The sequence below is a fragment of the Arachis ipaensis genome, chromosome B7 (assembly GCF_059453495.1).
Source record: "Arachis ipaensis isolate K30076 ecotype BB chromosome B7, ASM5945349v1, whole genome shotgun sequence".
Classification (NCBI taxonomy): Eukaryota; Viridiplantae; Streptophyta; class Magnoliopsida; order Fabales; family Fabaceae; genus Arachis; species Arachis ipaensis.
In genome coordinates, this window is record NC_142442.1 from 39,245,189 (window position 1) to 39,317,277 (window position 72,089).

Below are 72,089 nucleotides of genomic sequence, written 5' to 3' on the forward strand. Positions count from 1 at the left end.
TTCATCAAGTTCAAATAGCGAGACATAGCAAGAGATATGTATTCAAGGAAGTAAATTCACTGAATTAATAATGAAGACCAACTTGCAACAAGAATTGAATAGCAAGGCCAACTCAGATTTGGATTTCACTAAAATCAGACATGAACGATCCAATTATCAAGTAATCAAATCGATTCAGATAGGATCAAATTCAGATAAGATGCAGCAGCAACAAGAAACCAATGTCAAAGGCAAACAATGAACTATGAACATAGCATCAATAGCAGGTCAGCACAGGGCACAGCATATCGAACTAATTCAAATAGCAAGTCAATGGTGAAAATCAGATAATTTAATTAGCAGGAACGGAGCACTTATCAGACCTAAATCCTCTAACCACAACCTAGCTACCTAACCACCTAGAATCCACTACAAAACATGCATATCTAACTAACCTAAATTTTGAACGGAATGTAAATGATGCTAACTGACTAACTTGAATAGAAAAGGAATTGAAGTGCAGCGAAACCTGGGGGGCGCAGTGAAAGAAATAGAAATGAAGAGAGAGGAGGGTGGTACGGCAGCGCTGGTGTGGCGGCACGGTGGCACTGTGGTGAGGCGCAGCAAAGTGAGAGGAGAGAAAAGGAGAGGAAGAGAAGAGGAAGAGGGGCGAGGGGGGAACGGTGGCGTCGAGGTAGTGGTGGACGGTGGTTCTGTATTGGCCGCGGCGGTTTTTGGGTGGCGGGAGGGTGAGGGTGATGAATGGAGGAGAGAGAGAAGGAGAAGAAGAAGGGGGGAGAGGGGAGAGTGAGGGCTGAACGGCGGTGGTCAGAGTTGCGGCGGTGGCGGCGGGGGTGTAGGTTGTGGTGGTTTGTGGGTGGTGGTTATGGAGGGTGAGAGGGAGGAGAAGAGAAGACGTTGGGGAAGAGAGGGGGGAAGTGACGCGAGGGAGGGCTAGGGTTTTTGCATCAGGGGTTATTAAAATTTAAATCCACGCGTCTGCGTGGATCACGCGTGAGCGCGGATGAGGTAAAATTGCAACAATGCGTACGCGTCATTGATGCAAACGCGTGAATAGAGATAGGTGGAGATGACGCATACGCGTGATGCACGCGAGTGCATCGACCAAAATTGTGCTAAACGCATGAGTTCAGCGCCTTTTGGCGCAACTCTCTGTCTGATTTGAGGGGGCAAAAATCTTTTTGCATGCGACGCGTGCGCGTTGCACACGCCCACGCGTGATGTGCCATAATGAAATTGACGCGAACGCGTCATGGATGTGTATGCGTGGCCAATTTGTGCCTATCGCACACCAGCCGCACGATTCCAGCCCAACTTTCTAGTCGTTGGATGGAGACACTGATTTGGAATCGACGCCCACGCGTGGCCTATATGCACGCATGGTGTGGGTTTTTTTTTTTTGCAGTATGCAGAATGCAGAATGCAGATGCTAATGCAGACATTATGAATGAACACTAAGAAAAATAGAATAAAATAAAGCTAAGAATAAAACAAAACAAAATAAAACTAAGATTGAAAAAAAAGAACGATCATACCATGATGGGTTGTCTCCCACCTAGAACTTTTAGTTAAAGTCCTTAAGTTGGACATTTGGTGAGCTCCTTGTTATGGTGGCTTATGCTTGAACTCATCCAGAAATCTCCATCAATATTTGTAATTCCAATGGCCTCCGGGGTCCTAAACTAGGCATATAAGGCCTTCGAGCAAGTTAAAGCAAGTGATAAGACTCCAGGGGTTTTGATTGTCAGAATAAATTCCAGGATCCCAAACTTTGCTTTTGTACCCATCTTCGCTTTTATCTACATTGTTCCAACCGGACGGTACGCAATCTGAATTTTCACTGAAATACCCAAACATCTTCCGAAACCCATTCAATCGAGCTCTACACCAATCCTTGCACTTCAATTTGGAGCGTGGAACCATATTGAACTTTATATGCCAACTCCTATCACTAACCATCTCCCTCTTACTCTTAAAGTCACAAAGAGCTCTAAGCTGGCCGTTGGTTTTAAGCAAACCATATTCAAGTGGGAAGGTGAAGATAAAGGATAAGGATTTTACCCACTTGAAGTTTGTATTAGGTGGTAATGGCCGTGGGAGAGGTGTTTCTAGTGGTCTTGCAAGCTCCACTTCCTTGTACTCTTCTGTGAATTCTGCCACTTTCTCGCAAACCTCTTCAACTGCAACCGCGTCTTGATCAAAGTCTTCTACTTCTTCCCCGTCACTCAAGTCATAAGTTGGAGGTTGAGAAAAGTCTATCTCCACATCATCTTCATATTCACTTGGGGAAGATTCTTCAAGATCAAGGAATTCAATTGCGGATGCAGGTTTATCACTAGGAGAGCTTGATTCATGATCATCATTACCAAGGAAACTTGCTTCTTGATCTGTTCCGTCCAGTTCTTCATAAGGTGTATGCCTTGGGGGTTGTGCACTATCCTCCTTAGCATCAATTGCGAATTTCTTGGCAGAATTCTCTACAACTCTTGATTCCCATGGAGGTTTAGTGTCTCCTAAGTCTTCAACCAATTCTTCTTCTTCAATAATTCCGGCTTCCTCTACTTGTTTCAGTACAAAGTCATGCTCCGTACTGTTCACCGGAGTTTCTAGCGTCTCCTTCATGCTACGTTCTTCATTAGATTCTCCACATGAAACCATGGGAGTTCCTTGAGTGTCCGAACGTCAGGAAGCTAGTTGATTTATCTCTTGCTCCAGTTGATGATGGGTTGCATGAAATTTATCCACTGTTTTCTTGAGATGATCCTGTGATTCTTGGTTTTCTCGGATTGCATGATTAGGATCATATGGCTCATAGGGTGGTTGATTGGGTGGATAGGGGTTAGGATTATGTGAGGGTGTTTGGTAGTAAGGGGCTTGTGAGTGTGGTGGTTCAGAGCTATGTTGAGAATGGGGTTTATAAGCATAGGGTGGGGCTTGTGGGTAACTACAAGAGGGTCCACCATATCTATCATCTTGGTACGCACCTCGGAATAGTTCTTGACTATAGTAATTTGGTGGAGGTTGGTTGTCACGAAAAGGTCCACTATAACTATTGTCCTGGTATGCATCATAGAATGGTTGTTGGTTATAGCGCATTGGAGGGGGTTGTTGCCAAGAGGGTTGATCAAATCCTTGTGGCTTCGCCCATCCTTGATTATTCCAACCTTGATGCATGTTCTTATTATAGCGCACATTCCTTACAACAACATTGGAACCAAACTCAAAGCGACAGGGGTGAGAATTCATAGTAGCTAATAAAAATTAAAAACAAAAATAAAAACAAAAACAAATAAACAAGCAAAAGCAAATATTTACAATAACCAATAATAAGGCACACAATTGCAACTCCCTAGCAACGGTGCCATTTTGAACGAACCGGATTTTCTGTCAGTAAAGAAATTCACAAATATATTCTCGTTGCAAGTATAGTTTCTAAACCAACAAAGAATTCTTTCGTACAAAAGTTTTAGTTGTCACTAAAGCAAACCCATAAAATTGATAACTGAAGTATTTAAACCTCGGGTCGTCTCTCAAGGAATTGCAGGGAAGTATGATTTATTTTTGGTTATGGAAAAGTATCTTTTTGGGTTTTTGAAATAGGGAACAAGGAAATAAATTGGAAAGAAAGTAAATTAATTATCATGAAAACCATTGCAAGGTATGAGAACTGGAAATCCCATCCTAGCTATCCTTATCAATTGTGATGAGAATTGTTTATTGCTCCCACTTAGTTAACCCTTACTAAATAAAGGAAAGTCAAGTGAACTAATCAATGGGATTCCTCAAGTCCTAGTCAACTCCTAAGGAAAGACTAGCTTTAGAGGGATCCAAATCAACCAGCAATTTTCAATTATCAATCAACAAATGAGTTGGATAACTCAAGTGTCACCAATTACTCAACCAAAGCAAAAAGGAGAGAAATCTAAATTAAATTGAAAGCATCAATAACATGAATTAAAGAAAGCAATCATAAATCTGAAATACCTCGAATTGTATTAAATAGAAAATCAAATCTAACATGAAGAGTTCATAAACCAATTTGGCAACATAAGTAATTAACAAGTGAAATAGATAAACCAAAGTACTAGAATAAATAAAAGTTGAAAAGAAACTAAATTAAAGGAATATTGAACCTAGAATTGAGAAGAAATAAACCATAAACTAAGAGAAATCCTAAATCCTAAAACCTAAGAGAGAGGAGAGAGCCTCTCTCTCTAGAATCTACATCTAAAACCTAAAAATTGTGAATAATGAATGAATGATTTATGAATGAATTGATTCCCTCATTCTTCAGCCTCTATTCTGTGTTTCTGGGCTTGGATTTGGGCCGAGAAGGAGCCCAGAAATCGCTAGGGGCGAATTCTGCAACTTTCTGCATGTAGCGTCTGTCATGCGTGTTCGTCATTTGGAAATTTTTCTTGTCATGCGTACGCGCCGCTCGTATTCTGTGCTAGGCATGCGTCCGCGTTGTCCATGTGTGCGCGTCACTGCTCGTTTCTCAAATACTTCATTTTTCTCGTTCCTTCCACTTTTGCATGTTTCCTTTCTATCCTCTGAGCCATTCCTGCCCTATAAAGCCTGAAAATACTTTAACACACAGATCACGGCATCGAATGGTAACGAAGGATAATTAAAATTAACATTTTTAAGGCCTAGGAAACATGTTTTCACATATATCACAGAATAAGGAAGAAATTGCAAAACCATGCAAATTATATGAATAAGTGAGTAAAGACTTGATAAAAACCACTCAATTGAGCACAAGATAAATAATAAAATAGTGGTTTATCATGTCTCTCCCTTAGGGAAGGAGTTAGGTTTGGGCATCTTGAATAAGATGTGATCCTCCTATAATTGCAGAACTAGCTCTCCCTTTGCCACATCAATTATGGCATTGGCTGTAGCTAGGAAAGGTCTTCCAAGGATGATGGATTCATCCTCTTCCTCTCCAGTATCTAAGATTATAAAATCTGCAGGGATGTAAAAGTTTTCAATCTTTACTAATAAATCCTCTACTAGGCCATATGCCCTTTTTAGTGACTTGTCTACCATCTCCAATGAGATTTTGGCAGCTTGCACTTCAACGATTTCCAGCCTCTCCATTATAGAGAGAGGCATGAGGTTTATGCTTGACCCTAGGTTACATAAAGCCTTCTCAAAAGTAATTGTTCCTATGGTGCAAGGAATTAGGAAGCGTCCGGGATCCGGCAGCTTCTGAGGTAGTTTCTTCTGAACCAAGGCATTGAGTTCCTTGGTGAGCACTGGAGATTCTTCCTCCAATGTCTCTATTTCAAATAATTTGGCATTCAGCTTCATCAGAATCCCTAGGTGCCGAGCAATTTGCTCTTCCCTAGTTTCTTCTTCCTCTTCAGAAGAGGAGTATTCTTCAGATTCTATAATCTGCAACCAGGCATCTAAGGGAACCTCTATGGTCTCCTTATGAGCCTTGGTTTCCTTTAGTTCTTCCACAAGGGGATCCTTAGTGGGCGTTGAACGCCCAGCCTCTGCTATTGTGGCATTCAACGCCAGGATTTATCCTTTTTTGGGCGTTGGACGCCCAGTCTCTACTCCATTACCGGCGTTCAACACCAATAACTGCTCCTCTTTGGGCGTTGAACGCCCAGCTACTCCCTTGCTGGTGTTCAATGCCAGCTTCTCCTATTCATTTTCGACCTCAACTTCTGCAGTAATGACCTTGCACTCTTCTCTTGGGTTTACTTCAGTGTTACTAGAAAGGGTGTTAGGAGGAGTCTCAGGGATTCTCTTACTCGCTGACCAATCTGTACCTCCAAATTCCTAATGGAGGATCTTGTTTCAGTAATGAAACTATGAGTGGTCTGAGAGAGATTGGAGACTATAGTGGCTAAGTCAGAAAGGCTCTGCTTAGAAGTCTCCATATGTTGCTGAGAAGATGGGAATGGTTTATCAAGAAACCTATTCTGGTTTCTTCCACCTTGATCATTATTGAAGCCTTGCTGAGGCTTCTGTCGATCCCTCCAGGAAAAGTTGGGATGATTCCTCCATGATGAGTTGTAGGTGTTGCCATAAGGCTCATTATTGGGATTTCCTAAATAGTTAACCTCACCCATCATGGGTTGATCTGGATCATATGCATCTCCTTCGTAGGAGGCTTCTTGAGTGCTACCAGCTGCAGCTTATAATCCAGTCAGATGCTGAAAGATCATGTTGACCTGTTGGGTTAGGATCTTGTTCTGAGCCAATATGACATTCAGAGTGTCAACTTCTAGGACTCTTCTCTTCTGAGCAACCCCATTGCTTACAGGGTTCTTCTCAGAAGTGTACATGAACTGGTTGTTAGCAACCATGTCAATGAGTTTCTGTGCCTCTTCAGGTGTTTTCTTCAAGTGGAGTGATCCACCAGCAGAGTGGTCTAAAGCCATCTTGGATAATTCAGAGAAACCATCATAGAAGATATCTAACATGGTCTAGTCTGAAATCATGTTAGGAGGGCACTTTCTAATTAATTGTTTATACCTCTCCTAGGCCTCATAGAGGGATTCACCCTCTTTCTGCCTGAAGGTCTGAACTTCCATCCTGAACTTGCTCTGCTTCTGAGGTGGAAAGAATTTGGTCAAGAATGCATTGACCACTTTTTTCCAAGAGTCTAGGCTTTCCTTAGGCTAAGAATCCAGCCATAACCTAGCTATGCCCCTTACAGCAAAAGGGAAAAGCTTAAGCTTGTAGATTTCAGGATCCACTCCATTAGTCCTGACAGTATCATAGATCTACAAGAAATTAGAGATGAATCTGTTGGGATCTTCCTATGGAAGTCCATGAAACTGGTAGTTCTATTGAACTAAAATGACCAGTTGAGACTTCAGCTCAAAGTTATTTGCACCAATTGCAGGTATAGAGATGCTTCTTCCATAGAAATCAGAAGTGGGTGCAGTGAAGTCACCTAGGACCTTCCTTGCGTCTCCTCCACCATTAGGATTGGCTGCCATGTTTGTATTTTCAGCTTCTTGTTCAAAAAGCTCTGTGAGGTTACCTCCGAAGTGCTGTGCTCTTACTTGTTGTAAACGCCTCCTTAGAGTCCTCTCAAGTTTAGGGTCAGGATCAAAAGGAGGTTCTTTATCTCTGTTCCCTGCTCATAAACAAGAAGGAAGAATGCAAGAAAAAAAGAAGAAAAGGATTCTCTATGTCAGAGTATAGAGGTCCTTTGAGAGAGTTAGAAGATAAGAAAAGAAAGATATCTTTTAAGTTAAAAGAGTTTTCGAAAAAAATAAATAGAAAAAGAAAAAGAAGATTTTTGAAAATAGAAGAGAGAGAAAGAGGTAAGAATTTTCGAAAAAGGAGAGAGAGAAAGAAGTAAAAAAGCTTTCAAAAATAGAAGAGAGAGAAGATGAATTAAAGAGATACCAAACTTTCAAAATTAAAATAAGATAAAACAAGTAACTAACCAACTAATAAGAATTGAAAACAAATTAAAAGATATAATTTTGAAATTTAATTTTAAAAGAAGGTAAATATTTGAAATTTAAAAGTTTTAAAATTAAAAAGAAGATAAGATAGGAAGGAGTTAAAGCAAGAAGATATGATAGAGAATTGAAAAGATTTGCAAAAATAAGATTTGAAATTTGATTTTTGAAAAAGATTTGATTTTGAATTTTTAATTTTTAAATTTTAAATTTTCAAATTGAATTTAAAATTTGAAATTATAGTAAGATAAGATAGGATTTTTGAAATTTAAAGAAAGATAAAAAGATAAGATAAAGATTTGAAAAGATAGGATTTGAAATTCAAAATTTAAACTTTACTAACAAGAAAACACTAAATTTCAAATTTTTAAATCAAGATAGGGAAAGTTAGTCAAGATTTTCGAAAAATTAAAGAAAGATAAAAGAAATTTTTTTATTTTCGAATTTTAAGGAAAAAGAAAAACAACTAAGAGACACCAAACTTAAAAATTTTAAAATCAAAGGACACTAATTTTCAAAAATTAAAGGAAAAACACCAAAAAGACACTAAACTTAAAATTTTTGAAATCAGACAAGAAAAATTACCAAGAACAATTCGAATACTAAGATGAACACTTAAAGACAATTTCGAAAATTTAAAGAAAAGATGAACACAAGAGAGGACACCAAACTTAAAAATTAACACAAGACTCAAACAAAGAAAAAGATTACTAAAGAAAAGAAAAGGTTTTTTTTTTGAAAAAGAACAAGAAACAAGTAAGACTCAAAACAAGAAAATCAAAAGAAAATAAATGGTCAAAAAGAGATAAAGGTTTTGAAAAAATTTTTGAAAAAGAAAACAAGAAACACAAGTAGAAGAGCAATAAAACCTCAAAAAGTACCTAATCTAAGCAACAAGATAGTCCGGTAGTTTGTCAATCTCAGAACAATCCCCAGCAACGGCGCCAAAAACTTGGTGCGCGAAATTGAACTCCGCACAACTAAACCGGCAAGTGCACCGGGTCAGCCAAGTAATACCTCAGGTGAGTGAGTCGTATCCCACGGAGATTATCGGATTGAGCAAGTAATGACTATCTTGTAAATCTTAGTCAGGCGATTAGAAAAGATGGTTGTTTGTTAAGAAGCATAAATGAAAAGTAAAGAACGAAATATCATATTAGTTTAAAAGCATTGATGGATAATTAGTTAAGGCTTCGGAGATTCATTCAATGGCAACCGTAATTGACTAACTCATGTAGCATCCTCATCAAGTTAGTCTCTTCTAAACTATAGCAGTCCACCATATCTGAGCAACTCATGTAGAATCCTCATCAAGTAAACTCATGGCTTCCCACCATAGTCAAAGGTGAAGACCTAAGCAATCCACTCCCCTTCACGATCCTACTCAAAACGCCACAAACAAGGTCGGATCTTCCGGATCAGGGAACGCTACTTCTCATGCTCTAGCCTTAATGCCACAGAAACCTTAATAACCCATGCTCAACGGGATTATATGTCACATATCCAAAGTCGCCCATGCACGCTCTTGGAATCCGCAGTGCATTCTCTAGCTTGTGGTTCAATGCTATCCGGGCAGGACTCACACGGAACCCATGTAAAACAAGGATGATTGTCATGGGTCATCCTCAATTCATGAGATGAAGAACGAAAATGTATAAGATAATGGAATCAAACGTGTATTAAAATAGAATAGTAATATTATTAATCCATGAGAATCAGCAGAGCTCCTAACCCTAACTTAGGAGGTTTAGTTGCTCATGCTTTACAGAAAGTAAAATGTGAAAAGGTAAAGATGAGGTAGAAGATCCTAAACATGGGTGATTTTCTCCTTTAAATACTAATCTAATGACTGAGAAGTACAAAAAGTATGACAGACTGGACTAGAGGTGCGAAAATCCATCCTTGGGCCTACTTTGGTTGAGTACTTGGGCTGAGCTTGGCGTCCAACCTTGAGGAATGGGCGTTGAACGCCCATTAGGGGGTGAGTGGCGCTGTCTTGTGTCTTGGTGGGTGTTGAACGCCCCAAAGGGGGTGGTTATTCGGCGTTCAACGCTGCCTTGTCTCCTTGGGGAGTTGAACGCCAGCCAGGGGGTAGCTCCTTGGCGTTCAATGCCCAGTATGAGCAGGCTCCTTTGAAGACAAGTATAAACCATTATATATTGCTGGAAAGCTCTGAAATTTATCTTTCTAATGCCATTGAGAATGCATCATTTAGACCTTTGTCGCTCAAGAAATTCTTGTTTGAGTGCATGGAGGTCAGATTCTGATAGCATCTGCTATGCTTTTCTTGCCTCTGAATCAGACTTTGCCAAAGCTCTTCAATTTCAGCCAGAAATTACCTGAAATCATCATAAAACACAATAACTCAAAGTAGAATCCAAAAATATAAATTTTGCACTAAAACCTATGAAAATATAATGAAACAACTTACTACAGCTAAAGAGAAATAAGACAATAGAGCGGCAATAGCTCCAGTTGTGTTTTCCAACGACCAGAACAATGACAAGGAGCCCGACAACGACGAAGCAGCAACAATAGTGGCAGATCAACTCCTTCCACAGCTTTTTCACACATGCAGCAGTGACAGCTTCCTCTAATGACCGCCCAAGTAGTGACAACGATGACAAAAATAACGGCAGCGGTGGCATCACAGTGACTACCCACCACTTTCGCATTTCCTTTATCTTTGTGGGCTATCTCACTCTCGGCGTGTCCTAACGGCGATGAAGGCACAACGGCGACACGAGCTTTGGCGATGGCGGCTTAGTGGCGAGATCTCCCTCTTGCGATAGTGGCCCAGCTCTAGTGACGATGGTGCATGGCAAGACAGCGTCCTTCTCCTCATCCCTTGCGCATCTTTGTTGACCTCCTTGTTAGTTCCCGCTCTCCTTGATGGCAACACTGGTGACAACGACAGCAGTGACAGATTCATGGCGGTGGAATGAGTTGGATAGCGGCTAGGCGCGACACCTCCCTCTCTCTCTTCCTCTGCGTGGGTGTGTTGTGTTGTTGTGTGTGTGTGTGCTGTGGGTGTGAGGGATGAGGTGAGTGACGGCTAGGGTTTGTGAGAGAGTGTGAGTGTGTTGTGTTAGGATTAGGGGTAGTGTAAGTTAGGGTTTGTTTTTAGGGGGTTTTGGGGTTTGGTAGAGTAAGAATTTTAATAAATAAAAGGGTAGAGTAATAATTTAAAACCAAATTAAATACAAAATAATTATCTTTGAAATAACATTTAATTATCAACTTGTAAATTATTTTCAAATAAATACTAATTCAATAAAAATTGGAGATAATCAAATTAATTCTCCTTTATTTATAAAATAAGGTTCAAAGTCTAAATATTCAAAATATATCATACAAAATTCTCATTATCTTTCAATTACTAAAGCTTCAAATCATAAATAAGAAAATCTCCGATTACTATGAAATTATATGCGTACTAAATGATTTAAAACTGAAAACCTCATAACTGAGATTTAATCACCTTTTAATAAGATAATTTTTTAAAAGTATAAATCATAAATAAATATCAATAAATCTCAGTTCGCTCATAATTTAATTTCTAAAATCTGGAGTCTTACAGAGGATAACAACTTTTATTTGAATTAACTAAGAATAAAAATACAAATAACAACTAAGATTAGAATTGTTACCTTTTATTGATCCAATATGAAATTCTAGGCATGGATGTACTTATCTCTAAAATCTTCTTATAGCAATGTGAGGAACCACTTCCAATGTTCTTTTGTGTCACTATCAATCACAGGATATGCAGTCACATAAAAGTGATTATTAGTGTCTTGACGAATGGTGGATAGTAGTTGGTCTCTGAAACACCCCTTTAAGAAACAACCATCAAGACCAATCCGCTTTCTACAACCAAACTTAAATCCTCTTTTACACACATCGAGGCATATATGTAGTTTGTCAAACAACAGGAAGATTGGGGTATTGGAGTCACATCCAATAAGGCTCTACTTCTCGGATTACTCTTCAAAAATTCATGTAAGTAGTCCCACAGCTGACTGTATTAGACTCTTTCATTACCAACTACACGATCTCTTGCCTCTTTAAGAGTTTTGTAAACCATCTTACCATTCACCACCACATTGTAATCAATTTCTATGTGGTCATAAGCCTTACTGAGTGTCATGTGGGGTTGGATTTGTAGCCTCTGTTCCAGCTTATTTACAACCCACTTCTGATCCGCCATGTTACTCTCGAATTCTTTTTCACATGTTTAGGAATGTACATTTTTATTTGGAAGCTTCTGACTGAGAATTCCAAGCGCATTATATGAGCTAGGGACAAAGTGGACTCTTTGAAGCCTCGTTAGTATCTGTAACACCAGTAACAACGCTCTCCCGCTACTTCCATTGGTAGTTTCGTCTTATCCCCAACACCATTTACATCTTCTTCATCATTGTTAAAATCTCCAATAGCAGCTTCTTCATCATTATTATCATCACCAATGGTAGCTTTTTCGTCATTGTTATCTTTTTTATCATTGTACTGATGAACCACTATTTTATAGTTTATTTTATACTGAATTGAGTGGATTATGTCAACTATTCTCACACTTATTCATGAAAAATGCATGTTTTTTAGTTTCCTTCCTAATTTTGTGCTATGATTGAAAACATGCTTCTTTGGCCTTAAAATTGCTAATTTTAATCCTCTTTCATTACCATTCGATGTCGTGATATGTGTGTTAAGTGTTTTCAGGTTTTACAGGGCAAGAATGACTTAGAGGATGAAAATAAAGCATGCAAAAGTGGAAGGAACACAAGAAATTGAAGTTTTGGGAAGCTGGCCTCGATGTGCATGCATGGACGACGCGTACGCGTGATCAGTGCAGCAGGCAAGCGACGCGTACGCGTGGACGATGCGTACGCATGACCAGGAATTCGTTCAGCGACGCGTACGCGTGACGAGCGTCACGTGCTGCAATTAACAGAATTCGCTGGGGGCAATTTTTGGGCTGCTTTTAACCCAGTTTCAGGCCCGAAAATATAGATTAGAGGCTGCAGAGTGGAGCTGGAAAAAGGGGCTGACACTTTTATTCACACAATTTTAGGTTTTAGATGTAGGTTTCTAGAGAGAGAGGCTCTCTCCTTTCTCTAGGTTTTAGGGTTTTTAGTTTTGTTCCTTCTCAAATTCAGATTTCTACCTTACTTTAATTTAGTTTCTCTTCAACTTTTATTTATTCTAGTACTTTAGTTTATCTATTTCTCTCGTTGATTTCTCTATGTTGCCAATTTAGTTTATGAATTCTTCTTGTTTCCTTTAATCCATATTAATGCAATTTATGTTTACATGTTTATGATTGCTTTCTTTAATTTGTTGTTATTGTTTCCTCTTGCAATTGTTAGTCTTAGATTTTGCTATGTCTTGTTAGTTTTCTATGTTTTTATTTTATGCCTTCCAAGTGTTTGATAAATTGGTTGGTTGGATTTTAAATTAGATTTTTATGTTCTTGACTTGGATTGATTAATTAGAAACTCTTGAGTTATCAACAGTCTTTTGTTGATTGGTGATTAAAAGTTGCTAGTTGGCTTGAGCTTCACTAACTCTAGTCTTTGATTAGGACTTGTGAACTCAAGTTTATTTGCTCACTTGACTTTCCTTCATTTGTTAGAGGTTAACTAAGTGAGAGTAATTTGCAATTACTATCACAATTGACAATGATGATGAGGATAGGAATTTCGATTCTTAACCCTTGCTAGGACTTTTCCTAGTTGTTAGTTATTTTCTTGTTATTTACATTCCTTGCTTATTAAACTCAAAACCCAAAAAGATACAATCAGACAACCCATAATAAAAATACTTCCCTGCAATTCCTTGAGAGACGACCTGAGGTTTAAGTACTTCGGTTAATTTTATTGGGTTTTGTAACACCCTACCACACTGATCTTTACGCTTAAGTCATAAAATAGAGGTGGTGTGGTATTACGACCTCTAAAATAAAATGTATATATATAATAGCAGAAGAATTATAATATACTAGGAGCCTTGAAGAATAGAGGAAATAAAAATCGCAAAATAAAAATGCAACGCTCAAGAAACGAGTTAACTTACGTGCTAAGAAAACCATAATTATTAAACATAAGATAACAGAAGTAGGAATAGAGTGCCAAAGATACAAAATAACAAGCTCCTAACTCAGTCTGCAAAGTCAAGACTGGCTGGAGAATATTTACACATATATACATACATATCCAAAACCCAAAATTTCATATACACAGTCCTACCTCTTCATAAACCTCTAAGAGGATCCAAAAAAATAAGTTATGCGGAGAGAAAACTAAGTACATATATATACATCACTGTACAGCAAAACTACCCAGTAACCACTCCGCTTCAAGAGTCCAGACGCCTAACGAGATGCCTCTCGACCTACATCTAAAAAACAACAACATAGTATGGAATGAGAATCGGAGGTTCTCAGTATGGTAAAGGTGCCACACACATAATATATAAGGTCCTGGGAATGCCAGAGGCAATCCTAGAACGCCGACACTCAGATTATAGAGCTTAAAGTATTAAACAGGAGCCATAAAAGGTGGTTTTCTAAGAATATTTAAACCTAACTTAACTTAACCTTAAATCCAAGTCCCAACTGCCATTCCTCCATACCTCCAACTCCATCATGCATTTTCACAGACAAATAGACAGATAAAGGCAAGCACAAGAAGGTTACAAATACTGTAGGTAACAAATACACATTTAGCATGGCAAGTACATATAGGCACACCCAATTAAAGCACAAGCAAGTAATTCAAGTAATATGCATATGATGCATGCCTGTCCTATGGCTGATGAGGCTCATCTGTCGGTTATCCAGCCAACCCGACAAGTCTGAATTGAACTTAGACTGTCCCTCGACGTGCATCCCCAAGAGTCTATGCATAGATTTTTCTCAACTAATCGATATTGCTCAATGGGGGTAACATTCCCGGGAATTTATATAGTGCCCGATCACACTTACGTCGTAGGGTCAACAGAGTATCAAGTTTTCAACCTGGTACACATGGTGGCAAGCTACGGTACTTTATCCAGGGAATCTCGTATCTCAGATCATTCAAATTCATAAGCCATATAAATAATTCAATTATAATTCATCAACATTCACATCATTTTCAATCACATCTTATTCATCATCATACATCAATCATATTCTATTCTTATCCTTTATTATCACACCTCCCATTCCGTCCATCAATAGTTCCAATTCAAAACATAATTCATTCTTTTCTAAATGAATCAAACTTAAAACATACTCATTTTCTTAATAACTCAAAATCAAACCATATAACCTTTGAATCTAAATCTTTCTAAATAATCATCTAAACAAAATCTCTAACTTTTATAAAATTTCGACAGCATCTCCTCTAAAACTCGGACTTCGCCACCCTTTTCGGGTCCAAACCTGCATTCTTTTCAATTCAACATAACCTTCCTCATCATCATAACAATCACCATAATAAATCTACCTCATATCAACAATTATCATACAATATTTAAATACATCAATCAAAATTCAACCAAGAATCATAGTGCATAAATCCAAGGCTTTTAACACAAAATACCCTTTCTCATTATCATAACAACCTCTACAATAGTTATACCTCAAATCAATAATTCACCAAATCAACAATTAATCAACAAGCACCAAACCAACCATGTTCATCAACAAGATACTAAGTATCAAATATACACATGCAATCCAACTTATCCTATGGTCATCTAGCCTAAGTTTTCACAGAACATTATATATTAAATGCAAGAAACCTAAACCATACCTTAGCCGATTCCCAAGTATTATTCCAAGACAATTTTCCTAAAAGAACACAGCCCTCAAAACCTCAACTAATCCACTTCCTCCAAGTTCCAGTATTCACAATTTCGAGCTCCAATTATTTATTTTCAACCTAATACACATTCATAACACATATATATCCAATTTAATACTCAAAGCTCAAATTCAATGAAATTAAAATAGAATTATCATATCCTCACCTTACCCAAGTTTCACATAAACAAGAGTGAACGTTTTCCTCAAGCTAATTGGATCCTAAAACATCAAAGAGCAAAGAAATTCAATACCTCCACTTAAATTAGTGAAAATTGGGGGAAAAGAGTGGCTGAGAGTGTTTAGTAGCTTACCAATGAAATTGTTCCAGTAGAAACATAGAGCTCAATGCGGTGATCGCGTGGCCGCAAATGGTGCGACAATCGGAGCTCGGACGGAGGAGCTACGGCGAGTTGAAGTTTGCCATAAGGGTTCGGCACTCCTTTTCTTCCCTGGAGCTTTTAGCGCTGTTTATGCTGAATGGGAGAAAGGAGATGGCTTCGGTTCTTTTTAAGTGCTGGGCCGGTTGGGCCCACGGGCTCGATTTGGGTCTGGTTCAACCGGTTCGGCCCATTTGGTCCAATCTTGGACCGATTTCTTCGAAATTAGTGTCAAAATTCTCGTTTCGGTGAGCTCTATCCTAATTTAATATAATATTCACATTTCTAATCTTCTTTATTAAAAACTAATTTATTGACTAATTATCTACTAATTTATCGGGGTTTACAGGTTTGTATTTGTGATAAACAATTTAAACATTGACCGAGGGTAATTTGTTGGTTTAGAACTATACTTGCAACGCGACATTTTTGTGAAAATCTTTACCGACATTTTTTCTCCGTCATGTACTCATTGGTAGCTTTTTCTTTCTTATTCTTCTTCTCTTCCTAGGCTTCTTTACCTTTTCCAACCCATGTTCTCAGTCACACGTAACTATTCTCAGATTACTCTTAATGTATCTAGTCCTTATCCCTTCATAAATCACATGATCTTTCAATGCATTCTTGAATGACTCAAAGGCTGCAAACTCCATTCCTAACTGAAACCAGACCTGACCAAATTCGGCCTCCTCATTGAATTGTGGCCATTCATATTTGTCACATTCATCCTCTAAGCTCTCTGGTGTTAACAATGTTTCAGACTCTTAATCAAAGATAGGGTCCTCCTCTTTTTTCTTATGCCCTTCATTATCTTTATTTTCCCCTTCATTATGTGTGCCACCTGAAATTTGATCCACCTGCTTCAGGCTCAACAATTTTTAGCTCTCCAGAATTGGGCATGGCAACTTTTGTTGCTACACATTTGGGCCTTGCATCAACAAGTTTAGGCACAACAGTTTTTAGTGCTCTAGAATTGGGCTTTATAGTCCTTGGTGTTGCACATTTTGGCACCGTAGATTCTGACCCACCCCTATAGGTCATATCAAATTTTGCTCTTCTAATATTATTGGGTCTACTAGAACTTTCTTTAATATAAGCCTTTTTTTGTTTGCTTTGGATCCCTATTTTTTTTTGTGTGCGAGTTTTTACCTTCTTTTTAGACAACAACTTTCTCTCTGTTTTCTTTTGCATCTTCCTTTTCTCAATTATACAATCCTCTTTACTTTCATCCTCTATTTCTGGTGGAAGTGGTTTATATGGCTTGTCCTCTGTGCTTTCATACCCGTAATCACTAGAGTCATTATTACCTTCATCTATATCAATCTTAAACTCAAATTTTGAGTCATCAATAGAGTGTCCATTATTGGATGATCAAAGTATAAGTGAAATTCCTCAGTTTTCTTGTTCTTCTGTTTATTCTCTCGCAGCTCATTTATCTCCTTATCTCCATTAATTGGGTGTAATTTGGACTCAAAGTCAAAAGTAGCAGGATCAAATCAATATATTATCTTATAATCATTGTATCCTAATCTTTTGAAAAGAGTTTGAAATCAAAGAAGCAAATAAGGTCAATGTCTATCTTCGGGAACCTTTCAACCTTCCCATCAATGAATAGCATCACATGTTTGTCATTCCTTACAATATGGCCTCCACGTTGGAATACAGGAGCCACTATATCCTCCATCTAAAATGAGACTTTTCAAAAAAGAAAATTTTAATAAAGTCCAAACTAGAAGCAACAAAGGAAAACAAACACAATTTTCACTTTTATAAATTATTTTGTTGATTAACTACTCTAAAAAGAAAAAAAACTAATCAATCCCGATGAAGATAACATGTTATAGAATAACAACAGAGAATTGAGCTTTATCTATGGTAGCATAATAAACACTAATCAAACAAATATACTACACAAACATATAATAAACACCTTGTAAATGCTAAATGTATTTTGAAGTGATCAAAAGATTCTCTATTTTACTAGATTACCTTGGCCAAGGTGAGTAAGACGTGGTTACCAACCAAGCATTCCCCCTATTCTACTTGTCTACGTCACCGGTAACGGTTCAACCAACAAATGTTACGTTTATGGATAGGAGAGTAATGACGAATTGGAATTGGGTCAAATTGGGTGTTGGGAGTGAAGTAGGAGATGATGTGGGAGATGTTGGAAAGAGTTAGGGCAATTTTCTATAAAAAGAAGAGACTTTATGTAAGGCCTGGAAAAATATTAACGAGTTAACCATATAATTAAAATTTAGTTAAGAGAGTTTAAATCGCTCAATCTGGGTTAAAAATTTAAATTTTATAATTTAAAAATTTACAGATAAAATTTGAACTCAGAAAATTATTTGGAACACGAAAATATAATTATTTAGGAAAAAATGCGTACCAACGTTATAATTAACTGTACACACTTAGGACTTTCTGGGACTACGTATTAGAAAAATAAAAGTGTAAAAATGACTAGAAAAATATTTAGAATACAAATAGGAATACTTATTTTTAAAAATTTGGCCCTAAATAGGGCCAACGGGCGAAAGGACAAAAATGTCCTTTGCTTATGAGAGCCACAAACATGACCTGATTCCAATTTCAATTCATTTCACCCTTAAGAGAGAGAGAGAGCACAAGATTGAGAGGAGAAGAGAAAGAACCCAACCCTAATTTCATGATTCACCATCTCATTCAAATCCGATTTTCTCACAAATCGGAGCTCCAATCGACAATCCATTTATGGCTACTCGTTGCTCTCAACTTTCTCTACGTTTCTATACCACTTTTGCAGTGAGTAATCATGAGAATCCTACCCCATTTGTACATTTCTTGCTAATTTTTTGTTTTTGGATATGTGATTTTTGAAATTGGTGATTTTGATGTTTTAGGAGATGCTCAAACTCAATTTCTTGCAGGGTTTTGACCCATGTTTGTATAGGATAAGGTAAGAGAACTCTTTCCCCCTATTTTTCCCTAGTTTATGCGAAAACCTAATGTAAAAATTATGTAATTTGGATGTAATTAGATTAAATAGAGTTGTTTGAAAACGTGGCTTGGTTGGTGTTGAGTGAAGCTTGGACATTGGGGATTGAATTAGTCGGAGAGAGACTCAAGAAGTTGGAACTGCCATCAATGCAGGTATGGGTTTCGCTTTTGGATAATCACTATATAATGTTATGTGAAACCCTTGGTTAGTTGACTTTAAGATATTGATGAATTGGTGTTGTTGATAATAATGGCTTAGTATGAATATATGACATTGGATGATTGTTAAATGTTAAATGAAAATGGCCAAAGGTCTTGATTTAGTGAGTTTCTAATGCTTAATGTGTGTGTGTGTGTGTGTGTGTGTGTGTGTGAGTGTGTGTGTCGAATGTGAATATTGGGATGGTATAATTGTTGATGGTATGTTTGCCAATTATTAAGAATGAGACTTGTGATGGTCATTGATTTAATTTGTTGAAGATAATATTGGTGAAGGCTAATTGCCTAAGTTGTTGGAAATGTACTTTGGTAATGGATGTGTGAACATGTATGTGAGTAATTATTGTTGATTATTGGAAAAATTGTGAGTTTGGTTGAAAAAAAAAGTTACAATTTAAGTGAAAAATTTAGTGTTTGATGAGTTGTTGGGTGTAAAGGATGAATGTGTTTTAGGCTTTGGACTTGGTTGAGGCTATTGGGTAATGTTTTCAAAAAGAAAAGGGTTTTTGAGTAGTGTGAATTTTGAGTATTGCAGAAAATGTGTAATTTGAAAATTTTGGTCAACTTTAGAGGGTTATAAATTGGCACTCGAAACTTGAAAATAACTAAAATTGATCTTGAATTAAAATTAGGAATGACTACTTTAAAGCCGTCAAAGAACGGAGGAAAAACCATTTTTTGATAAAAAATTATGAAAGTTTGAAAATTGATGTTTAGAACTGAATTATGCAGGTTTTGCAGTAGGGAGACCCGAACCTGGTTCCCTGCATAGCACAAGCCATGCGTATGCATCGTGTTGGGACCAAACCAGGTTCCCGCGTATGCATAGGACATGCGTATGCACGATGCCCAATTCTTGCGAGACCCGTTTCAAGTTTCGTGCGTACGCGCAAGCCATGCGTATGCATCATTTCCTATTTTTACTGAAAATGCTGATTTGAATTATTAAGCCTTTTCCGACGAGCTTGTAACCCCCTGTAACCTCCGTATGGAGTCTGAGAACAATTTTTTTAAGCTTTGAATATATTGGGGTGAGTATAATGGATTGAACTAGGTAATTACTGGATGGAAAATTGTTAAACTTGTTATACATGTTGTGGGGATAGTGGTTCATCCCACCCACAGTAAGGACGGCGGCTTGGTCTTGCTCACGGATTGATAAATTATAATTTACTAAATTGATTAAGATTTTGAATCATGATTGAATATGATTATAACTGTGATATGATAACTGAATTGGCAAGGACGTGCGTTTCATCCGGCTTGCATTATTGATTATGCACCTCTGCTTGACAAAGATGGTGGTTCGTCTTGCTTGTTCAGTGCTGCGCTGTGGATGTGGGGATGGTGGTTTTGTCTTGCCTACATTCTCTCTGATTGCAAGGTGAGAATGCACTCTCCTTTGAGAAAGATGGCACTCTCCGTTATTTTATGCGGCACGTCCTATACCTCCAAGAGAAGGCAAGACAGGATTCTCCTTTGATTTATATGGTACCTTGATTATATTTCTCCTAGGGATGCGGAACAGAGAGACAAAGTTCGAGTTAGCCACTGGATGTGTCGGGTATAGCAATATAACCGACAAGTGAGCTCACGGCCAGTAGGACAGACATGCATCATGTGCATCTGTTTGTAATATCTTGGGTGTGCATAATTGTTCTGGTTTGCCTTTTGATATTCTATTAATTACTATCTGTGCTATTTATGGTAATTGCTCTCTAAGTGTGATTGCTTTGTATTGATCATTGTTTATGTTTAATTTCATTAATGAGACTTGGGACTATAATTGATGATGATGACTGTTGAAAATGGATGAGACTTATGGCAGTTTAAATTACCCTTATTTTAGTAGGTTGACCCTGTGTGGATTAGTTAAGACCCTAGACTTGGATTCTTGTGAAGTTGGAGATCAAGATTGCCTAAAGGGTTCATATTTTCTTATGTAGTTTTTATTTGGAATTTTTACTCTATTGGGAACCTTCGAGTTCTCACCCATTATTGCTATTCTATTTTTCAGATATAGGATGCAACGCACCTCGCTGAGTGTGTGGAAGTTTCAGGTGACGAAGCGAAGAGAATTTCTTTTGGAGAGTTTTATTTTGATGTATAAAGATTTTCTCTCCCTTTTGGAAGTATATTGGGTATGACTTTAATTTCTACTTAGAGGCTTTTTATTGGAGAGATAGATGTATATTTTGTACTTTCTCTAGTGATGTATATTTCTAACCGGTCTTTTCTTCGCGGGTCGAGACTAGTAACTATTATGTATATATATTATTATGTATCATCACGTTGAACTCATGATATATTCTACTTTTCTATATAACATTTGTCGCTTTAACGTGTTCGTGTATGATTAACGATTTTTGTTGTTTATTTTCTTCACAGGCTCTTAGTTATGATATTATTCTTCTATAATTATGTATGTATATCTCTTCTAACTGTCGTAGTACCTCACCTGTAACAGCTCAGACCACCCGCTAGTACGATATTGTCCATTTTGGCACACAAGGCCTTACGGTTTTGCCTTTGACGATAGGGATGATAGCCGAAGCCTCCCACGCTCACTCGTCAAAACGTGTCATGCTAGAGAGAGGTGTCCATACCCTTATAAGGCATGCTTCGTTCCCCTCCCCAACCGATGTGGGACCTTACAATCCACCCCCTAAGGGAGCCCAGCACCTTCACTGGCACATCGATCCGGGCTCTGGCTCTGATACCATCTGTAACAGCCCAAACCACCCGCTAGTACGATATTATCCGCTTTGACACACAAGGCCTCACAGTTTTGCCTTTGACGATAGGGATAATAGCCGAAGTCCCCCACACTCACTCGTCAAAACACGTCGTGCTAGGGAGAGGTATCCATACCCTTATAAGGCATGCTTCGTTTTCCTCCCCAACTGATGTGGGACCTTACATCACCACCATTGATTTACGACTTGAGCGTAAAGTTCTGTGTGGTAGGGTATTACACTTTGAGTGTTTAGGTCTTTTCGTGTGTCGTGGTGTGAAGTAGGAAGGGAATCAACAAGACAATATTTCCTCATATCCAAGACATTGCATTTTGTACCTAACAAAATGACATCCTTCACTCTGTTAGCACAGGGATTGATCTGTCCATGTCTCTTTTCGTGGCACTTAACGGCCATGTGTGAGACTTAACGATACACATCAGCAGTAGACGTTAGGGGCAAGCGGACGAGGATTGTGTTGGCTACGACATCTAACGTTGGGGAGATTTGTGTATTTAAAATTTTTAGGGACTAAAGTATTCGGTCCAAAATTTTTCAAGGACTAAGTTGGGGTATTCCTCATAAATTTATAAAACTTTATTTTTAAAAATTAAATTTAACAAATATTATATTATATTTATACCAAATAAATTATTTTTAAATAAATAACACCATGTAATAAAAACATTAATTGAAGTAGAAATATAATTTTCATTTATAATTTAACCCAAAAATATAAATTTCAAATTTAAAATACAATTTTGGGTTTGGTCGGGTTGACTCGAAGTATGATTCAAACCTAATTCAAAAATCACATCAGGTTAAAATGACAAATTTAAACTCGATAAAATATGTTTTGAGTTTAGATCCAATCTTAAACACCCCAAGTTTATATATTCCACCCAAACTTGAGCATTATTTAGGTTGTGGTTCAAAAAGGTGAGGTTTTATTGAGTTTAAGATTGAGTTAGAGTCTTAAAAACAGATCTGGTAAATATTTAGAATTGAGACTGAAAATTCTCGACTTATGTATTTATAGGGGAGTACATGGTCCGGTCTGTTCCAAAGAATAACTTAGGTCTAAATAATTTTGGTAAACTTTGGCCTAATTTAAGAGTGATCCGATCATTTGAAAAAAAAATCCTATCCAGTCAAACTATTCAACTGGATTTTGGCTAGAGTTCGGTCATCTGTCTCTCTCCAATTAAGGGAGTAGAGACTAGAGAGTAATTAACCAGGATTTAAAAAATTCAATCGATCATCAAACCAATGAAATTAAAAATTTAAAGATTTAAAGATTCAATCGAGATTCAATCAAAGATAAATAAAATATAATATAATAATATATTTATATATAAAATATATAATTTTTATAAAAATTATTTTTTTATGATTTATTATTTTAAATTAAATAATTAACTAGTATTAAATCCGTGCAATGCACGGGATTACATTTTAATTTGACATGTTAAATTGAAAATAATATTTTATAATCATAAATTTTTCGAATTTAGTATAATACTATTATCGTTATTATATAATAAACGTACTGAATATATTGTTTTATCTTTATTCAAAGTAAAATACAAATAGAACCGTTTGAAGTCTATAATATTCTTGAACTATAAGGAAAGAGACCTGAAAAAATAAGAACATATATAACTGTAATAATAGCATGCTAGTTTTACACTAAACTTTATATCAAAAGGCTAATGAAAATTTATCGACAACTTAGTATTTTACTAACCTCACATACGATGCTGTGCTCCTTGTTACACATTTTATTTCAAGTTTGAAGGTATAGTTATAAATAAATTAGTTATACCTACAGTAAATATTTTTACAAAAGTATAATCATAACATGTTATTAAAATGAAAATACTATTTTTCTTACCTAAATATTATTAAAAACTTCTTTGAACACGACATTTGTTGTTGATGACTTTGGATTGCCGGCTTTATCCAGAATTAGAACCTTGAGGCCATTACGATTCTTGCTTGACAAAGCAACGTAAAGTTGTCCATGGATGAATACTGATTTTGGCAAATAAATCTCTACATGTGATAATGATTGACCATGACTCTTGTTGATGGTCATTGCAAAGCACACTGTTAATGAAAATTATCTCTGTTGGAACTTAAATGGCAATCCTAAATCTGAAGGGATCAAGTTCATTCTTGAAATATACACTTTGTCACTAATATTTTTATCGGTCACTACCGTCATTCCAATTACGTTGTCGTCAAGTTCGTTAACTATTAACCTTGTCTCATTGCATAAACTTAAAGTCTCATATATGTTTCACAGTAGCATTACAGCAACTCCTAGCTTTAAAGTAAACTTGTGGTTGGGTAGTTCCAAACATTTGACTTCATTTAGAACTCTAATGTGAACCACTCTTATTGTACATCTTTATTCTCATTAGCTTGACATGTTGTGTCAGAACTTAAATACTCATTTTTCATCTCTGAAAAGATTGTCAAGACGAAATAGTTTACCTTCTCGACACTCTCAAGCGTGGGTGCAAAAATTATCCTACTTTGAAAATACCTATAATCTGTATATTTTGAAACAAATTTGGATATGCAAAGTCTACCAAATGAGAGAGAAGGTCACAGTAGTTATAATCAGTAGATTATCTGGAATTTCAACTTCTGACTCATCACTAACAGCAAAACCAATATTTTCATTTCCAATATCAAGCATCTAATTAGTAAATCTCTTCATTTCACCATCATGTTGACCCGAATAAGACATTAGAAGCCTCATGTTCGTATGCAGCTTAAGAACCTTACAGAACAATCACAGATAGGATGAGTTAATAGCTGATGATAATATATCGTGTCTACTTCCTTTCGGAATCACCAGAAGTATCTGTCTGAAATCACCTCCTAAAACCACAACCTTACCACCAAATGGTTGATGTATCTTATATTGATCAGTAACTGACATAAGATCCCTAAACGTCCGATCAAGTTCTTCAAAGCACATTTTATTGAACATTGGAACTTCATCCCAAATTATTAAGCTATTTTGGATGAGTAGCTCAACCTTCAAACTGCCATGCTTGATGTTGCAAGTAGATTCATCAGTATTTATAATGGGTACTGGAAGTCTAGAATGAGCCGTTTTGCCACCAGGTAGGAGTAAAGATGCAAATCTACTAGATACGACAGTTAAAATAATATTTCCTGTAGGCCAAAAAGCAGAAGAAAGTTCATTCCAAATAAATGTCTTACCACACCCACCATGCCCATAAACGAAGTAAAAACCACCAGAGTCTACAATAACAACATTGAGTATCTCATCGAATACTAACCTTTGTTCATTAGTCATCTTTTGTTCTGTATATAAGTTTTTATAAGTCAACTCATTTGTGTCATATGCTAACTCCTCCTCTATTAGCTTATTCTGAAAAAAGTGAACATCAGATAGCTCAGGATATGGCATTGATTGATAGTCTCTTAAACATCTCGCATTGCTATTGAGTATCTTCCCAATCTCAATAAGGCAGAGGTTTTTTAATTCGTCATCAGTCATGTCCTAACAAAAGCACACGATGGTTTTATGAATATTTAATAAGTAATTCCAAAATAAAATTTATTAATATTATTAAATAAAAGTAATAAGAGAATACAATCTTGATATAAAAAAAGGGTTAAGTATGGTTTTGGTCCCAAAAGTTTTTCGCCAGAATCAAAACCGTCCATCATCTAATTTTTTATTTAGAATCGTCCTTAATGTTTTTTTTTCGTATTAAAATCGTCCTTTTTATTTTTTTGGACAAAAATGCCCTCCTCCTTTCCCCTCCCCCACCCCCTCCCCCTTCACCCCCACCCCCACCCCGTCTCCCCTCCCCCCTTCACCCCTACCACCACCCTGCGTCCCCTTCCCCCCACCCCCACCCCCACCCCCACCCCGTCTCCCCCTTCCCCCACCCCCACCACCACCCTGCGTCCCCTTTCCCACCACCACCACCACAACCCCGCGTCCCCTCCCCTTCCCCCCACCCCCACCCCGTCACCCCTTCCCCCCACCACCACCACCACCCTGCGTCCCCTCCCCTTCCCCCCACCCCCACCCCCACCCCCGTGTCCCCTTCCCCTCCCCCCACACACGTGTTTTTTTTTTAATTTTATAATTTTTTTTAAAACAGGGATAGTTTAGGAATAAAATTAAAAATTTAGATAAAAAGGATGATTTTAATACAAAAAAATATTAAGGATGATTCTAAATAAAAAATTAGATGAGGGACGGTTTTGATTCTGGCGAAAAACTTTTGGGACCAAAACCATACTTAACCCTAAAAAAAAGACATAGTGAAATACCTTGATTTTTCAATACTTTCCTCCTCTCATATAGTATCCCGTCAGAAGATAATGTCCAAGTTACATTTCAAACATGATATGGTTTGCGAACGCTATTAGATATCAGTAGCATCATAAATAGTTTTCTCAATTGATGACCAAATGCAAGTTCAACTACCTTATTAATAGGTGCAATGAATTTTCTATCGTCACACAGTAGTTTCATGGAATAGCAAGCATCTTGGAAGCTAGAATATGTAATCCCATTAACTGTTCTAATAGACTCACGTGTTGTGCAACCTCTCTGAACAGTTAACAAAATTCTCATGTAGTAGATTTCACATGTACCATTAACTATCCTAATACACGATATATCTGGTCAGTCTTCAATCTTTAACTTTCTTGAATTATTAACTCTGCCAATCTCTTGCCAACTCGAGTTACATGTCATTGTGATGAAGAGGTCTGGATATCCATATTTCTTACAAATTGCCATAGCATCTTGATAGTTATTAAACACGTATATCATGCCACTAATGAAGGATTCGGGTAGCATCTTTAATCCCCTTGTATATATCACTCTTCAACTTATCTTAGTTGTTTCGATAGTAGGTCAGCCTTTTTGCTTCAATCATGAAAAAGTAATCAACCAAGAATTGTTGAAATAGTCTTCCACCATTGATGATAGTTGCATACTGGATCCTTCTTTCCTGTATTATTTGATCTGCTCTAGATATTGTATCTTGTAAGAGATAAGGTGGACGTTGTAAAAATGGCAATTGTACCTTCCCTCGCATACAACATATTGAGAACTCAATATTGGATCCTATTTTGGACTTCTATGATCTCTCCTTATACCACATCATAACATCGCAATGTTGACAAAAAATTTTGGATCACCAATGTCTATCACATGTAATAGTTACCAAGCTAGTAAATTCTGTTTCAGTTATATCTGCAACAAATATGTTATATAAAAATATACATTTCCTTCACCATGTGAAGTATAAAAATAATATCTACAAAAAATTATCGATGACTGCAATCTATTTAAAAAGATGAGATCATATAATACAATTTTATTGTACCAAGATCAAGGTTTAAGTTTTATATGCACAGTAATCAAATAATAAGAATTACAATAAATCAATGTTCAAATACAAAAAATATAATATATAACCATATCTTTGTCAGAATTTTAAAAATTTGTACACTAATCGATAATTCTTTTTTACAAAAAGCATAACAATAGTAAATAATAAAGTGTTAATATTGCTACTTCTTAAATTATCTATATTCTCAGTAATATCGAATAGGGTTAAGTATAGTTTTGGTCCCAAAAGTTTTGCGCCAGAATCGAAACCGTCCCTCTTCTAATTTTTGATTTAAAATCGTCCTTAACGTTTTTTTTCGTATTAAAATCGTCCTTTTTAAGAAAACGCGTGTTGGGGGGAGGGGGAAGAAAACGCATTGGGGGGTGGGGGAAGAAAAGGGTATACGAAGGGGGAGGGGAGGGGAGGGGAAGGGAAGAAGGGGAGGGGGAAGGGGGGAGGGGGATGGCGCCGGCGAGCCTCCGTCGTCGCCGCCGTGACCTCGTCGTTGCCGCTGCCTCCTCTAAAACTCTGATGATGATGACGATGAAGGGGAAGGAAAGCCGCCGTCCCGCCACTGCCTCTCTGCTCTCCAGATCAACCGCAACCCTCTCCCCTCCTTCTCTTCTTCCCTGTCTCGGATCTCCTCGAACCAGAGCTCACCGCCGGCGAGCCTCTCCTGCTTCACCATGGTGCAGCAACGTGGAGCCTCCTCTGCTTCACCACCATGCAGCAACGTGGAGTTTCCTCTATTTCACCACCGCCAGCAAGCCTCCCTGCTTTCCCTCCCTCAGTCCCTGTCGCAGAAGGAATCAGAGTACCACTACCTGTTACCCTCCCTTCAGCCCCTTGATTTGATTCTGGGTTAGTTTAGTTGGATTTTAATTTTTTGTTAGTTGATTTTAGGTTATTGAATTGCTGAAAGTTGCTGCTGAATTGTTGTTGTTGTTGTTGAATTAGCTTAGGTTATTGAACTTCTGTTAATGGTTAATTGTATACAAGATTCATGGTTGTTGTTGTTCTTCTGCATCTGATTGTTGTTGTTTCATTATTTTTTGCTTCTGCTGTTCTTTCGCTTCTGGTTGAGCTTGTTGTTATCCATTGTTGTTATCCATTGTTGTTCTTCTGCGTTTGTGCATCTGCTTCTGGTTAATGTTGAGGAAGAGTTTTGAGTTTGTTTTTCTGAGTTTGAGTTCTGGATCTGAGATCTGGGTTCTGATGAGGATAACGATGATGATGTTGATTTTCTGAGTTTTGGTTGGTGTGGTGGTGGTGGTGGTGATGGAGTGGCAGTGGGTGGAGGGTGGTGTTGGTGTTGGTGTTGGTGTTGGTGTTGGTGGTGGTGGTGGTGGTGGTGGTGTTGGTGCTGGTTGTGGCGGTGGTGTTGATGTTGGTGGTGGTGGTGGTGGAGGATGTAAGACCCGGTTAATTAATGGCTAATTAACCCATAAATGAGAATTTATTCTAGAAAGCCAAAAATGTTATTTTTATGGCTAAATGTGATAGAGGAAATTGAGACGAGAATTTCGATACCAATTTTATAGAAATCGGACCAAGATTGGACCGAACGGGCCAAACCGGACCAACCGGACCCAAAGTGGGCCCTTGGCCCAACTAAACTAAACCAAAACCCTAGTTTTCAGCACTCTCCCTCCTCATTTGAGACACTAAACACGCTGAAATGGAGGTCATGGAGGGAAGAACACTCTCTCAAGTTCTATCTCTCACTTGATCTTCAAACCACCATAACTTTTGATCTAGAGCTCCGATTGTCGCTCCGTTTGCGGCCACGCGTTCACCGCGGAGAGCTCTACAAAACCCATACAATTAATCTTGAGGTAAGCCACGTTTTACTGTTCGAAATTCCAGCCCTTGATTTCGAGTTTCATGAGTAAAAATGTTGAGATTTTGGGTTCTTTGATGTTATATGACCCAACTCTCTTGAAGGAGAAGGTTAATCTTGTCTCCTTGGACCTTGGGTGTGGTAAGATTCTCAACCCTAGTATAATTTGTTGTTCTATGATGTTTGGGTATTGAGATGTTGTGTATGGGTATGATGATTGTGGCTTAGGTTGTGTATATGTGAATATTGGAGCTTGATTGGTGATTTTGGAAAGCTTGGAAGAGGGTTTTGTGTGATAAAATCTGTTCTTGGAGGTGTTGATACCTTGAGAGCTTGTGGACAAGTGGTTTGGAAGTGCTCCGGTTGAGCTTGGGGAATCGGCTAAGGTATGGTTTTAGTTTCCCGTATCTAATATGTAATGTGGTAGGAAATACTTAGGCTAGAGGCCCTAAGATAGGCATTGAATTGTTGGTGTTGTTGAATGGTTGAAATATATGATGTGTTCATATATGTGATTATGAATATTGATGCCTTGATTGTGTGAAATATGAGAAATGCATGTTGTGATATATGCTTGATGGATGATTGAGGTTGAATTGATGGGTGGTACCATGTTGATGGTGAGTATGATGTTGATTATGTATAATGATGGTTAATTGGAAATGGTATTATTGGAAATTGGGATGAGGAAGGATGTATGACATGATATTGTGTTTGTCCTTTAGCCATTTGATTGAGAAGTGTTAAAATGGTTGGATGTGGTTTTGGAAACCTTGGTAAAGTGTCAATGTGTGAGTTGAGGATGGCTTGTTGTTGATTTTGGTACATTTTGAATGATTTCAAAGAGAAGGATTGAAATTGGCATGTTTGATTGATTTTGAAAAGAGTTGAAAGTGGCTTGTTTTGAAAATGGCACCTTGTGGTTTTGTATGAAAACATGGTTTTTGGGCATACTTTGACGGGACATAACTTGGACTACGGATCTCTGATTTGTGCCAAATCTGTTTAGAAATGAAATTGGATCCGGGATGTCCATGCCGTTCGAAGAACGAGTGAAAAACGATTTAAAATGAGGAAGTTATGTCCGTCGGAAGATTGGGATTTGAATCTGTAAATTCTGCAGCTTTTAACTTAGAAAATTTTTAGCAGAATGACCCCTCGCGCGTAGGCGCACTTGGTGCGTACGCGCCGTTCTTCGAGAAAGCGCCATCCACGCGTGCGCGTGGAGTGCGCATACGCGTGGACCTGTTTTCATCCCAAAGTTGATTTTTGAGTTTTAAAAGCCAAATTTCATACTTCTAAGCCTCCGATCTCACCACTTATGTCTTAAATCATTATGATATGCCTAGCATGAGAAAAAAGGCTAGTGAATGTGGTAACTTGCGAGTGAAGCAAGGGAAAAATGAATGATCATTGAGGATCAAAGATGATTATGTGAGATGCGGAGAATGGCGGTGGAAGTGCTTGTTGTGCCATGGGCCGAAGGGCCGTAATTGTTAATGAATTGGCTGGTTATGGATTTAACCGTGAGCCGGATGGCTAGATTATTGCCGTGTTACGGCGGAGCCATGTTTATGGCCAAGTATAAATGCATATATGATGTTGATTGAATTGTGAAGGTTTGCACTTCCACCATTGGAGATGAGGGTTTCCCTGGGTAGTAGCAATGGCTAGCCACCATGTGCTCCAGGTTGAGACTCGAAGCTCTTTTGACCCTATGTCGTAAGTGTTGCCGGGCACTGTGAAAGGCCCGGATGAGCTCGCCCCCATAAATATTCACCAGTGATGGTGATGGATAAATATTCACCAGTGAGGGTGATGGATATGGATCATGATTATGATCAAGTTTATGATGAGTATAACTCGAGTTGGGGATGCACGACAGAGGGACAGTCCAATGGCTAGCTACCAGGACTTGTCGGGTTGGCTCTATAACCGACAGATGATATCATCAGCCACTAGGGACAGGCATGCATCATAAGCATACTACATGAATTGTTTGAGATTGCCTATTTGACTGCATATTACTTGCTAATTGCCTAAATGCCTTATTTGTTCCTATTTGTAAATCTCTTGTCTGATATAACTGTGTTTGCTATATTATACTCCTGCTGGTTGTTGGGAGGTCTGAAGGAAGTAGAAAGGGAAGTATTAGTTAGACTGAAGGATCTTTAGTCAGTTGCCACTTACGGTTTAGCTTGTTTATAAGCTTTGATATTACCTGGAGGAAGTTCTAGGATTGCCTTCGGCTTTCCTCTATTATTATGTATTATATATGTGGAAGCTGTTACCGTACTGGGGACCTCTGGTTCTCACCCATGCGGATTTTGTGGTTTTCAGATGCAGGACGCGAGGCTTCTCGTTGAGGCATGCTGGAGACTTCTGGATTAGCGAAGATCCTTTGTTCTCGGGACTCTATCTTGATTTATATATCTTGTTTAGATACTTTTATCTCCATTAAATAATACAAACTGTGATGACTCCTTCTAGAGGGGATTTTGGAGATTAGGTTTTCGGTATTTATGTCCCTTTGGGTTTTCCTTGGGGTTTTCCTTATTTTATTATATGTATATATTGCTATGCTCGAACCGGTTACCTTCGCAGCCGGATTTTGAGTCTTGATATTCCTGTTTTTGATACTCTTTATATATATGATCTTGCGTTAGCTTATCCTTTGCTCGTTGTGTTAGTGATCGGAGTGTTGCGCTTTCGAGTTGCGGTTTTTGTTTATCCCTTTTTTTCTACAAGGCTCCTAGTTATAATCAATCATTCATACTACTATACGTACTAAATTTTTGTTTTAGAGGTCGTAATACCTTGCCATCTCTGAATTATGACTTAAGCGTAAGTCTCTGTATGGTAGGGTGTTACAGAGGAGGTAATTGTGTTGGTAGTGGTGAGGGTATTTTAGTCCAAAAAAATTAAAAGGACGATTTTAATACGAAAAAAACGTTAATGACGATTATAAATCGAAAATTAGAAGAGGGACGATTTCGATTCTGGCGCAAAACTTTTGGGACCAAAACCATACTTAACCCTATCGAATATAACTGAATATTCAATTTACACAAAATTATTTACTACAGTCGTATTTTTAGTTATATCCTCAATTTCTTCAACAATGATTTTATGATTTTCAATAATCATAAAATTATTTTTTTATAATTTATTATTTTAAATTAAATAATTAATCCTTAGTTAACATCTTAAAATCTGGTTTTCTAACTCCACGTGTCACAATATCCTTTTTCATGAAAGCTTTGTTTGCTTTTTTCAATTGGTCTTAAAAAGTTATCAAATGTGATGAAACTATGAAAGTTAGAAGTCCCCAAATCTTACCGCATGCTGTTTATCGATGGAACTTTCAACACCTAATTAAAGTACCTAATAGTTCAAAAAAATAATAAATGTAAACTCAAAGCATCAAATATATGTGTTTGAAATTTGGCCAATCTATTTATTTTAAAATATAAAAGTTGAATAGTCCAAGTATTTCCTCCCAAAACATTACTATAGCAGTCTCTCATAGAACAACATCTGTCCTTTTTGCTATGAAAATTATAGTTCTATCCTACCTAAACATTGCTAATTATAATACCTTATAACACCCACTCTTTTCTGCCACCGGTCCATAGAGAAGAAGTAAAGCAGCAGTAATTTTCTCCCTAAATTTTGAGGTACCCTTTTATCCAGGTAATAAAGAGAAGGGTGTTTTAGCCAGCAAATTGAAAGAAGATGTTGGTGCAGGCGTGTAGCAATTCCCCAAATTTGATTTTAGAAGAAGATGTTGTGCATCTGATTGAGCGGTTATTTTTCCGCTCAAATTTGACCCTTAAAAAAAATCAAATTCTCTAATTCATTTTTCTCTCATAACTCCCATTTATTCTCAAAACTTATCTCTTTTCTTTAATCCTTCCCCTCTCCTCTCCTTATTGACGTACTTTGACGGGAAGAGATTCTATAGCTGATGACGGTAGCGTAGCTGGTGGCGGCAGACGGGGTGCTGTTCGGTTTCCAATCAGGTATGGGAGCATGACGAAGCAGATGAAACCTTTCTTTGCCTCCACTGGTCAGCAGTGAAAGGAGCAGAAGCTTTCCGAAAAATCCGCAAGGTTCGTCGTTAGCACTGGCACTCAGGAGATAAAAGAGCCCCATAAGGAGCTTATCACCAATGTCCAATCCTCCTCTTCATCTTCCTCTCACCAACTGTAGCCTTATTTTCCCCTGAACTGATAGCTTTTATTTTTGGCACATCTTGCTAATATGTACATGTATTCTTATTAAACTGAGTATTTATGTCCTTATTAAACTTCATGTTTTGCTATTCATAGCAACGAACAAAGCACAGAACAGAGATGAAAGAACTTATGTTCCTGGACTGGACTAGATTTGTCTATATTTGATTTTTTTACAAAGCTAAATAATTTGTTTTTTCTTTTTCAGAGTAAAGAAAAAGGAAACATATTTTAATAGCTATGTTGAGTTCAGCTGCAGGTCTTTTTTCGAATGGGAAACGACCAAGGCGGAAGAAAAATGGACCCTCTGGTAGGTATACTTTTTCTTTGAGAAATCATTTTCTGGAAGATTTGAGGCTTTATAGGATGCCATTGAAAGCATTGAAATTGTCTTGAGGAACTCATTTACGGACTTGGTAAAAAACAGAGTGTCTCTTTTGAACATTATGACTCGATAGAGTTTATTCATTCATTCTTATCCACTTAAATCATACAAAAACTAGAACTGAAAATTTACTATAAAACGTGAATTATTTGATAAATTAAAAGAAATATAGGTAACTATAGTTATTTGTTATAATTGAAAATATAGGTAACTATACTTATTTGTTATAATGTGAATCATAGTAAACATTTGGCAAACGCTTATAGTAGCAATTGTAATTATGCATTTTGTGAAGAATTTTTTGTTCATTTGTCAAAGAAAAATGAAGTATTGCTTTAGGAAGATAGATAATGAAGTTGTTCAATTCTCTTAAGCTTGTCTTCGGTATAAGTGTTATATATGCTAATATTATAATTTGCAATTTCTATGGATTTGCTTCAATACTGGTGAAGAGAGAGAGCTTCTGCGTGGTTTAGAATTCAGAATAAATCCTCGTTGTAAGTATAGCTTCTAAACCAACAAAAGTCCTTTTTTACAAAAGTTTTGGTTGTTACAAGTAACAAACCCCTTTAAAATTGATAACCAAAGTATTTAAACCTCGGGTCGTCTTCTCAAGGAACTGCAGGGAAGTGTTCTTATTATTGGTTATGAGTTTTGTAAATTGGGGGTTTTGAGAGTAAGGAACAAGTAATTTAAATGACAAATAAAATAGATAAATAACTGTAAAATAAACTATTGGCAAGGTATGAAAATTCGGAAGTCCTATCCTAGTTACTTCCTATGAGAATGGAAGTTAATCCCACTTAGTTAACCCTTATGAAGGCAAGGGAAAGTCAAGTGAGCTAATAAGTTAGATTCCCAAGTCCTAGCCAACTCCTAAGGAAAGACTAGAGTTAGTGGAATACCAGTCGATTTAGCCGACATAACAACCAATCACGGATAGTTGATAACTCAAGAGCTTCCAGTTAATCAATTAAAGCCAATAACATGAAAAGCTAAATAAGAATCTTAGATCTGAAATACCTCAATTGTATTAATAAGAGAAAACCAATGTAAACATAAAGAGTTCATAAGCCAATCTGGCAACATAAGTAATTAAAGGATAGCATTAAAATATCTGAAAGTAAAAGAGAAATATAAAGTAAAAGGGATATTGAACCTGATGAAGAGTTGAAATTCTAAATCCTTTAAGAGGAATTCTAATCCTAAAACCTAAGAGAGAGGAGAGAATCTATCTCTCTAAAAACTACATCTAAACTATGAAAAGTGAATAGTTGAAGACTTGATTATGAATGGATGCATTCCCCCACTTCATAACCTCTAATCTGTGCCTTCTGGACTTGGATCTGGGCCAAAAAGGGCTTCAGAAATCGCTGGGAGCATTTTCTGTAATTTCTGATGCGTGGCGTCTGTCACGCGTCCGCGTGGGTCACGCGGTCGCGTCATCTGGAGTTTTCTTTATCACGCGTTCGCTTCGGTCATGCGTCCACGTCATCTGTATTCTGCTTAAGGCGCGCGTCCGCATCAGTCACGCGTTCGCGTCGCTGCCTTTTGCGCTGGACATGCGGCCGCGTCGTCCATGCGTTCGCGTCGCTGCCAGTTTCTTCAAAAACTCTATTTTGTGCTTTCCTTCCATTTTTGTATGTTTTCTTTCCATCCTTTAAGTCATTCCTACTTTAGAAGATCTGAAACTACTCAACACACAAATCACGGCATCGAACGGTAATATAGGGTAATTAAAATAATTATTTTTAAAGCATAGGAAACATGTTTTTCACATATATCACATAATAAGGAAGGAAAAGTAAAACCATGCAATTTACATGAATAAGTGGGTGAAGAGTTGAATAAATCACTTAAATTAAGCACAATATATATCATAAAATATGGGTTTATCAACTGGCTGTAAAATAGTTTTTTTTTAACAGGTTGACTCTTAGTAGTAATTTTGGTGACTAATATACTCTTTATTTATTAGGTTGGAGATTTAGGATATGCATCAGAGGTTGGAAACTATGCTGAGTATTTAGGAGCTCCAAATGAGGTGTTATTTATAATTGATGTAAATATCATAATTCCTTCACGTTCCAAGTAAACTTTTTTGTGAATCTAATTATAGCTTTCTCATGTATAGGGATCAGGTAAAGCAACAACAGTTGGTTTAGGAAATGAACCCTTTGTATCATTTGGTCTCTTTTTAGGAGAACTTTGAAAGGATCATTGTTTAGTGGGTTAAACTCCATACATACCTATTCATCATAGTTGACAAATGCATTAAACATGTATTCTAAATCTATATACATACCATAGAATAATTATATCTTGGTAAATTATATTTCAAAACAGTTTAAATGTTAATTATGTCTTATATGTCTTAAATAGTTAAATTGTTCATATAGTTTACCAAGTGGATCATTTTAATAATAAAAGAATAACTCTTTTAGGCTAATACTATCATTGTGCAGGTTGTGCTCAAGGAAGAAGTACCTGGGGTGGATTGCTTGATACATATTTACTTTTGATTCCTATGACCCAAACTATGACAATACTGAGGTAAAGAATGTAAAGAAATTGAGCATTCACGTGCATATGACTTCTATAGGAATATGAGCATTCAAATGAAAAGAAAAAGTAAACACCACCACCTGATTTGGTGGATTACAAAGAAAAAGCAACAGTAAATATGGAAGAATATTTTGTAACTGATGATGTTGTTGCAACAATTGAACTCAGAACTTGAAACGCCACAATGTGGCTACTATTTTATTTCATTGTTTATTTTTTATTAGTTGAATTTAAGATAATGGCATTGATTGTTTTTAACCTTTTCTGCCTATTAGGTGCATCTTCTATTGGTTCATTTGTTAATTCAAAAATTCTTGTTGCATTTTTTGTTCCTACAGGAAAGAAATCATGCAATATTTTGATTTAGAAGAGTCTAATCTTGAAGTAATTTCAAGACCTTTGCTATTCTTTTAGATTTCAGTTGATATATATATATTTTCTATTTAAGAGGCATGATCTATTGAATTTGCATTTGTTCATCATTACTTCATTAGGTAAGTACTTTAATTATTCTGTCTCTTTGATAGTGGAACTGCTTGAATTGGTGGCATGCTTTTTGGCTATGATACACAGGTATTTATTTTATTTCATTTTGGATTTCATATATATAATTAGAAAATTCATTATGCCTTCTTTAATCCGTGCTTATTATGCCACATCTACCCCTAATAATTCTTTTGCTTCTGATTGTGTGCATCAAAGTTATTGATTTCATCTGATTTCTTACCTATGGTAGTTCACATATAAAATTCTAATGTATGCTGACTGAAAATATGAGAGATATATCAAGGAATTTTTTTCCCTCTAATCATACGCCAAGTCTAATTAATAACCAAAACATTTATTTTACAATTTATTCTGTTTAAAGCAAGAACTGAGTTGTCACAAAGTCAAAACAAGAAAATTTTGATTAGGAACTTTTGATGCTGTTTTGTCTTTGGTGCACCTATTCTTTTATAATATTTGTTTTTTGCATAAAAGAGAATTGTAATCTGATTGTATGTTACTTACATATATCATATGTCTAGATTGATAATAAGGTAAGTGAGGTGATATAGAGTTTAAAATAGTTGAATTATGTTATTCACCTAAGGTCCCTTTCCATCTCATCTACATTGAACATTGCTAATTGCCATTATGACTGATGCAATTTTCAATTCTCATGGCCGCATTCAAGTTTTTTTTTTCTTTTTTGAACTTCTTAAATATCAGTTTGTTTATTTATTGTTGTTTTGATTTGTTTCAAATGACTAATGTGATTAATGACCCGACTTTGTCAGGTTGAGGCTTAATTGGTAATGAACCTCATCTTGCAAGACATGTTTGATGAAAATACTTCCTACATTGTTCACTTAGTTATGGTTTGGAGTTATGGCCTTTGAAAATATTGTTTAAGTGGCCAAAGCAAATTACAAATTTCACATAAAATATTTTTTGGTTGGTTTCATGGTTTAGTTGCTAGCTATAGAGGATGATCTTTAGTTGGTAAATCTAATGACATCATAAGAATATGTGCTCTTTTATCCAAAGAACTCGGAGGCCAAAGAACTGACAGATTAAAGTTCACATGATGCTTCCAATGAGCCTTAGGTAAATATTGCAAGTTTATTCTTTCTTTTTGTTTCTTTCTTTTCCTTCTTACATTTGTTTTTTTTTTTTTTTTTTGTATTTTCATAGATACACGCTAATGCTTAATTTTTTTTTTGAGCTTCCTTGGTTCAAAAAAAATTAGTGCATTCATCATTGGTGTAATTAGAATGGATATATCACTTGGGAGACACTGCATTAGGGATTTTTTTTGTTTAGTTTGTGTATAATTTTATATTCCGTGAATTTTGTCCTTTGATTCTAAGTTACCAAGTGACTAGAAGGAAGAGTATGTTGAACAACAATGTTTAAAGAATGAAATTGAGTGTGTTAGAAAATTTTTAATAAGTTAGAGTTAAATATAATATTTGAGAGAATTGAATTAATTCTAGAGAGAATTCTTTGATTACGAATCAAAACAATAGAATTGAAATAGAATATGTAGAGTGTGTTTGAAATAATTATTTTGTCTTTTTATTATCACCACTAATAATTTTTAGTGAGAATAATTTTGGTAATATTATAACTTATGAGAATAGAATTGAAAATTAGACCATTTTTAGTCGAATTTGATTTAAACTGAATCATGAAAATTAAATTCTTACTAGAATTGAAATTTGCATTACTTTTGAGTTTTTACTACTTAAGTATGAAAAAGAATTCTAACCCTTGAAAAAATTGATAAAATTTAATTTTCTTATAATCTTTTGAATGTCACAGATCCAACTACAGCATGTCAGCATCTAGAATTCCAATTGTAAAATGCACTGGAATTTTAAAATGCACCAGTGTGCCACATAAAATGGTTTACTATCACAAATGATTAATAGTTATATTCTTCATTTCAATAATTTTTTTTTTAATTTTTTATTCATATTCGTATGAGATCAAACCTATGTCATTTTCATATATATTAAACTCTCATGTAAAATGAACATAACTGATAGGTTAATTAATCTCAATATTTAAATTAGTATATTTTTAGAGTGCACCAATAATCATAATATTTATAGAATATAAGTGATGAATTGCATATAATAAAATAAAAAGTTGCTATATGATTAATGTTTACTGTGGTTAGCTTAATCTTATCAAGTTTAGAGTTCACCAATTAAAATGTAAAGTTTAAAATAAAAATTAAAATTAAAATAATTGACCTCAGTTTAAATATAAGAACGATATAAGCTGATATATTTTTTTGAGTAGGCAAATAATAATAAAAATTATTAATTAAATTAATTACATAATAAAAAATACAAATAATTGTTTAACTAAACAAATAAAATTATCATTTTCTCATACTATATTTTTAAAAAAGAATTAAAAAATAAATTAACTCTTAATAAATTACATATTAAATATTATATATATATATTATCAACTATTTTACAATAATTTAATTTATATTCTTAGTAGGACGTAACGTTGATCAAGTTGTTTTTGATCAAGTTGTTTTTATTTCAAGGATGAACATAATTCCTAATAATGAGACCTTATCTATCAGGTTTATTCAAAGGCAGTTTTCAATTATCCTTTGCTTTGCAATGACCATAAATAAGTCTTAAGAACAGACACTCTCAACTGTTGATGTATATCTTCTAAGGTTTGTTTTCACACATAGTTAGCTTTATGTTGCACTCTCTCGAGTCAATAGTATGTCTGGTCTCAAAATATTAGTTGTTAATTTTTATGAAAAGACCTCAAATCATACTCCTAATATTGTATACAGAAAGGTTTTTGTCAATTTACTCCCTGCCATTCAGCCATTACTGTAATATTCATTGTTCAGCTATTATGTCTTGCTTCCAAAGTGTTATTTTGATCAAATTTTCTTAAATCTGTATTTCCTGGTTACGATCATTTTATTGGTTACTTTCATCACATCATCCTCTTTTGATTCACGGTACAAGCCTACAAAGTCGCTGATGCTATGTCCTCGTGCTTGGCACGAGTCTTAAAACTAGTACCTACTAAAAATCAGACCAATTTGACTGATTAGTATGGTTTTAAAAACCGAATCGGACCGACCAGTTCAACCAGGTTAACCGGAAATCGATTACCTAGTCGGTTCGGATAAGTCTATAAACTGCCTGACAAAAAATCGGTCACAGAACCGATTGAACCGACAGTTAACCGGTAAACTGACAGAACCATTCGATTTTTTGGCGGGTTTTTGGTTCGACAATAAATCTCCCAAACGACTCCGTTTTGTTTAAAAAAAAAAGGGGAAAAACGGCAAAAGCAAAACTGAAGTTACTGAACCTTAATTCCCTAAATCAATCCCCGTAACCCATCTTCTTCCCAAACTCATCTCTCTTCTCTTCTTTGAGATCCATAGAAGCCACCAACATCCCGCTGCCACCGCATCCCGCCGCCACCACAGCCCCCACCGTGTCGCACATCGCCGAGCTCCCCTTCTGTGTGTTCGCCGATGTCGCGTCCTCTGTCGTCGCCGTTGCTCACCTTTCATGTTATCCTCCCCGTAAGCGTAAACGGTACACCCATCTCCTCTCCTCTCTTCTCTGAAGACTGAAAGTGAACCATAGAAGCCACCGCAATGACAGTTTTGAGCACTGAGCCCCACCGCCCCACCGCGTCTCTGTAATCGCCGACCTCGCCTTCTCTGTTCGGCTATTCGCCGGTGTCGCGTCCTCCATCGCTCGCGTTCCTCCTCGCCGACCTCGCCTTCTCTGTGTTAATCGGTAAGCACTGAATAGCCATCTCCTCGGTGTCTGCTTGCTGGTTTAATGTTTAGGCATTTAGCACTTGATTAATTGGATTTTCTGAGATTATTGTCTGCTGATTTATCATTTATTTGTTATTTCTGATTTTCTTTGTGTTGAATAGTGATTTGGTTTGGGGGGAGATATGGCTTCTGAGGCCATTGTGTTGAACCTTAATTATTCTTAATTTTGGTGTTTTAGCTGTCCAAATTTGTTGTTGGTGTTGTTGTCCGTTTGTATTCTAGTTCATTTCATTCACTTATTCATGTTTTGTGGTATTTCCCTTTCATCTCCAACACAGACCTGTTTCTATTACTCAATTTCACCATTTGGTGTCTTTTTCTTTTTCCTTGTCATTGTTTCTTTTCTTTGCATATGTTGTTTCGTGCTTTGATTCGATTTACCTTTTATTGCAACATCAATCATTACATACATCAGAAATAACAAATAAATAATAATTATGATTTTTGATAAGATACCTTTATTAGTTGAAAACTTGTTTGTTAATGTTTCTTGTGATAGAACATTATGTGTTTGTTATTATTTGCGTTTTGGTTGTTTTTTGTTATAAACTTCGATGTTTGAAGTCATTTGTGAACTTCTAATATTAAATTATGAATAATTTATGGTATAAAATTGTGAAATTTTGAATTTTATTAAGGTAAAAATTATTGAATTTATTCAAAATTATATATAAATTTTTTAATAATTTTATTTAATATTTAATTAAATCGGTTGAACTCTGGAGTTCAAACCATTAAACCAGTAATTTTACCGGTTTATTGATTGGTCTGGTTTTCGCAACCTTGCTGATTAGCTGATGATTGACCGAATTTTTTGAAATTTTTTGAATTTTTTGAACTGGACCGATCTAGTAGTCGGTTCCGATTAGCCATGTTCTAATCTAGGGTACGCCTTTCCCCTCTCTCGCTCTCTCGCTCTCTCTTCCTCCAATCCCCAACCATTTCACCCTTCTTGTTTGGTTTCTCAGTGCTCACCGCCTCACCCACCCAGCCTCTACCATCATCTTCTATCTGCTTCTCGCTGCTCACCCAGCACCACCAGCGTCTGCTGTCTTCGCCGCCGCGAACTCCATCGCCGCTTCCATCTTCACTCGGTCCATGAACACCCCTAACTTACACCACTAGGACCACGACTCGCCTTTTGCCGCCTTCGATTCTGCCTGCTGCTCTTCTGCCCTGTGCTATCCGGTTCTGCCCTAATTTCCACCTTCTTCTAGGTTGTCTTTTTTTTTTCTGCCCCATTTTGTTGTTTTGCCCTTATCTCTTGAATGATTTAATTGCTGCTGCTGCGAGGTCCCAATTCCGTTTGATTATATCAATTTAATTCTTGCTAAATGATGATTGTGCTGAATTTGTGGTTAAATGGTTGCATATGGCAATTACAATTTTTTTGTCTGTAATCTTTACAGTTATTTTGCTTCTGTTAGCTTATTTGGTTTAGTTGTTTGAGCTGGTAGCAGTGTTGTGCTAACTGTTGAGAATGTTTTTGCTCACCAGATGTTTGATGAAATGTGTCAGTATTGTTTATATAATTCTTGGCCAATCACTTTATGTCCTTGATTTGGATACCATATCGTTCACTTTCAATTAAACAGACCTATAAACAGCAATGGGTAATTTACATGGATTAATTCTGGAATCTTGATAGAAGGGCTGAGTACCAAGTTTGAGCTTAGAGTGAAACATTCATTTGTACCCAAGGGAATTGGTTTGGATAAAAAAATGCACAGTACTAGACTGCCCAATTTGTTTTACACTATACAATTCCTATACACCATATAGCCATATACTAAGCCTTTTAGCCTTCCAAGTTTCAATCCGCCTCACCCTCAGAATTGACGATCCCTTTCTAAATGTATGTGTGCATGTATATATTAAGTTGATCCATAAAGAAAATAAATACAAGTAGATTGCAGCTTTTATCTTATACAATTTTTGGCACATTTGAAACATATTTTCTCACTTTGTTGTTCAAATGGGGTAGCTTTCAATTTGAGCATTTTTGTGGTCATTTAAATTCAAATTCAACTTTAATAGAAATTTTTGGAACTGTGTTCTTAGTGTTGTTAGAATTAATTAGTTGCCATTGATGACCTTATATCTGATTATTTTTAATTTACTGTCAACTCAAATTTACTCACAGTTTTTATTTATTGGTGCATTGGTCTTTTCAAATAGGTAAGGTGTATTGAATAACATCTAGAATGTGAGAAGATTATTACTTACCTGTAAAACGTAACAGTATCTCTTCAGTTTCTTTGTTAAATTAAATAAACGAGAATAGGTGTATGAGCCATGAGAATTTGTTTGTTTATTTTAGTTTTTGCATTTTAGGACCACACATCATTATACTTGTCCATGTTTTGACTTGTGGCTTTGTGGTTCTTTTCATTCTTAGGATACATGGAGGATTCAGAGCAAAGAAAGAAAAGGTTGAAAGAAATGCGCATGCAGGCTGATCAAGCTGAAGTTTCTGGTGGTGTTGAAGGTTCTGGGATCCCAGGTCATCTCTCAAACCCCTTGATTGAAACTTCTTCGACTAGTCGCTCACAGGATAGATCATCCGCTGCACCAAGATTTGACTTTTATACAGATCCAATGAATGCATTCTCTTCTAACAGAATGAACAACCCCCGTATGCAGTCTGCACCAGATTATTTTCCTCTGGCCAATTTTGCCAGGTCTCCTGCAGTACAAGATCCAGGTAATGGTATGACTGACTACGACTGTTTTCTTAAAATGGTATTCCGTCTATTAACCAGAGATAATTTCAAGTGTTTAACCAACCTTCATTTTAACATTGAGCAACTAGTCGGCAATTGCACATTTTATGGTGTTATTCTATCCACAAGTTCTGCTTATGTTGCATAGCCAGTTCCAAGTTTGGAGGAAAGAGGAGGGTTGTGTTAGGTCTTCGAACCTTTATGACATGGATCAAATGGGTTTATTATATGACATGTATTTCATCCCTTCTGACACCTTTTTCTTTAATAAAAAGTTATGATACCTTTTTAAACATTTAATTAAGTGAATTAGCTTTTCATCAAAATAGAGTTTACATTCATATAGTTCTTACTTTAGAATGTTATTTACATCAAGAAAGATGTGATATCCTACAAAAAAATGTGCCTGACACCCTAACAAGGAAAGTTGGTCTTTTTGGGATCTATAAATTAAATATAAAAAAGGGCAGTCCGGTGCATAAGCATCCCGTGTTAATGCAGGGTTAAATATGAAGAGAGATTAAATAACCCAACTTACTTTATTATTAGGGTGTTAGGCACATTTGTTTGTAGGATATACTGATATACCATTACTTACAGCATTTGCCTGCAATCTAAATTTAACTCGATGATTGCACCTAAATAATGACTCAGCCGTGAAGGAAGTTTAAGCCTCTCAGAGATTGATTTATTATTTTTTTTTTATGTATATAAGTAGCAAGACGGAATATATGGAATGTAAGTTCAGTCTGAGAAGGGAAAACCCCAATATAGAGGTGAAGATTGGAAAAAACACCCTACGAAAAGTTAAAAGTTTTAAGTATCTTGGGTGCATCATACAGGATAATGGAGAGATTGAACAGAATGTAAATCATAGGATCCAAGCAGGTTGGTCAAAATGGCGGAGTGCATCTGGTTTTATATGCGACAAAAAAGTACCTTTAAAACTTAAAGGTAAATTCTATCGCACCGCTATAAGACCGGCTATGCTGTATGGTACGGAGTGTTGGGCGGCTAAAGGGGAGCACGAACATAAGCTGAGTGTGGCAGAGATGAAGATGTTGAGATGGATGAGTGGTCATACGCGATTGGATAAAATAAGGAATGAAGATATAAGGGAGAGAGTTGGAGTAGCACCCATTGTGGAAAAGATGGTTGAATCGCGTCTCAGGTGGTTTGGACATGTGAGAAGAAGACCGATAGAACATCCAGTCAGGAGGGTGGATGAGATGGAAGATGGACAAAGGGCGAAAAGTAGAGGAAGATCTAAGAAGACCATCCATGAGGTGGTCAAACGAGACCTACATGTAAACGGTCTCTCTGTAGACATGATACATGACAGAGCACAATGGCGTCGTTTGATTCATGTAGCCGACCCCACTTAGTGGGACAAGGCTTTGTTGTTGTTTGTATATAAGTAGTTTGTCTGGTCATTTCTAATTATATAATTGTTAAATTCAAATTTGCAGCATTGCTCTTATCATTTGTTGTATTTATACTGTTAAAATCATTATTATGAGCTTACCTACTGATTCTTCTGTGCAGAATGATCACCATCTAGATTTAACTGTTTCTTTTCTCGAGTTACAATCTCATTCTTTGCAATTACAGGATCAACAAATCTGTATATGGCTGCCTTTGCCACTCAAGCATCACCAACACCCTATCGAAACCCAGGTTGGAGTGAACCAAGAGGCCATACTCATTATAACTTACCATTCCGTTCAGCAAGTGGTAGTACTTATCCTAATCCTAGATTCGAACCACCAGGTGGTCCATCATGTTTTGCTGGACAAGGCATAATTCCCCATCCGAGCCATAGTTTGAACCCTTCTCCAGGATACAGGAATAGTCCAACTCCCAATCGAGGGAGAGGCAGGGGCATTTGGCATAACACCCAAAGCCATGCTTCAGGACGTTGCAGGGAACAAGGACAAACTTCGCATGGTCACTGGTCCAACAAGGACAGAGCTTCCGGCCCAGAAGATTCGTATAAGAGGTCCATGGTTGAAGATCCATGGAAGCTTTTAAGCCCTGTAATATGGAGGACAACGACGATCTCTTCATATACACCAGGAAGTTCAAAACCTCGGATTTCGAACTCAGTAAGTGATAAAAGGGAAGGACCATCTGGCGCTGCTATCAAAACCGGGTCTGAGCCAAGTCTTGCTGAGTACTTGGCTGCTGCTTTCAATGAAGCTGCCAGAAATGCAGAAAATGTGTGATGGCAGCTGGGAGGTTCACGAAGGTCCCGTTGTCATATTACTACAATGGCAAATGGTGTATGAGGGCAGGAATGCACTTTGTCATGTTAAATATGTGAAATTTTCACAGGGGAGGATGTGTACCCGGCAAATGATGTTGCATGTCAGAGGTCACATGGGAGGTTTTATGAAGGGTCTGTCATGTTGTTACTAAGAAACGGGGTCCAGTCAGTGAAAAAAGCTTCAAAAGGTTTTGCATGGAGTAAGTGCCAAGGATTGCTGTTTGTGTTCATGTGCTATATATATTCATGTTCTATACACCAAGCATCTTGCTAAACTTAGGAATGTGCTATGGTTGCTGGCAAGTGCTGAACTTTTTCACATTAAACTAAATTAATAGTTGATCTACAATTGGATACCATTGTTATTGTATACCAATTATCAAGCCTATGGATGATTTGGAGATGAAATATTTGCTAGTGACCGAAGCTGCAACTTTAGCTAAACTGCAACTTTATCGAGCGTAGAAATAATCTCATATAAGGAGTAAATTACTATACTCTCTCTTAGAAAGATCAATTTGATAATAATATAGTTTTTAAATGAATAACAGTAAATTCTTGAAAGATTAGTTTACTTGATGGATCTATTCTGAGTGAAAATTGTTCTATCAATAAAATAGTTGTTTAAAGATCAAAATGTTGGTTTATTCGAAACTAAACTGAAATTGAACATTATAGCTTTTCGACACAATTCGCAATATCTGAATACTTTTGACAATAAACTACATTTTTTTTTGTTTTTTATTTATTTATTTTATCATTCATCGGAAGATGAATTCAAGAGTATGACTAAGGTATAAATGAAAAATGAGGAATTGATGCGAGTGTATGGAAATTGATGTGTTTACCTAATGAGGTATAAAAATACAATCACATTTAGTATTAAAGTTACAACACGATTGTAGTATAATACAAAATTGATGAGGGCTTGTTAACGACGTGACTGCTGTCTGCTGTCGATCCTCTCAATTGTTTTTTACAATTGTGTTTGTTAAGTATACTATTTTATCATTTAACATCTTTTTATACATATTTTTTTTGTCTCGTTCAAAAAGTATATAATAAGATATCACACTTTACACTAATAATTACAAAAAAACATTTAGAAGATCCAATCTCCCAAGTGGCAGATTTGAGTGTCGCATTGAAAATGACAAGTATCTGATGGTCATCATTCTTATTGGTGAAAGGAAGCTCTACCAGCTGCAGACAATTAGTCGTTGTTTTTTATATTAGATATACTTCACATCATACTGAAAAATGCAATTGAAAACACAAGTGGTAAAAACCATGAATCATTAATTAAAAGAAGGGAATAATGATGATATTTTAAAAGATTATTGTAAAAGGGAAACTAGCATGATACCTGGCTACTCGTCAGCTGTTTTTTTAATGTGTATTCTGTTTATGAATATTGAATACTGTTCATAATTCATTGAGCTGAACAATTACGTTGTTACTCATTCAATTATCAAAACCGTGAGCTGGAGCACTTTCGGAAGGGATATGTAACATGTATCAAACAATAATGTCCACCAATAAATCCATAACGGAAACTTTTGGTAATGACCATGAACTAAATTAATTGAAAAACTTCATCTAAGAAACTAACCTTTACAACTCCCACAAAGTAAAGATAATTACTGTAATCTAAGTTCTATATGACCTTAACTCATCCCGTGAAGGGTGTGTTTGGGAGTTTTAATTTTAGAGGGGAAGAGAGGGGAGGAAGGATCCTCCCCCTCCAAAATCAAAACTCAAAAACACACCCTAAGGTTTCTGCTCGGAACATATCACGTCCGAGAAAGTGTGTACGAGCTGGTCTGCTAAGCTTGAAGGCTCGTCGATCAGTGCATCGACAAAAGCACTGACCACTCTTCTCTCCTGCTGCGTAGCCTTGAGGCTGAACCATGTGAGAAACCTTATTCTGAAGAGTTCGTCAATGTGCCCTTGGTGTTCTAACCATTTGACTACCCTGACGGAATGCTCATAATCATGTTCCTTCAAACGGTTCCTCGGCAACAAAGCACTGAGTTGCCTCATTTCATTGGGTTTAGAAGGCGTTGGAGGTGAAACCGCAACTGAAGTTTTATGTGAAAATGGTACGACTGAGGGAGTCCGAGTTAGGAACTCCTCAAAGCTGCCCCTGATGTGAGAGTTGGCAGATTCTACTGGATGATTTTCAGCATTTGTCTTGATCATTCTCTGTGAAAATTTGTGCATACCTATCACTGGGGATCTCTGAGGTGACTGTGATAAATGGTTACCACCACACCTAATAACATTTGGAAGAGGATTCACGGACTCACAAGGTGTTACCCATTTAGCTTCAGCAGCACCCAAAATCCCAATGCTGCTGAATAGAGAAGCCTTGCAGAAGTACTCAGTTGAAGGAAGGAGATTTTCTAATTTGAATCTTTTCTCAGGCCTTAAAACAATAAAGGTGGGTTGTTCAGGGTACACCGTTGTTGACATTCGGTGCCAAAGCCTGCAACCTAGAAAGTTCTTCAGAAGTTTATCATCATATTCAAGAACAAGAACCACGGATGTAGGAAGACACTCTTCAAAACGTATGGAGCATGCTGCCAAAATAAGTTACAAGTACCCACATCAGTTCATGTCAGTTGAGAAAGGAAATTAATTAATACAGGAAAAAAATATGCATAACCAAATCAGCGTTGTTTCTACCAATGGCATTTTCTCACTATGAAATACAGGTGTAGTGCCTCTCGGGCAAATGAAAATTGAGGACTAAATTTAAGTCTATCTAAGAAGGTGTTTTCCCTTTACATTCCTATATCAGCTATAAGCATTAATTGAAAGAAAGTAAAATTTTTTGTTCCTCTCTACTTTCTCCAAATTCCATTCCTCTCACTTTTATAGCAGCTTTGTTAATCTTTTGGTGAGTGTTAAGTGCTCTAATTCAAATAAAATATTTATGAATGCAATTCTGGATCAGAAACTTCAAAAACAAGTATCTATTTGCAATAGTATCGTCTATGACGCTACCAAGGCCAGTTCGACTTTACAGTCCTAAATGTAATCAAAATGAAAATCAAATACCTTCTGGTTCTGTCTTGCAATTTTAAGTTCAATCAACTAACCTTTAAAGAAAAATTCAAAAAGAAAACTTACTTGGTGTGTCTTTCTTCTCCACATGACTATGGAAGAGATTAGAAAACTTCAAATCAAAACATTCAATTGCATTGGAGCACAACTTCTGAACCTCAGCACCACAATAGAGTCTGCTCACAATACCGCGGGTCATGCTTGCACATACATTATCCAGAGGTCCCACTTCATTATCCAATAACTTGAGAGCAGTTTCAACAATCTTCTGTATTTCACTGTATATTTCTGTTCCAATAAGAATTCTGTGAGCCAATGTTATTCGCAAAGTGAGTATATCTACTCTTCTAGCTTCTTTGGCAACCAATAACTGTTTACGCCATGTGCTGCAAAATGCAAATGTTCATTCAATTAGTCAAAGGGCACTCCTAATGAAGAGTTTCCTGAGTAGATTATTCATCATTCTTCCATTTCCTTTTATGGGACTGACCCGGGGGAGTGAGCAGTAGATAAAATGCATGTTGATATATTATAATTTTTGCTAAAGGAGCTAATATTTGGTTAGCAACTTGATTCATGCTCAGTGATCTATGAAATCTTAGGCTGATTTGGTTTATAATTTTATTTCCTATTTAGTCTTAATTACTATAATCTTTGGGTGCAGTCATCCCTGAACTAAACCTTGGTTAATGCGAAAAGCTTTCCACGGGACTACCCTTATCTAGTAATGCCACTTCGTTTTCAATTTGTTTTTATATTTTCAAATTTCATGAAGGAGAAAGTAGAACAAGAAAACCCTGATTCACGTTTTCATTTTCCTGTTTCCAGTATTTCCTTCTAGTTAAGACCGAAAATAAGGTGATTTTTTTTCCCTTTTTCAATTGAAAGTAAAAAGGAAAAAAAAAAAAAAAAAAACCAAAAACAAGCAGTCCCATAAGTTCATATCCAACTAGCAGTCTACTCTATGTAGCAATAACTATTTTATGATTGGCCCCATCGTACATGTCACATTCTAATGACTGTTCACATTCACACAGATATTTTCAGAGTTCAGACTACACTTCTTGGTCATGGTTGGCACACACATGCAAAATTCCAATTAGCTATTTAAATAGGATTTTTTACCAAGCAAATGCTGCACAAGCAGCCTCAAACATCTGAAAGCAACCAATATGACACTTGCAGTAACACACCTTATGTGTATGAGTTTTTTCGTTAACATGTCGACATAAGAGAAGTAACTAATGGGATTATGCATGTATGGAGATATAAGTGTATGATATTTTTTATATATAGTGTATAAAGAAACATAAGACTACTTACCTCATTAATTCATTAATTTTTCCGCAGGAAACACAAAAGAAGGCTCCTTCTAACTTTACACCAAAACTGCTCTTCAAAATTCCAGACAATTGATTACTCAAAGCACATCGTAAATGGCATGACATTCCACATGATTCCTCATTGGTGCAAGTCAACCACAAACTGGGGTCCTTGTTATCGTCATAGCAATGACAAATGCAGCAAGAACATCTCTTGCAAAAAGAATCTTCTGGATTCAAAGTAGCTTTACAAGCAACATTTTGACACAATAAGACTTTCACTATTTCGTCTTTACTATCCTCAGGAGAATCATGATCCAAATCTTGAGATGCAGGTCCTTTTTTCCTTTTCGACGGAGAATGGGCAGGAGTATTTTGGATTACATGCAACTTGGAATTCTTCGAAATAATCTTAAGAAGATGCTCAATCATTTGATTTTTGGTATATCCTGTGTACTTCCTCTCTTTGCCTAATTCAGCACAAATTATTTCCAGAAGTTCCCTGCGTGTTAGGGATCGAAGCATACTCGGAGCATCTTTTGACTGGCGAGCAATCTCATGGACTAGCTTTTGTTTCTCTTGCAGATTCAGCGTGCTGCACTTTGCAGGGTCAAGAAGAAAACCTGTATTGAAATATGAACAGAATTGTCAGTTGAATTTTGTTTAGTGCAAATAAATGAAGTTCAACATGGCTAAAGGAAATTGGCACATAAATTCATGATGTCCAATGCTATCATCTAGCAAATTAAACACTCAATATAGTCAATTCATCATGTGCTGAGAATATCTATAAACAACATGCATGACTTAAGAACAACTTTTGTTAAAAATAAAGACTGCATATGACAAAATCGGCAATATTTACAAGTATGTGCTGCAGAGGCAGTCCAGAAAAGAAAAAGACCATACAACTACGTAATAACCTTAATTTGATAATAGAGAACAATGGCAACAATTGATGTTTAAAGTTCCAATCCCCTCACTAAATGCTATCCTAATAAAACATAAGATTCTCATTAAATTAATCTCTAGGTCAATTTCATATAATTCAATCTTCATAAACAATGCATTGTGAGCAAACTCGAGTAAATCTAGTCATCTAGTTAAACAAGCTTATTATCTTTCCTAATTCCCACTCTTTTGCTCGTTACAAGCATGTTATAAAACTCATAATCTCTTTCCTTTAGAAGTGGAAAAGGTGCCATAAGACCAACCCTCCAATACTAGCATAGTAGAGTAGCAGCCATCATAGCACAATAAGCATACGACAATGATAAGAACCAATCCGATCTCCACTAAGTAGGGATTGCTTGTATGGATCAAACGGGATCATTATGTCCTATCCTAAATCATGTCTAAGACAAGCAATTTAGATTGAAGTTTTTTATTTGATAATTTCACTCTCAGTCTTGCACACGGTTATGCCTACGCTTATCTATTCAACTATCCATCTTTTGAAATCTGAAGTACACTTTTTTACTAGGGCTGGCTTCTACACGCATTTCCTCACATGACCAAATTACTTAAGACCAGATTTCACACAATAGGAACCATGCACTCTTCCACACCACAAAAAACAATACCTTATTAACAAAATGTTGGACAAAAGAGTGAAATTTTTGTCCACAACCCTATATCAGCTGCATTATCAGTTTCACAATTCGAATGACAAGTTTCGAAGTGTCACATATAATCTTTGATTGTAGATAAAGCCCACACCCATACAATAATGCTTGCAATAACCATAGCCACTTACAGGGATTTAACCACAATTAAGTGTCACACACAGACACACACACATATAATTCTTTTCCAGATAAATATAAAACAAGAAAATTTTCTGATTACAACTTTCTCCCCCTTACTTTTTAGTAAAATTTTCATTTTTTTTTTTTTGTGTGACGGAAACAGGTAAGTAAAAATCTAACAAACTAAAACAAAGCATTAAACCACTGCAAAATTAATAATAATAATAAATTACTGATAACACAGAAAAATGAAAACCGAGAATGCATATAACAACGAAAACAGAGAAATTCAGATAACCTACATTGTGATCAGAACAACATCATCGACCAAATAAAGGGGAATACTAGAGAATGCAAAGCCAAAAAGAAAAAAAAAAAAAAGAAAAAAAAACTTGATGTTGAAAAAGAAACAAAAGTAAACCCCAGGAAGAAAAATGAAGAGAAAAAGGAGCTGAATAGGTAGTATTGATACCCGTAAAATTATAAGTGTTGTTGTGTTCGGTCATGTTTGTCCAGAAACCAGAATGTGGAGGTTGTTTCATCCCACTATCTCAGTCTGAAGCGCTGCATTACGAATTTATCGCATGTTAGAGAGAGAGAGAGAGAGAGAGAGAGAGAGAGAAGAGCGTGAGAGAGAGAAGAGAGAGAAGAGTGAGAGAGTGACGGAGTGCGTGTGTGTGTACACTAGCATGAAGGGTGAGCACTCGAGGCTCGAATGCAAAATTTATGCATTAATAACTGATTCCTTATAGTGGATCACTAAAATTTAGGCCCACGCGTGGACCTTACAAATATTCTTATTTGTCTAGCTCACTCTATTCAGGCCTATGATATATTGATATTTTAAAAGGAGCGGTTAAATTCTTTTATTTAAAGGATAATTTACGCAAATAAAATAATTTAAAAGAAAATTTATGCAAATACAACTTTATAAATTATCAACGCATTTGTAATTTTTCAATTTGTATGTAAATTGATATATTTTATCGCAGATCTCAATAACACGTAAACTCCTATATCCTGTTGCGGTTTACGTTGAGAAACATTAAGAGCATAAATCGCTACACCCTGTAGCGATTTATGAAGGGATAAACGTATAGGTAATCCGCGATACCTATAGCGGATTATAAAGTAGTTAGCTGATTATATAAACCGCGTGAGACTGTAACGGATTGTAAGTGAGATAGAGAGAGAAAGTAGAGAGAAGTTAGAGTTTCCAAAGGTTGGGTTTTATTTGAGTTTTTTGGAGCAATCTCTACAAGTGGAACCATGGCAGATGAAAGGCGCTTGTACCGGCTCAATGACATTGCTCACGTAGCCGGCGGCATTAATGAAGAGATAAGTTTCTTTATCCTCTTTCATTTGGTTAATATCCGTATATTTATTTATTTAGTGTTAAGGAACTTATAGATTAATTGGAAAAACAGGACCTTAGTTTAGTTTAGGCTTTGAAAATTAAAATTTATATTTTAAAAATAAATGTAAAGATTGAAGTTATATGTTTAAAAATAAAGATTGGAAAGTGAAATGTAGAATTTGGCGTGGGGGCAAGTAGCGGCCTTGGCCCAAACAAATTTTAAAAATTCATATATTATTATAATAGATGTATTGTATAGAGTAAAATTTAGCAGTACAGTGATAGTCATTATGTAAATTTAAATTAAATTAAAGTATTTTTATATAATATATTTTTATGTATTAAGTTTTAAATTTTTCTACATGTATTTATATTATTAGTATTATTTATTTAATTTAGAATTTTTTGTCATTTATTTCTTTAGGATTAATTTTAACGTTTATAATCATAAAAAAATACTTGAATATTATTTATAATATTATTTTTTTCTAATTTTATTTAGTTGTTTCTATTTTATTATTTTTTTAATTTATTTTTATCCCTATTATTATATAAAAATACTTTAATATATTTTACATTTACATAGTAACATTGTTAGAATTTAATGAGGTGTTCTTTATTTTTGTCACAATATGCAGCCAAATCGGTTGTGTTTATAGCGTTCACAGGCAACAGAATATGCCGTTACGTAATAGGATCATACCCTATTTGGAGAGGGCTGGGTTGTACCACTTGGCAAGGCTGAACGCGTATTGGTTCTGGTTGGATGAGCCTCTAGTCAGCGCATTTATCAAGCGGTGGCAGCCCGAGACCCACACTTTTCATATGTTGTTCGGAGAGTGCACTATCACGCTCCATGATGTGGCATATCAGCTGGGGTTGCCCGTGTATGAAAAGCCTGTTTCTGAGTGCCTGACTGACTTCCACCTGCACATCGAGGGGGGCAGACCGGCATGGGAGTGGTTCCACGAGTTATTTGGTGAGCTTCCGCCACCGGAGAAGGTGAAGCAGTACACAGTCCACTTCACATGGTTCCATGAGAGGTTCAGGGTGTTACCCGCTGATGCTTTTGAGGAGACTGTGCGCATATATGCACGTGCATATATTATGATGCTTCTCTCGACTCAGCTGTTTGGGGACAAAGTGGGAATCGGGTCCACATTCGATGGTTGCCATTTGTGGCGAGACTTGACGACATGGGCAACTTTAGCTGGGGGTCAGCTGCGTTGGCATGGCTATACCGATGCATGTGTCGGGTGGCTAACAAAAACGTGGCCAACTTGGCTAGTCCCCTACATTTGCTACACTCAGGCCGCAGGGGTTTGACGAGTTCTCTTTTCTGTTGGCATCCAGGTATCCGTTAATACATTTAGTCTTTCATTTTTCGTTACAAGTTATTAACGTTCTACATCTGAAATTACACGTTGATGTGATATTACTGTCATTCAGGTGAGCCACTTACTTACCCACGTCTGATGGGAAGGAACAAAGAATGGTTTAGTTTCGCCTTGCATTAGACCGACTGGGTAGTCGAAATGTAAGTCATTTGTTTGTGTTTTTAAAATTTTATTAGTTCTTCTCCCACTTATCTGTATAAAGTGTTACAATGCTGACTGCTCTCTTCGCTTTCAGATTGTATGGGAGCCTTATGCTTCGCTGGATGTACTTGCAGTCATTCATTTGGAGATACTGACTGAGGAGAACAGTCGGTTATGGTGGACGGTCACTAGCCTGATATATTTTGCAGTGATTGAGTGGCACCAGGTAGATAGGGTGTTTCCACAGCTCGGTGAGCATGTGCCTGATCCAGCTCTGAATATAGACTATCTTCATAGTAAGGACGGTAAGGGTGGAGATAGATGGCTCCCCTCTTACTATCAAAGATGGCATGAGCATTGGGACCAGCGAGTTACCTCTGTGTTGAGTATTCAGAGAGTGGCTGATCCAGGTCCATCCGTTGAGTACCTGGATTGGTGGTACCGAGTAGCACATAGGATTCTGTCACCGGGGAATACATTCACGGATCCTAGGCCGGTTGAGATTACGGAGGATGCCATACTCAGAGGGTCGTCGCAGGCGCCTGTGAGAGTATCAGCGTTAGACATGCCTGATAACAGGCGCGTGGAGAGGAGACGATGCATTGGTACACGTACCACTGATCGGGAGTGGCGCTGGCTGGACGATATAATGCAGGAGGATTATGGTGGTGGTGGTAATGACAGAGGACAAGTCGATCATCGTCTGCGTCGGTCTAGTGCTAGACGACGGGCTGCTCTTGCTAGGAGAGCACCTTCCGTGCACCATGATGACGAGGCTGGATCGTCTCACGGTCACCCTTCTACCACTCAGGCTGGTTGCACTGCGGAGGCTACTATGGGTGGCACATCTTTCACTCACGTATCTAGCTCCCAAGTATTGCATGACGAAAGGACCCAGATGTTTGCTGATCTTGCTACCACTACCTTGACCATGGATTTTGACGATCAGCTGGCTAGGCCACAGCTCTATGCGGACTTCACAAAGTTGATACGGGATGATGACGTTCAGCGTTACCAGAATCCGATGCCAGGTGCTCAGTCCGAGCCTCCGGAGTACAGGCCACAACCACCAGAGATTCCTTCTCAGATTCCTGACTACCAGCTACCGGTTGACCTTAATGAGCCCGCAGGCAGTCCATATGACAGTTGGTTTAGCATGGGGGGATGCCGCCATTTGAATTTAGAGTGGGTCCACAAGATGCTCCATTCGTAGCTTAGTGAGCGACCAGAGTTAGGCGTCCGGCTCGCTGTGGCATAGGCTCGCACCTGCTTGGTCCATTTGGGGACGATCATGATGATGATGGAGATGAGCAGTAGCGACCTTTGCATTTAGTATGGTTTTGCAATGTATGCCTTTATTTATTTTGTTATTTTGTTATTTCAAAACAGCCTTATTTTGTTGGCCCAGTTACACATTGCCGGATTCTCAGTCCGCATGATATCAAACCAATAGTCAAACTTTGCCTCTATCTTCGCATAAGCAGCGTTCACAAGTAAATACTTTGCATCCGTGCCCTTGAAACTAAGTGAGAAGTTAGCTGTAACATGCCGAATGCAAAATGCTCAATACGCATCAGGGGGTAACCACCCACTGTCAGGTGCCTCAAGTGCAGCCTTGATGCTATTGTGCCTATCCGAGATTACCAGTATCTCCTCTTGCGAAGTCACATGGTGGCGGAGGTTGGTAAGAAAGAAAGATCAAGACTCCGCATTTTCCCCTTCCATGAGACAAAAGGCAATTGGCAAGATGTTGGAGTTTCCATCTTGCGCAATGGCTAAAAGCAAAGTCCCGCCATACTTGCCATATAGATGAGTACCGTCTATGCTAACCAAAGACTTGCAATGTCGGAAGGCTTCAATGCAAGGAGAAAATGTTCAAAAAAGATGATGAAAGTACACGGTGGAATCATCAACTTAATCACCAACTCGAACTAGAGAAGTCTTCAACAAGGCAACGGTTCCCTCCATGGTAGACTGCACACCAAGGTTCCAACGAGGTAGCTTGGTATAGGACTCTTCCTAATTCCCGTAGATCTGTGTTACTGCCTTCTATTTTTCCAACCAGGCCTTCCTGTAACTTGGCCTGAAACCGTACATTGGTTCGGTAGCTTCTTGCAGCACCTTAATCGATACCGCCGCATCGGCTCGAACCAGAGGAAAGATCTTCGCACAGATGACATGATAATCAAACTGTCGGTGGTCACTGGATATCGATGTAGCCAAGCATGTGTGTGGTCTGTTGTACCGTCGAACCTTCCATGTGCTCTTTCGCTGCCGAAAGCTAATGTGAATCATCCACGTGTAACCTTTACCAAACTCCTTGCACCTCCCATGATATTTAAGATGATCTGACTCCATTACTCTGTACTCAACACCACAGCGAATACTGTAATCCTTTACACTCAGAACATCCTCCTCCTTACTTTAGAAAGATTGGCCAACTTGATATTCAACTGCCGCATTTCCCTCGTGCAATCCTTGACCCCCAAAGGTTGGAACTGCATCCGGTGGTTGGCCAATAGCTTCCAAGTTCAGGGTAGAGAAGTGTGGAGGATGCTGATGTGTGCCACTACTTGACGGCATCTGGCCTACTGTTAGGTTTGTTGGAATATCATCGTCACTGTCCCCACCAATGTCATCAGGCTCTTCATCCAAATCATCCTCTCGCATCGCATTTTCAACCCGATCTGGTTCCCCCTCACGTCCAACATCTAGAATCGGACGGGCTGAAAAACTACCCCAACTGCACCAGCTGGACGATTACCCAACAAACAATCAGGTGCAACGACAGGTATCGAGGTAGAAACACCACCCATCATAGTCGAATGAGGATTCGGCGCCGATGCCCCAGAACTATCGATGCTATATTCCAACTTCTCAAACAACTCGTGTATCCTCACTTCTGGAAAACTCCGGCGACAATGAAACAACACTTGCATATCTTCATCGGACCCTATCACAAATGTTTCATATTTCACGCCAGTTGACAACCACAATAGAAATCTTATAGAACAGCTTCTTCACCCACTTTGTACCGCACACGCCCAACTTCTGCAATATACTGGTTTTCAAATCTAACAGTGTATTAGATGACCTGATAAAAACACTCAATGATTCTCTATCGGTAAACTTTACACCATGACTTTTACTCTTTTTTATTTTTCTAGAGCAATGCACTAATAATAAAATGCTCTCCTCACTCTTCATTCTAAAGTTTTCAATGAAAATGACACACACTACACAAATGAATGGGTATTTATATAGGCATTTTCAAAATTGCTACGCCCTTCATAAACCACTACAGGGTATCGCGGATTACCCTTGCAGCTTATCTATTCATAAACCGCTACATGGTGTAGCGGTTTATGTTGTTTCAGCTTCTAACGTAAATCGCTACAGGGTGTAGCGGTTTATGTGTATGTTAAATCCGCTTTAGGGTGTCGCGGTTTACACACAAATTGAAAAGTGGCAATTGCGTCTGCTCTTTTGTAATGTTGTAATCTGGTAAACATTCTTTCAAATTGTTTTATTTGCGTAAATTGTCCTTATTTAAATTGGTTCCCAAAATATTAAAGTAGTCATATTAAGTTTTAAAAGATAAAACGTAATTTAAATTGATATTTTTATTAGTAAGATAGATGATGACGTGTCACATTAAGTGTCATGTAGCATAATGACAAGGTAGATTAATGTTACATATCACAAGATGATTAATTGACCTGTCAGACAGTGACATGTGACAAACCACGTGTGCCACGTATTATCTAATATATCATAAATTTATTTAAAGTCAAATTAGTCCTTGAAAATATACATATAAGTTATTTTCTTTCCTAAAATTTTGAAAATTGATCAAATTAGCCTTTATGTAAAATTTTTTTACTTTTTTATAATATTATTTTATATTTTTTAACAAAAAATTCTCTACAACTAAGTGTTTTAAGTAACCAAGTCCAACCAAGTCATTTAACCTATGTTTTATTGATGCGGGCAGAAATTAGCGAATTAAAAATTATTAAAATATATACGTTGCAAGTATAGTTCTTAATTCGCCAGAAATCTGCCTATCAATTTAGAAAGGTATCACAGAAAATTGAATTTAAAATACTAGGAGTATGAATCCCAGGTCGTCTCCCAACGAGTTGCAGAAAAGTGTACTATTCTATTAATCAGAGGTTTTCAAAAAGATTTGAATTAGGCAAACAGGAAATTAAATTGATGAATTTGAATAATGTAAATAAAAACCTTGACTGGGAATTGATTAGTTGGAATCCCTATTATTGTTGGAATACTCTCAGGATTAATTGACAATTAAAGGTTATCCTGTTTAGTTATCCTTCACTAGGTGAAGAAAAGTCAAACAAGTTGGAATGCTACGTCCGTTCATAAGTTGCAATCCACTTAATTAAAAGGGATTGGTGTTAGTGATTAGGAGGCAATCCGACCATAAACCTAATTACAATTTTTCTTTCAAGCCTTCCAACTCAAGGGTTCCTTTCAATCAATTCCCCATCAAGTTAGGGAACTACTCACTCATTGTAAAGGTAAAATTCATAGCATATGAAAAGGAATTAAAGAAAGACATTGTAAATAAAAATTAAAATAGTCGATTAAAAATAAAAGTGATCCTTGTATTAAATAATCCTAAGAATATTCCAATGGTAAAATTAACAAAGCAAAGAACATGGAAGAGTAAACCAAGTAAAGAAAATGACCTAGAATGACGAAGTCTTGATGAGGTAATAACTCTTCTCAGTGTTCCAATGCCAAAAAAAAAGTAAGAGAAACTAAAATCCTAAGAACTATGAATGTGTAGAGAGAAAAACCTAGAGGATGAGTAAAAACTAGACCTAAAAACTAAAACTGTGTAGAATGAATGTTGTCCTTGGTTTCTGCATGTTCTTTGGCTCTAGTCTGCCGTTCTGGGCCGAAAACCGAGTCAAAATAGGGTCCAAAATCGCCCCCAGCGAATTCTACAGATTATGCAGATCGCGCACGTCACGCGATCACGTCGCTCATGCGGACGCGTCATTCGCGTTTCTGCTTTACCACGCGGACGCGTCGTCCATGCGGCCGCATCGCTGCAAATTGCTCTTTTCCACGCGGTCACGTCATCCATGCGGCCGCGTCGCTTCTCGCTGGTCATCTCCTTAATTTCTTGTGTTCCTTCCATTTTTGCAAGCTTCCCTTCCAATCTCCAACTCATTCATGCCCTATAAAGTCTGAAACACTTAACACACAGATCACGGCATCGAATGGAATAAGGGAGAAATAAAATACATAATTAAAAGTCTCTAGGAAGCAAGTTTTCAACCATAAAATATCTTTAGGAAGGAAATATAAATGCATGCTTATTTAATGAATAAGTGGGCAAAGATCATGATAAAACCACACAAATAAAACACAATATAAACCATGAAATAGTGGTTTATCAACCTCCCCACACTTAAACATTAGCATGTCCTCATGCTTAATTGAAGGAGATAAAATAAATGAGTAAGAACATATAAAACCTATGAAATGCAATGCAATGCCAACTATATATATGAATGCAACTACATGATTCTTGTCCACTTAATTAATAGTAAATAAGTTTTTCAAAATAATTATAATTCAAATTCCACTAATTCAATTCTCATAAAGTAAGAGCAGGTAAAAATGCAAGAAGATAGCTTATGAAAGCAGGGAACATGAAAATTCAAGCATTGAACCCTCACTGATGATGTATGTACGCTCTAATCTCTCTAGTGTATAGGGTAATCACTCTATCCTTCTCTAATCATGCTTTCTAATTTTTTTGTTCTTCTCCTAACCAATCAACAACATTTAACATACCAATGCAAACATCATGAGGTCTTTTCAAGGTTGTAACGGGGCCAAGGTAAGGGTAAGGATGCATATATGGCTAAGTAAGCTTATAATTTGAATCTTTAATTAACCAAAGCTTTAACATAACCTATATACATACTCTATATAACTTTAGAATTCACACCTAGCTACCCAGAAATTTTCTTTCACTTTCCATACTCATGTTTCAACTCTTATTTTAATATATTTTTTATCATACATGCATTGACTTTTGAATTCTTAAATTGTGGTAATTTTGTCCCCTTATTTATTTATTAGATATTTTTGGATTTTTTTTTACACATAGAAACATAAGAATAAATATAGCTTATCAATGCACATAGATTTTTTATTCTTATAGTTTCACATGAGTAGGTATCCAAATTCCCAGTATATTATCCTCATTCCCTTATTATCCTTTTGTTCCCACAATTTCCCATACTTAAATAACACACACACACTTCTATCTTAAGCTAACCAAAGATTCAAATTAGGATGTATAATTGTTTTTCCGTTTAAGGCTAGTAATATGGTAAAATATAGAACAAATGGGATTTAAAGGCTCAAAGTGGTTAACAAAGGTAATTAAAAGGGTAGGCTTAATTTGGATAAGTAAGCTAAACAAATAATGGCCTCAATCATATGCAAGCATACAAATATAATAAATATTGGACATATAAGATAAAACAAAATATAGATTACAATCATAGAGAAGTAAACACACAAGAATAAAATAATTATGGTTAAATAATGTAACCATTCATAAAGGCTCAAATCTCATAGGTTGTGTGTTCTTTAGCTCAAACATCATTTTCCAAATACAACTTCAAGCAAATTTATCATAAAAAATGTTTTTTTTTTTAAAATTAGTGAAATTTTGTTCCAAAGATAGAGTCTTAGAAGAAACTTATTGTCTTTTCAATCAAGTAGAGCATGCATGCAACTAACCTATTACTATGCAATTTATCCTATTCTATAAAAGAAAGAAAAACTAACTAAAATATCCTAATTTATTGGTGCTAGGGAAGAGAAATTACCTCCGGAAGTCAGGTACTGACCGACCTCCCCACACTTAAGGCTTTGCACCGTCCTCAGTGCCATCTGTCAGGAACAGGGGTGGGCTGATGGCAGTATCTCCACAGTCGGGACCATCATGGCTCCCTGTGCTGGTAAAAGAAGTGGAGTCCGGGGTGTCTGAGTCCTTGAAGTGTCCCTTGAGTAGCTCCTTGAGGTGTTTGAATCGGCGCTCGTTACGACGCTCTCTTAACTTCGCTTTCTGTTCTTGCCGGTCCAATCTTTTGATTATCTGCTGGAGCAGTTCATCTGTTGTAGGTGCTTGTGGTGTTGAAGAAGGAATATCTTCAACCGGAGCAGTGGGAAGGCATACTGGAAGTCTGAGGTACTTCCCATTGGGGACATACTGATCATCCCGTAGAAGCATGGCTTTGGGGTCTCCAGCTCTGTAGGAAACTCTGGCTGCTGAGACAAGATCTGAGATCAAGGCGGAAAAAGGTAAGTTGCCTGCAATTTGTACGTGTCCCGTGGCATTCCGGATATGTCTTGGTAGATTCAGAGGCTGGTCTGTAAGGATGCACCATAGTAGAACGCCATGTCTGCAGTGAAGGAGGACTCGTGAGTGCTCGGAAAGACGTAATGGGACATGATCTGTGCCCATACATGAGCCCCCAAGGTAAGTGCTGAAGCTGATATTCCCTTAGGGCGGGTACGATGGTATCCGTAGATCCAATGACTGTCAGGTAGTGCGATAACTCTGAGAACAGCTTCCCAGTTAAATTGGTACATCTGGCGCTTGGGTGCAGCTTCTTGAAAGGCGTCCAATCCTTTTGGAATAGGGGGAAGACTCAAAGCTTGTTGAATAGCCTCTTCTGTAATGGGGACTTGCTTCTAACGGACAAAGATAGACTGCAGGGTAGGCAGGTAGAAGTTAGAGTAGAACTCGACTACCCAAGAAAGATTGACCTGCTTCTGTTGTCTCTGTAGGAAACCCCATTGTCTTTGTTCAATTTGCGGCTCAACAAAAGTAGCAATATTGGGCGGGAGGATAAGAAGGTGTTCGTTGTTGTAACTCCTTTCAGCCAGAATAGGGAACATCTGCTCACAGTAGCGATTTGGAAATCGCGCAGTGTCCTTTGCTAGAAAGGCTTTCTCCTTTTCATCAACCTTGATAATCCTCTTAACTCTTTTTGTTGAGGACTTGACTGCAGTTAAAGAAGGCTCTGCCACTAGTGCTCTTTTAGTTCCTCTTCTTGCTGGTGGTTTGGGAGTAGCTTTCTCTTTTCCTTTCTTGGTGGTCATCCTGAAAAGGAAAGAGAGAGTAGATTGAATTCAAAGAGATATATAGCAATGAAGAGAACGAAAAAGGATGGTTGTAAATGCACATTAAAAGATAAATGATGTCAACACACGTTCATGAGTACATGTGAAAGATCATTAATGGAAAATAGTTAGTGCATATGATGACAAGTGAATGCAAGGTGTTTATTGGCATGCCGGCAAAGGGCATGAGTAGCATAGACCAAGCATTACTTTGTAACAAACCATCACGTTTGTATTGACAATTAAATTCAATTAATATAATAGTAAAGGGAATTTGTGAAAAGCAAGCATTGAATAGTAGAATAACATAGAGAAGTGCATAATACCATATGGGCTTTTTCATAAACACATAGCATGCATGGTGAAGAAGGTATAGAAAGTATTAAAGTGAACATGCAAGCAACCCTTTAAAGAAAATAATATATAATTGTCAAACAATTTGCAACAATCCACAAGCATATAATGAAAAATAATGACTCAAATAAAATTCTAACACCATGTAAAAAGGAAAGAAGAAGGAAGAAAATATGAATAATGAAGAAAAAAGAAAAGAAAAGAAAATAACATATAAAATAAGAAGAATGATAGAAAAGAGAAGGATAAAGAAGAAAATAAAACCTTGTTAATGGAGGTGAGGGAGAGAGAGTGAAAGGTGAGATAGAAGGAAGAGGGGAGGAGGAAGAGATAAGGAGGGAAAAGAAAAAGTAGGATTTGGAGAAGAAAAAGATATGATAATTGGAAAAATTAGGTTGTGCTGTGCGGCGCAAGCAACGCGATCGCACGGGGCACGCGGTCGCGCGACTTGCGCTTAAGGTGAGGGACGCGGTCGCGTCGGTCACGCGGTCGCGTGACCCAGTTTGTGCCAGTGGCGCGAGGGTTGCCTCGCACTCGCACAACTCTCTGTTCAAAATCATTAAATGCCAAATTTTAGGTGATGCGATCGCGTGGGGCATGCGATCGCGTGAGTGGGTAGTTTATGGGGTACGACGCGGGCGCGTGGGGCATGCGGTCGCGTGAGGGGGATTGCGTGTCCAGCGCCAGTCCAGCACCACTCTAACACAACTTTCAGCTGTGCACTCTTTCTACGTCGAAAATCAATGCACGCGGTCGCGTGGGGCACGCGGTCGCGTGGAAGGTCATTATGCCCATACAATGTGGACGCGTCGGCGACACGGTCGCGTGGGCTAATTTGTGCCACTGGCACTTTTCCAGCCACGCTCCAGCATGACTCTCTGTTCATTTTTAATTTTTCTCTCCTCTCCTTGCCACGCGGACGCGTCGCTAATGCGGTCGCATCGCGTGGCACCTTCCCCCCCCCCCCTTTTTTTTTAAATATGCAGATGCAAATGCACGAAAGTACTGATAAAGAGAAGAGTCATTGAATATGAAAAACTAAAAATAAAGAAAAAAACGATCATACCATGGTGGGTTGTCTCCCACCTAGCACTTTTCTTTAACGTCCGTAAGTTGGACGTTCCACTAGCTCAATCTTCTGCTATGTGGGGATCTTCCAAGAGGAAGATCTCAAGCTCCTTGTTTTTCTGAATCTTCTCACCATGGTATAGCTTTAGGCGTTGTCCATTAACTTTGATAAGTTCAGAACTTGAAGGATGACTTAGGTGGTAAACTACGTACGGTTCGGCCTTCTCTACTCTGTATGGACCTTCCGATCTGGATCTCAACTTGCCTGGCATGAGCCTCAGACGAGATTTGTAAAGGAGGACTAAATCCCCAGGTTGGAACTCTTTCCTCTTGATGTGATGATCATGTGCAGCCTTCATCTTTTCCTTGTATAGTCTTGAGTTCTCATAAGCTTCTAGGCGAAGGCTTTCCAGTTCTTGCAGTTGCAACTTCCTTTCAGCTCCGGCGTTCTCCATCCCCATGTTGCACTCCTTGACTGCCCAAAAGGCTTTGTGCTCTACCTCAACAGGGAGATGACAAGCTTTTCCATAAACTAAGCGGAACGGACTCATCCCAATGGGTGTTTTGTATGCTGTTCTGTATGCCCAGAGTACATCTTGTAGCCTGGTGCTCCAGTCTCTTCTATGAGGTTTGACTATCTTCTGCAAGATACACTTTATTTCTCTGTTTGACACCTCGGCTTGCCCATTGGTCTGAGGATGGTATGCTGTCGCAACCTTATGAATTATCCCATGCTTCTTCATTAGTCCTGTTAGTCTCCTGTTACAAAAATGGGTTCCTTGATCGCTCACGATTGCTCGTGGGGATCCAAAGCGACAGATAATATGGTTTCTCACAAAGGAAACAACAGTGTTAGCATCGTCAGTGCGGGTAGGAATTGCTTCCACCCATTTGGAAACGTAGTCCACAGCAAATAATATATAAAAATAACCATTAGAATTTGGAAATGGACCCATGAAGTCAATGCCCCAAACATAAAAAATTTCACAGAAAAGCATAATTTGTTGAGGCATCTCATCCCTCCTTGATATATTACCAAATTTTTGGCATGGGGGGCAAGATTTACAAAATTCAGCAGCGTCTCTAAAAAGAGTAGGCCACCAAAATCCACAGTCCAAGATTTTTCTAGCAGTTCTTTGAGGGCCAAAATGTCCTCCACTCTCAGATGAGTGACAGGCCTCTAAGATGGACTGGAATTCTGATTGAGGCACACACCGTCTAATTACCTGATCAGCGCCACATCTCCATAAATATGGGTCATCCCATATATAATATTTAGACTCGCTTTTCAGCTTGTCTCTTTGATGCTTAGAAAAGTTAGGAGGAAATGTGCGGCTAACTAGATAATTAGCTACAGGTGCATACCAGGGAGATACCTCAGATACTGCTTGCAGGTTATCAAATGGAAAATTATCGTCTATAGGAGCAGAATCATCCTTAATGTGCTCAAAGCGACTCAAGTGGTCTGCCACTAAATTCTGGTTACCACTCCTATCCTTTATTTCTAAATCAAATTCTTGTAATAGCAGTATCCAACGTATAAGCCTTGGTTTGGACTCCTTTTTAGATAATAGATACTTTAAAGCTGCATGGTCCGAATACACTACTACTCTAGTACCAAGTAAATAAGCTTGGAATTTATCCAGAGCAAAAATAATAGCAAGAAGCTCTTTTTCAGTAGTAGTATAATTGGACTGGGCAGCGTCTAAAGTCTTAGACGCGTAAGCAATAACAAAAGGATCGTTACCTTCGCACTGAGCCAGCACTGCTCCTACTGCATGGTTGGAAGCATCGCACATGATTTCAAACGGCTGGCTCCAGTCTGGTCCTCTCACAATTGGAGCTTGAGTTAGGGCGGCCTTCAGCTTATCAAACGCTTGCTTGCAATCTTTACTGAACTCAAACTCAATATCCTTCTGTAGTAATCTGGATAAGGGAAGTGCTACCTTACTAAAGTCCTTAATAAATCTCCAGTAAAAACCTACATGGCCAAGGAACGAACGGACTTCCCTCACAGAAGAGGGGTAAGGTAAACTAGAAATAACACTCACCTTTGCTGGGTCTACAGAAATGCCATTATTAGATACCACATGTCCTAATACAATCCCTTGTTTTACCATAAAATGACATTTTTCAAAATTCAATACAAGGTTTGTATTAACTCATCTATCTAATACTCTAGATAATCCATCTAAGCAAAGGCTAAAAGAATCACCATAAACGCTAAAATCATCCATAAAAACCTCCATACAGTCCTCAATAAGATCAGAGAAAAGACTCATCATACACCTTTGGAAAGTAGCTGGTGCATTGCACAAGCCAAAGGGCATTCTCTTGTAAGCATAAGTCCCAAAAGGACATGTAAAAGTGGTCTTTTCCTGAACCTCAAGAGCTATATGAATCTGAAAATAACCTGTGTAACCATCTAAAAAGCAATAATGTGATTTACCTGACAGGCGATCCAGCATTTGATCAATGAATGGAAGTGGGTAGTGATCCTTACGGGTAGCTTGGTTGAGACGCCTGTAATCAATGCAGACTCTCCAAGCATTCTGAACTCTAGTTGCTATGAGCTCTCCATGCTCATTCTTCACTGTAGTGACTCCAGACTTCTTGGGCACCACTTGTACTGGGCTAACCCATTCACTGTCTGAAATGGGATAGATGATACCTGCTTCCAATAGTCTGGTCACTTCCTTTTTGACAACTTCCAAGATAGTGGGATTCAATCTTCTTTGGGGTTGACGGACAGGTCTTGCTCCCTCTTCTAAAAATATTCTGTGCTCACATACTTGAGGGTTGATGCCTACTATGTCTGCCAAACTTCACCCAATCGCCTTCTTGTGCCTCCTCAGTACATCAGGTAGCTACTCTTCCTGTTGAGAAGTAAGTTCCCTTGCAATGATAACTGGAAACTTCTGCTCATCTTCAAGATAAGCATATTTGAGATGTGAAGGAAGAGGTTTTAATTCCAACTTCTGATCATGGGTAGGCTCTGGATTGTCTAGAGCTTGTGAAAATGCTGAGGTGTCCTCATTGTCAGTCAAGAGGGTCCCCACACTTGGACCTTGTCCAATGTGCTTCTCTTCTAACTCTTCCTTGTGAATTTCAGCTACAGTTTCATCTATGAGATCACACTGGAAGATAGAATGATCTTCTGGAGGGTTGTTTATGACTCCATTAAGATTGAAGATTACTATTCGGCCATCTATTTCAAAAGAGTATGTTCCTGAAAAAGCATCCAATTTGAATTTTGATGTCTTCAGGAATGGTCTTCCAAGTAGGATTGATGATGGCTTATCTGAGTCATTATGGGGCATCTCCAAGATATAAAAATCAGTGGGAAATGTAAGCCCTTTAATGTTCACTAAAACATCTTCAGCAACTCCAGCCACTGTAATAATGCTTTTATCTGCTAACACAAAACGAACTGCCGACCTTTTTAAGGGAGGGAGCCTCAAAATATCATATATAGACAAAGGCATTATACTAACACAGACTCCTAAATCACACATGCAATCATAAATTACTACTCCACCAATAGTACAACTAACTATACAAGGACCTGGGTCACTACACTTCTCAGGTAATGCTCCCATTAAAGCAGATATGGAACTACCTAAAGGAATAGTTTCTAATTCATGAATTTTGTCCTTATGTATACATAAATCTTTTAGAAACTTTGCATATTTAGGTACTTGTTGAATAACATAAAAAAAAGGAACGGTTACCTCAACCTTTTTGAATATTTCTACCATTTTGGGATCGGGTTCCAGCTGCTTCCTGGGCTTCCTTGCAAGTTGTGGAAATGGAATGGGAGTGGTGTTTTCTGTAGTGTCTGCGCCTCTTGGTACTTCCTCCTGTGGTTGGGCTTCTTCTTTTTCAGTTATGTCCTGTATGTCCTCTTCCTCTTCAACATCTTCTATTTCTATGACCTCTTCAGCTGAGGCGTGTTCTGGTGGGCTTGGCTCCTCCTGATTCCTCTCCTGCAGTGTGGTTCCAGACCTTAGGGTGACGGCATTAATGCCCCCCCTTCGAATTGGGTAATGGTTGAGAGGGAATTCCAGTGGAACTTGAAGGTTGGTTACTGGAATTTTGCATTGATCCAATCTGTGAGACAAGAGCTTGCAAAGTAGCGGTCAGACCATTCAGAATGGCATTAATGTTATTTTCCATGGTCTGTTGACTTTGCTCAAAAAATTTTAGTAACTCTTCATTAGGAGATGAAGAAGGGTGAGTAAATTGAGAGGTCTACTGTTAGGTATTCTGTGGTCCTTGGGACTGCCTCAGGTGAGGTGCTCTGTAAGGTTGGTTCTGCTGCCTGTTGTTGTTATTATTCCACCTCTGATTTCCCTGATTATCTCTGCCTCCTCTGTTATTGTTGTCCCTCCAATTCTGGTTAGAATTGTCCTGCCATCCATGGTTATTGTTTCCACCTTGATTGTACCCTTGGTTGGGGCGATCATAGAAGTTATGAGTGGATGCCACCATGTTGTCTTCCTGTTGGAGTTGCGGGCATTTATCAGTATAATGGCTATAATCAGCACAAATTTTGCAAACTCTCTGTGGGACTAACTGTTGGTTTTGCTGTGGTGAAGGAGGTTGAGCTTGCTGAACTTGTTGTTGATTCAATTGCATCTACTTTAGCAAGTTGGTCATTTCACAGATACTCTGAGTTAGAGCAGCAGTCTCTCTGCTAGAGGATACTTCTGCAACGGCTTTTGAACGGCCTTGGTTCTGTCTGTGGTTCCTAGTAGATTCAGCTAAGTCGCTGATCAATTGCCATGCCTCATCAGTGGTCTTGTACTTCTTCATAGACCCATTGCTAGCACTTTCCAATGTGGTCTTATCTTGGGGCCTCATACCCTGTGTGATATAGCTGAGTAACAATATCTTGTCAATCATGTGGTGGGGGCATACTTCCAGAAGATTATTGAAGTGCTCCCAGTATTCAAAGAGAGTCTCGTTGTCATCTTGAACAATCGTGGAAATGTCTTTCCTCAGTTTATCAGTAACTTCAGATGGAAAGAATTTCTCCAAAAACTCTTTTCTGAGCGTATCCCAGTTGGATACATTTGCTAGGGGTTGAGTGTAGTACCACTCTCTTGCTTTTTCCTCAAGAGAAAACGGGAAAGCTTTCAGCAGAATTGAAGTTTCATCTGTACCATCTCGCCTGACAGTAGAACAGGCTGCCTGGAAATCTCTCAGGTGCTTGATAGGCTCTTGAGCAGGTAAGCCATGAAACTTGGGCATCAAATTGAGCAGTGCGGTCTTTATTTCGAAATCTGTAGCCACCACTAGGTGATGCACTTGAAACGGTTGCATTGTAAAATTAAGGGCTCCTTCCTCCTGGATGGTAACTCTCCTAGGTTCTGCCATGTCTTCTGCACGTGAATCAACCGAATCAGTAGAACGGGAGTTGGTTTCTTCCTCAAGTTCACTTTCAGATCCGCCCTCAGAGCGGACTAACCAACGCCGAGCTCGCCTTATTCGTGAAATAGTCCTTTCAATTTCAGGATCGAATATTAGCAAGCACGGATCAGGAAGTGAACGCGTCATTTGACGAAAGAAACAGGCAGCTCATAGTAGCAAAATAAAATAAAATGCAAATAAATAAATTCTAATTAATAACTTTAGCACTCTATTGCAACTCCTCGGCAACGGCGCCAAAAATTGATGCGGGCAGAAATTAGTGAATTAAAAATTATTAAAATATATACGTTGCAAGTATAGTTCTTAATTCGCTAGAAATCTGCCTATCAATTTAGAAAGGTGTCACAGAAAATTGAATTTAAAATACTGGGAGTATGAATCCCAGGTCGTCTCCCAATGAGTTGTAGAAAAGTGTGCTATTCTATTAATTAGAGGTTTTCAAAAAGATTTGAATTGGGCAAATAGGAAATTAAATTGATGAATTTGAATAATGTAAATAAAAGCTTTGACTGGGAATTGATTAGTTGAAATCCCTATTATTGTTGGAATGCTCTCAGAATTAATTGACAATTAAAGGTTATCCTGTTTAGTTATCCTTCACTAGGTGAAGGAAAGTCAAACAAGTTGGAATGCTACGTCCGTTCACAAGTTGCAATCCACTTAATTAAAAGGGATTGGTGTTAGTGATTAGGAGGCAATCCGACCATAAACCCAATTACAATTTTTCTTTCAAGCCTTCCAACTCAAGGGTTCCTTTCAATCAATTCCCCATCAAGTTAGGGAACTACTCACTCATTGTAAAGGTAAAATTCATAGCATATGAAAAGGAATTAAAGAAAGACATTGTAAATAAAAATTAAAATAGTCGATTAAAAATAAAAGTGATCCTTGTATTAAATAATCTTAAGAATATTCCAATGGTAAAATTAACAAAGCAAAGAACATGGAAGAGTAAACCAAGTAAAGAAAACGAACTAGAATGATGAAGTCTTGATGAGGTAATAACTCTTCTCAGTGTTCCAATGCCAAAAAAAAAGTAAGAGAAACTAAAATCCTAAGAACTATGAATGTGTAGAGAGAAAAACCTAGAGGAGGAGTAAAAACTAGACCTAAAAACTAAAACTGTGTAGAATGAATGTTGTCCTTGGTTTCTGCATGTTCTCTGGCTCTAGTCTGCCGTTCTGGGCCAAAATTGGGTCAAAATAGGGTCCAAAATCGCCCCCAGCGAATTCTGCAGATTATGCAGATCGTGCACGTCACGCGATCGCGTCGCTCATGCGGACGCGTCATTCGCGTTTTTGCTTTGCCACGCGGACGCGTCGTCCATGCGGCCGCGTCGCTGCAAATTGCTCTTTTCCGTGCGGTCGCGTTATCCATGCGGCCGCGTCGCTTCTCACTGGTCATCTCCTCAATTTCTTGTGTTCCTTCCATTTTTGCAGGCTTCCCTTCCAATCTCCAACTCATTCATGCCCTATAAAGTCTGAAACACTTAACACACAGATCACGGCATCGAATGGAATAAGGGAGAAATAAAATACATAATTAAAAGTCTCTAGGAAGCAAGTTTTCAACCATAAAACATCTTTAGGAAGGAAATATAAATGTATGCTTATTTAATGAATAAGTGGGCAAAGATCATGATAAAACCACACAAATAAAACACAATATAAATCATGAAATAGTGGTTTATCATTTATTCATATGCCACAGAAAAAAGGAATCTTAACTAACTGATTTTTAACGTTTTCTTCGTAACTTCATTCCGGATTTTTGCTCTTTTTCTTTGTGTTCTTAGCTTCGTGATTTCATTCCGTATTTTTTGCTTTTCTTCTCTGCGTTATCAAATTTTTTGCTTTTCTTCTCTACGCTCTCAAATCTTTTGCTCTTTTTCTCTACGTTCTTGATTTTTATCATTGTTTCGCCGTGTTTCTTAAGTCAAACATCGAGAATAAACAAATAAACAATGTAGATGCAAGTTCGAGTGCATTAACCGAGGACGAGTTGGATGATGCAACTTTGAATGTGTTGAACGAGGACGAGTTGGATGATGCAACTTCGAATACGTTGAACTAGGGCGAGTTGGATGATTTTTTTTAATCGAATGTAGTTGACGGGGTTTGATTGAAAGAATAAATCAGTGTTGATGATTAAGGATTTGAATTTAATTGAAATCCATGAGTTTTTAATTGTTTTGAATTTGATTGTGAAAATATGTTTATGTTACGTTTCATTAGAGTTTCGGTGTTTCCAGAGATAAAGAATGGCGTCATTAATTTGGTATTTTCCATATTAAATTTCTGTACTAAATGGAATCAGTGACTGTGTGTTTAGTTTTATGTGATTTTCATTTAGCAATGAGTTTATGAAATTCTTTGATTTCAAATATGAATAATCTCGCTGTTGCAATGATGTTGTATTGACCAGTTTTCTGTGTTATTGCAGTTTGATGTTGATAAGCAGTTTGTGCCAAAGGTTGGGATGACTTTCAACACACTTGAAGAAGCTGAAAGATTTTGCTAAAGTTGCAAATTTTGCTACCAAAATAAGGAATACAAATTGGAAGGGAAATGAAATCAAAAATAAATTAATTACATGCAATAGAAAACGAAAATGGAAATCCAAGATATCTCTTACTGAGAAGACAAATTCATTAGCTAGATTAA

General features: G+C 37.5%; 3 protein-coding genes and 1 non-coding gene across 5 annotated transcripts; 2 read left to right on the top strand and 2 right to left on the bottom strand.

The window, feature by feature from the left end:
• The first annotated feature begins 6,454 nt into the window (after positions 1-6,454).
• LOC148550904 (small nucleolar RNA R71) lies at positions 6,455-6,563 on the top strand. Its single transcript, XR_015893112.1, has one exon. It is a non-coding gene; the product is annotated as a small nucleolar RNA R71 (small nucleolar RNA).
• Positions 6,564-24,407: 17,844 nt separating this feature from the next.
• On the bottom strand, positions 24,408-27,694 carry LOC148550905 (uncharacterized). Its single transcript, XM_088494663.1, has 3 exons — positions 27,534-27,694; positions 26,091-26,271; positions 24,408-25,148 (listed from the first exon to the last, which is right to left on the bottom strand). The coding sequence occupies exons 1-3, from the start codon at positions 27,692-27,694 to the stop codon at positions 24,408-24,410; spliced, it is 1,083 nt and encodes a 360-aa protein (XP_088350789.1).
• Positions 27,695-41,196: 13,502 nt separating this feature from the next.
• On the top strand, positions 41,197-45,797 carry SIC (hydroxyproline-rich glycoprotein family protein). 2 transcript variants are annotated; one of them, XM_088493941.1, is made up of 3 exons: positions 41,197-41,581; positions 42,763-43,074; positions 44,699-45,797. In XM_088493941.1, exons 2-3 carry the CDS (start codon positions 42,768-42,770, stop codon positions 45,310-45,312), a joined length of 921 nt encoding a protein of 306 aa, XP_088350067.1. In that variant the 5' UTR covers positions 41,197-41,581; positions 42,763-42,767; the 3' UTR covers positions 45,313-45,797. The 2 variants fall into 2 exon arrangements, with proteins under 2 accessions (XP_088350067.1, XP_020963300.1); XM_021107641.2 differs by having other exon boundaries at positions 42,763-43,068.
• A 991-nt stretch (positions 45,798-46,788) lies between these two features.
• Positions 46,789-52,190, bottom strand: LOC107610119 (VIN3-like protein 2). Its single transcript, XM_016312198.3, has 4 exons — positions 51,965-52,190; positions 49,746-50,367; positions 48,489-48,808; positions 46,789-47,935 (listed from the first exon to the last, which is right to left on the bottom strand). The coding sequence occupies exons 1-4, from the start codon at positions 52,032-52,034 to the stop codon at positions 47,124-47,126; spliced, it is 1,824 nt and encodes a 607-aa protein (XP_016167684.1). The 5' UTR covers positions 52,035-52,190; the 3' UTR covers positions 46,789-47,123.
• Positions 52,191-72,089: the final 19,899 nt, after the last annotated feature.

Excerpts from the sequence above, each read along its gene's own strand:
- LOC148550905 (XM_088494663.1), bottom strand. The coding sequence starts at position 27,694 with ATGGTGAAGCAGGAGAGGCTCGCCGGCGGTGAGCTCTGGTTCGAGGAG. Across the intron at positions 26,272-27,533 it reads TCATCGTCATCATCATCAGA|GATAGTTAATGGTACATGTG; the intron begins GTTTTAGAGGAG and ends ATCGTGTATTAG. Across the intron at positions 25,149-26,090 it reads TCATTGCACCTATTAATAAG|GACATGACTGATGACGAATT; the intron begins GTAGTTGAACTT and ends TGCTTTTGTTAG.
- SIC (XM_088493941.1), top strand. The coding sequence starts at position 42,768 with ATGGAGGATTCAGAGCAAAGAAAGAAAAGGTTGAAAGAAATGCGCATG. Across the intron at positions 43,075-44,698 it reads AGTACAAGATCCAGGTAATG|GATCAACAAATCTGTATATG; the intron begins GTATGACTGACT and ends TTGCAATTACAG.
- LOC107610119 (XM_016312198.3), bottom strand. The coding sequence starts at position 52,034 with ATGAAACAACCTCCACATTCTGGTTTCTGGACAAACATGACCGAACAC. Across the intron at positions 50,368-51,964 it reads CAACACTTATAATTTTACGG|GTTTTCTTCTTGACCCTGCA; the intron begins GTATCAATACTA and ends ATTTCAATACAG. Across the intron at positions 48,809-49,745 it reads AAAATTAATGAATTAATGAG|CACATGGCGTAAACAGTTAT; the intron begins GTAAGTAGTCTT and ends TGCATTTTGCAG.